This window comes from Dipteris shenzhenensis, chromosome 5 (assembly GCF_047967505.1).
Source record: "Dipteris shenzhenensis isolate YYH24624 ecotype China chromosome 5, Dip_SZ_1.0, whole genome shotgun sequence".
Lineage (NCBI taxonomy): Eukaryota > Viridiplantae > Streptophyta > Polypodiopsida > Gleicheniales > Dipteridaceae > Dipteris > Dipteris shenzhenensis.
The window spans coordinates 60,582,629-60,654,717 of record NC_141600.1 but is presented as its reverse complement, the minus strand read 5'-3'; the positions used below and the strand labels follow the sequence as shown (position 1 = coordinate 60,654,717).

At 39.6% G+C, this 72,089-nt stretch overlaps 1 protein-coding gene and 1 pseudogene across 1 annotated transcript; both read left to right on the top strand.

Annotated features, from left to right (window-relative positions):
* The first annotated feature begins 19,940 nt into the window (after positions 1–19,940).
* Positions 19,941–30,376, top strand: LOC147902270 (serine carboxypeptidase-like 27). The gene is made up of 12 exons (XM_087374466.1): positions 19,941–20,123; positions 27,059–27,144; positions 27,185–27,366; positions 27,806–27,913; positions 28,028–28,123; positions 28,208–28,300; positions 28,462–28,550; positions 28,844–29,107; positions 29,254–29,387; positions 29,759–29,854; positions 30,043–30,148; positions 30,230–30,376. Exons 1-12 carry the CDS (start codon positions 19,941–19,943, stop codon positions 30,374–30,376), a joined length of 1,584 nt encoding a protein of 527 aa, XP_087230592.1.
* A 4,200-nt stretch (positions 30,377–34,576) lies between these two features.
* Positions 34,577–41,671, top strand: LOC147902269 (uncharacterized; annotated as a pseudogene).
* The last annotated feature ends 30,418 nt before the right edge of the window (positions 41,672–72,089 follow it).

Here is a 72,089-nt window from a genome sequence, read left to right as displayed (position 1 = left end):
ACATTTTTGGGTCAATGGATCTTATGAAATTATTAAATCAGCTCTAAAGAATCATTTGAAAAGCTTTATTTACGATATTCCCTTATTGGAGAAGTCATGCACCAACAAAGTACTTCAATGGAAAATGTTCAAATGCAAGGCTCCACGGTTCGACTTTAGAGTGAGCTCATTCTAAGTACTTCAAGCTTGTAAATTATGTGAAATTTTTTTTTAAAGCCCAGTTTTGAGGATGAAAGGTGTTTTGGTACTCTAGGTTACTTGAAGAATAAGCTTTTCAAACAAGCTAGATGATGACTTAGATCTTAGCTTGAGATTGTACTCCTATTCTTATGATGTTAGTAGATTTCCATATGATAGAGAATTAGCACTCTGGAAGTCAAGCCATAAAATAAAAGGCTATAATTATCTTCTTTAACTAGACTTTGAGAATCTTCTTTTCAATGGATTTGAAGAATATTCGTTATCCTTGAACAATATTATGCTTTGCATACTTTATAGCATCTTAAATATTTGCTATTTCTTGTATTTTTGGATTTTGAAATGGAAAAATTTGAATTAGCTTTTATTATATTTGTGAAAACTGAACATCTTTTTAAATGCTCTGTAATATTTCACCAAAATTTGAAACAAAAATTCTAAAAAAAGATAAAATTCACCAATGCTTTGAAACTTTAAATAAGAATCTATGAAATTTTTTGCTAGGATCTTATATTACTATATTTCCATACCTTCAATAAAAACAACCTTGGGTGCTTGAGAAGATGAATAGCTATCATATCCAAAGTAGACATCACATTGCTTGGCATTAAAAAAACTTTCAGGGTTGGAGTGTTGCTTAAGCTTGAAGGCCTTCATGAGTACTCTCAGTTGATCTAGATGTACATGTCACTTTTTTCCATGGGAGGCTTTCAAATTTCAAAAAATGGTTGGCCTACAAGATCCCTGTGAGAGCATCATTGTCAGAATTCTCGATAGGGTGTGGACACACGGGATGAAGTTTTCCTTGTTCTCTAGTGATCAGCATGCTCTTGAGTGATAAAGAGGATGATGGAAGGAAGGGTTACGTAGCAAAGGAAATGAGCTGGCACAATGGAAACAAAGAGAGTAGGGAGGGTGACAAAAAGTTTGAAGCTATTGTAGAGCTAAGAGCAATACTATATTGAGAATGTAATTGAAAACGTAATTGGAGTCCCTGACCCAATGTAGTCGAATGGAATCTACAACTAGATGTCTCATGAGATCAATGATGCATGAGTCTCCTTTCTTTAGCAGCTTGATGATTCTACATTAATGTTCCCACAACATTACGACTACCACATGGCGGCATATGATGCATCTCCTCTATTGTTACCAAACATCTAACTGGCACTCTGATTTCTATGGAATTCACCAAGGCATTGTCAACCAAGTGGTCTGCATCCGAGTCCTATTTGTTTGAGGAACTCACTACTTAGTATGGCTTCACTTTTCTTCCATTGTACAATAGTTACTTGGAGAATACATTCTCTTACAAATCTTCAAATTGAACTATCTGATTGGAAAAGACTTTAGCTACCGATAAGGACCATTCGATCCCAATTGTGACAAGGCTGCTTGGAGACATAACTCATCATTAGGAAAAAAGGGAGCTCATTTTGGGGCCTTTTAGAAGAGAGAGAAAATAGGCTCTCAACCAATCAGGAGTGGGCCAACGTAACGTTGAAAATTCAACAAAAGAAGATGAAAATAAGAAAAAGAAATAGTACTATATGTTCGTAGAAGCATGTCACATTAATGAGGTGATCTAATTTGAATCTTTTAAAAATTTATTTTCTGTGCAGAATTTGGTGATTTTGACACTGCAGACGCGTCCGGAACGGCCCAAAACCCCAAAAACGGCATTGGAAACGCTGGCATCGGACATCCGGAGGCCCGGAAACGGCCAAAAAAGGCCGAAAAGTGGGATTTGCAGCAAAACGCGATCTGGCACCTTTTTCAACAAAAAAGTGTTGCTCTTATATGAACATTGAATGTAAAGCATGTGAAAGAATACATTTATTCCTTTTCACATTGACATTTCTCACGCAAGTATCCATATTTTCTTGCTTTTGTAGAGAGAGAAAAGAGAAAATAGTGAATTTCTTACAGGGCCCCAAAATGAGCTCCCTTTTTTCCTAATGCTAGGTGGCTTAGATGATGAAATCGTCCCTTGATTGCTTTGTTGAGAGATAATGCATAACATCATGCGATCATATGTGCATAGCACTAACCCAATAGAGTGCTATAAAGGAAAGGGTTAGATGCCCTAACCCTAACCCTAAATGGGTTTGTATATATTCTACATTTTCAACTAAATCTAGTGTACAGTTAGTCATTTGTGGTGTGCTCTCTAGCTATGCCCTCTCTCCTCATCTCCACTCTTCTCCTCTCCCCTCTTCATATTTTGTCATGGTATGAGATCTCCCTTGCCTTCCGCTGAGGCATTGAGATCATTGTGAGAGAGATAGAGAGATCGAGAGATTGAGAGTTCTTGAGTGTTCTCTTCCGTTGAGAGAACTTCCTCTTTATTGTGAGAATTTTTGTCCATAGGATTTCCATTCATCTTTTTCGAGAGTTTGTGAGAGATCTAGTGATTGAGAGAGAGATTTTGTGAGTTCTTCTGCATTCATTTCTTTGTGAGAATTCCATTCAATTCTTGATTCCGCAGATTGAAAGAGAATCCTCTTCTTCTTGCTTGAGAGATTCTGAGAGAAAGATAGGGAGTGTCTTCAAAGGTTTTGTGAGAGAGATAGGGAGTGCAATACCAAAGCAAAGAGTCGCAACCTCCAAACGGCTCCTCCAAGTGAGGTCTTCATCGACATGGCTTGCAATAGCTAGCAAACAACATCAACGCCAGCCAAATGGGCCTCCAGCCTCTTGCAAGCTCTGCCAGCTCCACCGCCGAGAGCTGCCATCTTGACTCAAAGGTCCAAATGAGCTCTTGCTACAGCAACACCCTCAACAGCATAAGCTCCCTCCAATCAACCAATGACCTTGCAGTAGCAAGCGCACATCCAATGTCAACATAACCTCACTATAAACATACGAGATGCCATGACTCTAGCCTTGCATGTAACCACCAAATAGCAGCTCCAACAACGGCGCTTCTCATCCAAACAATCAAACAATGGCCTCTACCTCCTCGATGCCCCGAATGCAAGAGCAAGCCTGGCCATGCAAAAATGTGCTCTTGCGCTACATCAACTACAGCCTGCAGTGCTCGCCTTCACAACGGACAACATTGTCAACACGCTCTCATCATCTCCAATGAATTCTCCAACAACGGCCTACATGTCCATTAATGACGCTATTCCAGCTCGTGCACTCCAATAAAGGCTCCTACCTCCATCCCAACTGCCTTCATAAAGCAACCCAAAGTAGCTCCAAAGCCCCTCCATCGGCCGACTAAGTGCACTCACCTCCTACATGGCTGCAAGAGCTTCTACAATGCCAATATGCTCCAAAGCTTATGCTCCACCGCCAACATGCAAGCCTCGACTCCAAGCGTGACTCTCCAAAGCTTGACTACGCGAGCTTCTGACACAGCAAGGCAGACATAATCTTTAAGATACTATCGAAATCAAAAAATTTTGGTTGTCCATGCCTCGACACATGGCAGAGAGTTGGCCTTACCCCTTGGGTCACCACAGTGGTCACAAGGCTGCCAGATCACCCACCTTGGGTCAAAGTAACCCGAGTATAGTAACCTTGGTCAGCAAAGAGGATAGGGTTGGTTAAGCCAACCCCTGGGTCAGGTTACCCCTGGTTAGGTCACCACACTAAGGTTTTGTTAACCCTCTGACATGTAGTAGTAGATTGCCACATCATCACCAACCTACCACCTCATCAGTCTAGTCAGTAGTCCAATCAACTGCCACATCATCACTACCACGTGGCACCGACCCCCCTGCTAGGCACAGTCACAGTCACCCCCTCATAAGCATACTATGCACAAACTGCATGTACACCTACCTGCCACATCACCATAATGCTCCATTGGCACACCTCTTGTTGCTAAGCACAGTGCCACATCATCACTGCATGTGACCCACAAGGCCACATCACCATTTTCACTCTTTTTTGCCCCTCCACCTAGATTAAGCTGTATCTCTTGATCCACGAGGAATTTGAGGGTGCTACAAAAAGGTAAAACGATCAATTTTTTGTGCTCTATGTGGTCGTCACATCACATGCACATTTTGGCACAATTTACCCACTTTTGAGCCTTGCACGATAAATCCACTTCCTACATGCATATCAACCTCTACATCGATGCATCCGACCCAGCACATAAAAGAAACTAAAGAAAAGAAATTAATTACTATTCTTGCATCGATCGATGGTTGGTATAGATCTAGATCAGAGTAGACTAGATTGCCATAAAGGAGACGCTTTGAATTTCTCCAAGTTGCCAATCTAAGCCATACCTAAAATTCTCGACTAGTTCCTACTCGGAGTCAATCCCTATGCTCACATATGGTTTCACATCATCACATTACTTGAAGCTTGACATTCATCAGTTCAGTGAGCAGACTTCAGAGTGTTCAGAGGCATTGCCCATTGTTCAGTGGGCAGATAGCACATGATTTGATTTCACACACACATGCCATCATTGTAAAGCCTATTCGGCTATTTCACGGCATTGTGCACTTTATTTCAGCCTTGTAAAGACTCTTGGCTATTCCTGACATCATTTGCCACAAGCCTTGTAATTCAGATCAGATTATATATATTGCAGTTCTACCTTCACCGTCGACAGTTCAGATTTCACTTACCATAGTTAGTGTTCTTGTAGTTGATTCGGATAGTGATTTTCATGACACTTTGAGTACATTCCTTGCACCATGTCTATGACTAGCAACCGCAATCTGGAGGCATTTGCTAAGTTAGAAAACTCCAATTATGGCACATGGAGATACCGAATGGAGATCATTCTTGTACTTCAGGACAAATGGGAGTATGTCGATGGATCTACACCTAGACCATTGGACGGTCTAGTAAGAAGTAGCTCTACTCCATCTGTTGTCATAGCACCAGCAACATGATCTACAGCAGGATCTCCAGCTACAATAGCAAATTTTGCACCTGTAGCAGATCCCTCTCTACGAGTCCAAGAACACTTCTAGGATTCTCACACTAAGAAACCAAATCAACCAGAGTTTCTGCAAGATCAGCAAAACTGGTCATGCTTATGTACTCAGGATCAAAGGCTATAACAATCAAGTCACACAACAAATAACAGGAGAGACCATGAATCCAGTAGAAATGGTTCAAGTCATCTTGAATGGACTAGGAGAGGCATATGAAAATCTAGTCTAGAGTATTGCCATCCAACTGCAAATTTCGACACTGGAAGAACTTCAGTTAGTGTTACTTGGTAAACGACTTAGGACTCAAGCCATTCATGCATACAAAGGTCATTCTAATGATCAGGCATTCATAGCTTCAGACAAAAGCAAAGGCAGAGGTAGAGGCAGAGGTAGATCATTCCAGAGAAATGGTCATCATCAGCAAAGTCAGCATCAGCATCATCCTCAGCAACATCAAAGTCATCAAAGAGGAAATCATTCCAAACAAGGAATATTCCAAGGACAAGGGAATGCATCCACCAACGTGTCAAACATCCAGTGCAACTACTGTCATAAGTTTGGACACTATGAAAGAGATTTCCACAAAAAGTAGTATGACCAATGTGGTCAATCCAACACCAATCGAGGGAATTTTTGTGGAAGAGGAAATCATCGTGGTGGACATTCTAGTCACAGTCATTTTGCAAATGAACATGGGAATATGTTTCTTGCTAACGAGGAAATGGAGAAGACTGATACAGTGTATCTAGACACTGATTGCAGTCCAAAAGAGGATTTCAACTATCAAGTCGACCAAGCAGATCAAGATCCTTGGTACATCGATAGAGGTGCATCATCTCACATGACAAATCATCAAGAATGGTTCACAGAATTAAAACCATTAGAAGGTCAAAAGAATGTCATTTACACAACAGATAGTACACCGAATCCAGTTCAAGGGATAGGCATTATCCCTATGAACAATTTCACTGGTATGAAAGAATTGGTGAAAGATGTTCGCTACATTTTGAAGCTCAGCAAGAACCTCTTGTTAGTAGAGGTAAAATGACAGAACACCACTATCGAGTCATCTTTGACGGAGATGAATGCACTATCAGAGACAAATCTAGAAGATTTCAGTTGGTAGGAATAGGAATCAAGGAAGGACGCTTGTACAAAATGCTAGCTACAGTACTAGATAAGCATGCCATGTCAGATCAACCACAACAGATGCCACTATCTGCAAAATGGCACAAGAGATATGGTCATGTCAATTTCAAGATCTTGCTAGATCTCAGGAATCAAAATATGGCAATCGGGATTCCTAAGCTACAGTTTCTTGGAAAATTTTGTGAAGCATGCTGTTTCGACAAACAAAAGAGAAGCAATTTCAGCATATGCCCACATACATGATGATCATCGCAGGAAATTGGATGTGAAGTCATGCAAATGCATCATGGTTGGCTACAATGAAGAAAGAAAAGCATACAAGTTTTATGATCCCATCAACCGCAAGGTCATTATCTCTAGAGATGTAATCTTTGATGAGGAATCAGAATGGAAAACCTAAAATACACAAGAGATAGATGCACTGATTTCACAGTCAGCTACATAAATGGTTGATGAAGAAGAGGAAGAATTGTCAGAAGCACCCCAAGCAGAGCCACAGCAACTTAGACGGCCTACTAGGGAAAGCAGACCACCAGCCATATTGACATATGCTCAGAAAGGCAAAGCAAACCACCAACTATGCTCTTATGACTACCGTCATGGCTACATAAGAGCCAGTGTACTTCGAAGATGTAGTAGACAAGCCAGAATGGCAAACTGCTATGAATGAAGAAATGGATGCTTTGTATAAGAATAATACTTGGGAATCATGCGACCTTCCACTAGGAAAGAAGGCCATAACAAACAAATGGGTATACAAAGTGAAGTACAATCTAGATGGCAGTATTCAGAGATACAAAGCCATACTAGTTGCAAAAGGATTTGCACAGCAATATGGTCAAGATTATGATGAGACTTATGCTCCAGTAGCAAAGATGGATTCCATAAGGTTCTTGATATCACTAGCGACACTTAGTAGATGGAATGTGTACCAGCTCGATGTCAAGAATGCATTTCTCAATGGTTGTCTAGATGAGGAAGTCTACATGATGTTACCAGTAAGTTATGTTGAACCAAGGAAGGAGAATAAGGTTTGCCATCTTAAGAAAAGTCTCTATAGCTTAAAGCAAGCACCCAAAAGTTGGTACAATAGAATTGACAAGTATTTTGCTGATCTGGGATACATGAAATCCAATGTAGATCATACTCTCTTTTACAAAGTTCATGGGGAAGACATTACTATTGAACTTTTGTACGTGGATGATTTGATTGTGATTGGAAGCAAGGCTAGCTTCATCAAAAAGCTAAAACAAGACTTATCTGCAGAGTTCGATATGAAAGATCTTGGACTTATGCACTATTGTCTTGGTATTGAGTTTTGGAGAGATTTAGACACCTTTATGAGTCAACTTAAATATGTTGACAGTCTCCTGAAGAAGTTTCATATGGCAGATTGCAAGATTGCAGCCACTCCCATGGAACAGAGTTTGAAACTTACTAAAGATTCAAAAAAGCCTACAGTCAATGACAGATACTACATGCAGCTCATCAAATCTCTTATATATCTGATTCTCACACAGCCAGATATTTGTTATGCAGTAAGTTCACTAGCACAGTTTGACTATGATAATCAATCGGCTCAAGCATTGACCAAGAATCAAGTATATCACTCCACGACAAAGCACATTGATCTCAAAGAGCACTTCATCAGAGAAAGAGTGTTACTTGGTGACATCACACTGCAGCATTGTGATAGCAAAGAGAATGTTGCATACATCTTTACCAAACCACTCAGTAAAGAGATTTTTGAGAAACACCAACAAGCTCTTGGTTTGATGTAGAGGAAGGACATTCCCATTAAAGGGGTGTGATGGAATGTAATGCTCAGTCCTTCTTCGATTCCCCAGAATCATCATCTTGAGGGAAGGCCTACTTCATGATGTTGATCTTGAGGGAAGATGTTGAGAGATCACGCTCAACATCGTGTGATCATATGTGCATAGCACTAACCCAATAGAGTGATATAAAGAAAAGGGTTAGATGCCCTAACCCTAACCCTAAATGGGTTTGTATATATTCTACATTTTGAACTAAATCTAGTGTACAATTAGTCATTTGTGGTGTGCTCTCTAGCTTTGCCCTCTCTCCTCGTCTCCACTCTTCTCCTCTCCCCTCTTCATATTTTGTCATGCTTCTGACTCACCCAAGTGATGCTTGGTAGACATCTTCCTCCTGCACTGGGCCCGAGTAAGAAATCTATGAAGCATGCACTTCTTTTAAAGTGACCTCTGGAGGGTCGATTCCGGTATCTTGCTCCGAGGTCTCTTTACAGCTATACTATGATCGCAAAGGGTACCCAAGAGCAATTGAATCACAACGCTCGAGCTAGGAAAGTGCAAATGGATGTGACACTAAGACTCATAGAAGAAATGGTTTTGAATGCAAGATGACCCGAGGAGGCTTATTGCGGTGACGCTGAGCTGTGCAACTTTTTGCAACAATTGGAGCCACTTGCAAGAACACACAAGTAAGTGGCAATTCCTTGATGTTGAGTACGATGATGCTTGCTGTGGATTAATGACTTTGTCATTACTATTCCATTCATCTTGCAAGACATTGTGCAGAAAGTGAAGAGAACTAGTTTATCTGGAAGTGGTGGACTAGAATATATCTTGGAGCTCAAGAAAAAATGCATATATTAGGTCTTAGTCGATTCCTTGGTCAGGGATTTGAGGAGGATAGATGTTTTGTTTTCAAAATGTCTACAAGGGTCCAGCTTCAGGGGCTAATATAGCCAATCACAAGAAAAGGGATGGTTGTTCTAGTGATCTGAAGACCACCAGCTGGGTGATGTTTGTCCACACAAAAAGAGTGGTTGGCTGGAGCACCTTTGATTTCCCTATTTATGATCCAAGGTATAACGTTTGCATGTATCACAAAAATTACTTTATTGAATGCATGTTGATTTTCTTTACTTTCTTTGTATCAAAGCTTCCACGAAGTGCTTGTGAAGAGAGTGGGAGAGAAGTAAGGAGTCTCACTTGCAGCTTTCTCACATACACAATGGGGGAATACACACAAAGGTGGAGGCTAAAAACAATTTTCCTCTTCTTAGTTGTGAAAGCCAAAAGAACTCTCTCTAAGTACAAAAGGAATAGATGAACCCTATATGTGGGTATTAAACCAAACTCAGCTAACCTAGGTGGCATACTAATTGAGCCACTAACTAGAGTACATAAAGATAGCCATCATCTAGCTATTATTCATGGGCGGTGTACCAACTGCATTTGTAGCTAACAAGTCAGTGACATAAATGTACAATGGTCACCTTGGCATATCACGAGTGGAGCTCGATATCTCAACACTCCCCTCGAGCTCAATCCCAATTCTTGCACACCAAGCAGGTCTCTGAACTTGCGCAGCTTCTCTGCACCCAATGCCTTCATGAATATGTCAGCTACCTGATCCTCTGTGCTAACATAAGCCAGATCAATAAAACCTATTAGAACCCTCTCCCGCACATAGTGATAATGCACCTCAATGTGCTTTGTTCTAGCATGATAGAGTGGGTTATTTGCCAAGTGTATACTGCTCATGTTGTCACAATAAATGAAAACTGGCCCATCTATAGACTGATGCATATCATAAAGTAGCTTACACAACCAAGCTACCTCACATGCAGCCATTGCTACATCCTTGTACTCAGGCTCTGTGCTTGACAAGGCAACTGTAGGCTGTTTCTTGCTGCTCCAAGTGACTGCAGCACTCCCAAAAGAGAACACATATCCACTAGTAGATCGTCTATCAGAAATACTACCAGCCCAATCAGCATAAGTGTATCCATGCAATTGTATCTTAACCCCAGTCTCATAAAAAGTCCATACTGCAACCCTCTCGCCACACCGCAAAGGGTGTCCCAATCTGAGACAGTGCACTCTTACACTTTTCGGCTGTGCTACTTGCAGAGATTTGCTCCCAAACTCGAAAAAGGAGAGCAACACTGATCCTCTTACCAAGACACCGCAAACTTGGTTTGATTTCTTGAGCTCCTTACCATGAATCGAGCTCTGATACCATGTGAAGAGAGTGGGAGAGAAGTAAGGAGTCTCACTTGCAGCTTTCTCACATAACAATGGGGGAATACACACAAAGGTGGAGGCTGAAAACAGTTTTCCTCTTCTTAGTTGTGAAAGCCAAAAGAACTCTCTCTAAGTACAAAAGGAATAGATGAACCCTATATGTGGGTCTCAAACCAAACTCAGCTAACCTAGGTGGCATACTAACTGAGCCACTAACTAGAGTACATAAAGATAGTTGTCATCTAGCTATTATTCATGGGCGGTGTACCAACTGCATCTACAGCTAACAAGTCGGTGACATAAATGCACAACGGTCACCCTAGCATATCACGAGTGGAGCTCGATATCTCAACAGTGCTCACTATGGCAACATGTGAGATGAAAGAAGAAGATACAGAGGCTCAAATAATCTTCTAGAAGAACCTTAACTAGGTCATGCAAGGCTCTAGCCATCAAAAGGCAAAATTTTATGGATTCATGGGCTGATGAAGCACAGGTGGGATGGTTGGCCATGCGACAAGTATTTAAGTGAGGTCTAGAGATGTAAGGAAGGGAAAATGCTCATGCCTATTCTATTGGGAGAAAACTTTGCACCACCACTAAGCCTACATAGTGACTGCCCATCGTGAGGAGCATAAGGATTTGTGTGAGCGAAGGCATATGAGCAAAATAAGGGCAAAGGAAGAGCAAGTATTTGAAGGATACATGCATTTTGGAGGTGAGGAAATGTTCTAAACAAAGAAATGCGTTACATGGAGAGCTGGCTAAGTTGGTGGGGAGTTAGGATTCAACACTAAAAAAATTTCAAAGGAACAGGTATGGGATGCAATGTTTGTATGATCTATTTAATGATTTGTTAATAAAGCTTATGCATACTATTGATCTTCCTTTACATTGTTCATCGGTAATCCAAAGCCCTAGTGCAACCCCAACATTGACTGTAAATCTATTAGAAACCAAACACTTTAGTTGGATAGCCGAAGAAGGTTTCAAAACCAAGACCTCCTTGTATGTTGCTGCTGTCATTGATATGTGCAGTGCTATCATCCAAAGTGCAAAGCAACATGCCTATGATGAGGGATGATACATAGGCCATGGCCCATCTATTGTGACCTTGTAGGCAATAGAGATCAAGATAGGGAAAGACACACATGCCTTCAGAGGTGCTACATCATTGTTAGGCATGTGATAGCTATATAATGAGAGAACACACTTGGAAGGTGATAAGCAGACTATGCAAAAGCAAAGAAAACTAGTAAATGATAGGAATGTGATAGTATATAATGAGAGAACACACTTGGAAGGTGATAAGTAGACTGTGCAAAAGTAAAGAAAACTAGTAAATGTAAACAAAACTTCAGAGGATAGCAGGCATAGGACTAAATATGATTATGTCGACCAATCTAGGCAAGGTAGAGGATGTCCTCGAAGGATATTGACAGGTGAGGAACATACTAGAATAAATACCACATCGCAAGGCCAGCAAGCAAGTTTGCCTCACCAAGATGCAAAGAGGGTGGTGGAGTGAGAGACGACAGATGGGTTTTGGGCAATTCAAATAACCAATCAAGGGAGTTGAATAAATTGGAAGGGTGGACAATTGAGAAAAAAAAGTACAATGTAATTATCTCCAAAAATGGCCTTGCAGTACCAGCACCATGTTGAACTTTGCTACTGAACCCATCATCTTCCTCCCACCATGCTGTATAATCAAAAGAGTCTGATTTCTCCTCTCCATCAATGCCATGTGCCATGGATGAATATTGGTGAGAGTATTCCAATTTAAAAGGGAGCCCCAAGGCTAGGGACTATCTTTGAGCATTGAAGCTACAAGTAGCATGGCCACCCAAGCCAACATTGTGGCTGACTGCTGCAATATTGGCTTTGGTTGCATAATTTTGACAACTCCATGAGAGGTATAATCCCTATCAATAGACATGAATGGACGTAAGTCACATGTTAGAATGGTGACATTTCTCGCTACAACTAAGATTGGTGTTCATACCTATCATAAGCCGCAGCTACTAGATTTGGCCATGTTTAAACTATGTGAGACACAAGTGACAAGTTTGGAGAAAATAAGGGGAAGGAGACGTGTAGGGTTTTGCTTACTAGATTTGTGTCACAAATGAGGACTGCATATATAGAGAACACATGTGCAAGCTTTAGGGTCCGATGGTATTTGGCCTTGTGATAGAGCATCCCATGATAAACTATATGGACCAATCTAAACATTTGGATGTGGTCATCAATAACCACAACAATGTTGGAGCTTTTGCATCCTGTCATCAATAATCAATCTAAACATTTGCATGTGGTGATCAATAATCACAACAATGCTAGAGATTTGCAAGGTAACCAAAGAGTAGAAGAATAGATTGCATTATGGAGGCTATACTACCAGTGTGGAGGGATAACATGTGTGGATGAGGTAATAGGAATTCTTGATAAGTGTCACACCCATTCCCTTAGGCCAAAGATACCATATTTTTTTCACGATGATTTTCATTCCTTTTTTCTTTCATCTATGTTGCATAAGGGTGGTTCATAGAGGTGGTGGTCCATAGAGTCATATCCTTTTCTTATTGTATCATCAATACAAGGGAAGTGCAAATGGTCATATGCATGGTATGACTAAGCCAATGCACACAGGTACCAGGTATAAATCATTTGGGGCTACCATTAAAGAGTGCCAAGTGTGGAATCCTTCCAATCTAACCTTTGGTTGAAGATAGGGGGCACTTGCCAAAATAATTGCAAGGCTCATCAAAGTGTCATAAACCCAAGGAACATAATATTCCCCAAGGGGATGTGTGTGTGCATGTGTGTGTGTGTCTGTGTCTGTGTGTGTGTGTGTGCATGCATGCATGCATGTATGCTTGTGTGTGTGTGTGTGTGCGTGCGTGCATGCATGGGTGTGTGTGTGCATGCATGTGTGTGCCTCTATGTGTGTGTGCGTGTGTGCGTACGTGTGTGCATGGGTGTGTGTGTGCGTGCATGTGTGTGTGCATGCCTCTCTGTGTGTGTGTGTGTGTGTGTGTTTGTAGTTTTGGGAGGTTGTAGCTTTGCAACAACCCACCACTACCTTTGCATAGCACCTACCTATCACCCTCTATGTTGAGTCTATATTACAAACCTTCAATGCTAAAAATTTTTAATTTTTTAAATAAGTCAATTCCTTAGTGGACTCTTGTATCCTATTCTAGAAGAAGTCATCAGTGCTCGATGCAAGGGAAATAACATTAGCATGAGAGAATTCATGATCTACACTAGAATTATAAGAGGATTTTGGGATTCCATCACACACGCCCAGCTAGGTTGTACAAGGTAGTGGCTTGGATAGGTGTCTGATTCTCCAACAAGATTTGCATCTACACTAAGTGGGATCATATTTTGAACAACATCTTTGCACTGCTAAAAAAACACTTAATCAGTTGAATTTGCCCAACACCATTGTTCACCATTGCCAATAATGTAGCATGCTAAGACTTGAAACCCACAACTTCATGAGTATTATGACCTTTGTGTTTGCATCAAACGTCCATATTAAATGCAAAGTATCACTGGTACTATGCTTGTCAATGACATGAAATGTATAGTATCATTGGTACTATGCTTGTTTGTGGACATGAAATGTAAAAGTGTGAACTTTGAAGGTTGGGCCTATTCACACAAGAGGATGGGTTTGCAAACCTCAAGTGTCTTTGTCACAAAGAATAGAGGTACCCTTTAACATGATCTTTGAGGTTGCCGAGATAAACCAAAAGGCCCCGTGAGGTTGTCAAGATAGTCATAGCCTTTCATGTCACGATCTCAACTTTACATAAACTACTATCTAAATTTATGTGTGCACGCATGTGTGATTCACATGCTTGCATCAATCTAGACCAGCAAAATGTTTAAAGTTTGACAAAAAATAAGTGAACCTACAAGCTCATTATGTAAGGAGTTGAGAGAGATCTCATCTACTTTGTAGCATATTCTATCCTATCTTCTAACCATTAAGCCTAAATACAGTTCTTGAAGTTGCTTGGATTTGTGTGTTTTTGGGAGGTTGAAACTTTGCATCAACCCACCACCACCTTTTTAATAACCACCCATTACCATCTATATTGCAAAATTCTATAGTGAAAATTTTTAATCATTTTAACAAGTTAATTCCTTTATGGAATTACTTGTATCCTATGCATGTGTGTGTGTTTTTGGGAATGTGGAGCATCACAACAACCCACCACCACCTTTGCAACAACTACCCATCACCATCTATATTGCAAATTCCCATTGCTATCCATTGAAAGGAGTAAAGAAAGCCCTAGGAGTTTTGGAAGAACAGAAGCACCATATGTAGGGAGCATGTTTGATTTGCACATAAAATATGTCTTTTAACATTGTTTTACTATGATAGATGATTTATCCATGGATGTTTTGGTTTATTGTGACGTATGATTTATCCATGTAGGCCTTTGAAAGAAAACATCCATGGATAAATCATCTGTCATAGTAAATCAATGTTAAAGGACACATTTATGTGCAAGATAAACATGCTCCCTACATATGGTGCTTCTATTCTTCCATAACTTCTGGGACTTTATTTACTCCTTGGATAAATGCTCTGTCGTAGTAAATCAATGTTGAAAGACACATTTTATGTGCGAGGTAAACACGCTCCCTACATATGGTGCTTTTTTTCTTCCAAAACTCCAAAAAGTCTACCCAGTTGACACCTACACAAACATGCCCCAAAAATGATTTACATCCAATACGCAAAAACTACATGTGAAAATGTTTATTTTCCATGTACTAGCTATAGGCTGTTTTTGGGCATGTTTGTGCAGGTATCAGCTAGGTAGACTTTCAGGTGTCAATGTCACCTACTGGAAACAAATTTTCATGTACAGCATGACAAAGAAACTTGAGGTGTGTGAATAGTCCCTTACAATCTTCAAAGTTCACACTTTTACATTTCGTGTCAACAAGCATAGTACCAATGATACTTCCCATTTAAGCTGGATGTTTCACAAAAAGATAAAGGTCATAATACTCATGGAGTTTTGGGTTTCAAATTTCAACATGCTATGTTATTGGTGTTGTCCAAATTCAAATGATGAACTGTGCTTTTAGTGTTGCAACAATGTTGTTCAAACCATGATCCCATTTAACATAGATGCAAAATCAATTCTTGAAGGTTCAATGGTCTATGAGGGAGGCAATGCCGGTGGAAGAGTCTCTTTTATTTGGAATCCAAAATGCCATTTGAACAACACCTAGGTGCAAATGTGAAGAAGAGAGAGCTAAAAAATTTGATGGTTTTGAGCCTGAAGATTTGTTAAAATTGTGATGCAAATGTCAACATCCAATTCTTTCTTCCAATTATTTTTCCATTTTACTCTTCAAATTTCTAGCCATACTTTTGGCACTCCATGTCATTAGTAATAATCCAATTCCCCCTCACAATCATTTGCTCCAACATGAGTTTCTTACTTTCATATGTGTCTCGTAGACCTCTATGCAACTATGCATAGCCTCCCAAAATATTGTTTTGGTGTTTGGAAAAAGCCACTTCAAAGAAAAGTTAAGAACAAAAGGAACTTTTTTCCATTATCTATCTAGCAAAAAAAAAGGGTTTGCTAGATTATTTACTAGGTAAATACACTGGGTTAATATTGTTGCATTTTGCACCTTCCTGCAAACTCTTTTACATACATTCACTCATTCATGTTTACATGACATAAATTTTACTTATTCATAGACATCCTTTTATACCCCTGTTATTACCTTAAAAAAGTGTTGAAAAATAACTCCTTTAAGAAACATCCCTCATAATCACTCTCAATGTAATAATATTATACAAATATAATTACTTATTCAACACTTTTATATCATATGACAATATCTTTATATTGTTTTTATAGCATAAATAAAAATATATTTATGGACATCTTTCTAAAGAAGTTTAAATCACTAGAAATAAGTATTAACTTGGGATTATATGTCACTCTCATAAAAGACATGTAATATTTAATACTAGATGCAAGATTTTCCAAAATTTAACTCCATATATGTGCTCAATTGGGGTTTTTTGATCAATTTGAGTGGCTGAATGACTATATTTGGACATTGGATGTGAAAGTTGTCACTTTTAAGTGTTGTCCAAAGTAGTTTCGTACCTTGGAAGACCTACTTCAAAGGGGTTTCACTAGTGAAACTACCTTGATGGTTTGCTTCAATGAGTTTTCTTTGGAGAAACCCTTTCATGAAGATAGGTTGAGAGAGATTTTTCAATGTCACCTCCTATTAGGTAAAAGTTGTAAGAAGGATCATAAGGGAATTTTCATAGAGAAGTCTACTCTACATGTGGGTTTCTTCAAAAGCCATCCCATTACGTTCTCACCATTCCCAAAGATTCATGTAAATATTTGTGTATAAAATAGGCATTGCTATATAATACTTTGCATATTTCTGAATGAAACTATGTTTTCTTCCGATCCATTTTTGCCATATTTTTGCATAGTTGGAAGCTTTTTTTTCCCCTTTGCTTAGACGCTTAGAAGATTTTGCTTGGAAAATGCTCGCCCTCGCCTCTTTTCTCCCTCTTGTTGCTCAGTGAGTTGCTCATCCTACTACTCCTCCAAGCCTAGTATTACTGCTCCTATTCCTAGTCCTTTTTCTACTGCTCTCACTCCTATTCAATCATCCCTTGTTCATCCTGATGCTATTCTTGGGGTTGTCGGGTTCCTGCTCACCCTATTGAGTTTTTGATGGCTTGGCTCTGCTTGAAGAAGGTATTGTACCTAGCCACGGCACCCATCCTAACATCAACGGATGGTAGAGCATGCAAAAATGTGGGCCAAAGTGGGTCTAGCCTTTGTTCACCACTCACAACTGGTTCTTGGCTACCTTTTCAAAAATTGTGAGCTAGTTGACCTTCATGTGATCCTCCAATGTAGTGATAACTCGAGCCACATATTGCCATGTCACATAGCCTACTCTTTTCTTTAATCTAATGAGCTCAGAAAAAAACCTATAGGTGGCCTTTAAGCCCTCATCCTCAGCCTTATTGATCAGGTATTCCTATGAGGATGAGTAGCTTCCTCCTTCAAAGTAAGCATCACACCATTTGGCATCCACCAACTTTGTAGAAGTGTTGCACTTATTTAACTCTAGAAGGCCTTCTTCAATAGCTTTGAGGTGATCTTGACATGTGTTTTGTTGATGACAAGGCTATGGTCTTCCCCATCATAAGAGTTGAGAATCTCCTATGCTAGCTCCTCGTCATTGTGAGCCTCGTTTCATGGTAGCTATGTGAACTTGAAAAGATTGTTGGCCTTTAGGATGCCTATAAGGACATCACTAGAAAAGTCTTCAATCGGGTGTGGGGGTGACACACAAGAGCTTTGTTTCCTCTTATGTTGGACTCGACACTCTCCCTACATAATGACAAGGATAACACAGGTGGTAATAGAGAAGGAAGATGGTTGGCAAAGAGGTTGGGTAATAGGAACAAATTGGCATAAGAGAAATAAAGAGCTCAAAGAGGATGACATAAACATTAAAATTGTAGTAAGGGGAAGTAGAGAGAGGGTTGTTGAAGACAACAAAGATGACACTGATGAAGTATACTGGATCTGCAAATGAGGTTGATTAGTAGAATTCCTAACCAAGTGTAGTCGATTTGAATATGCAATTGTAGTTCCTATCAAATCAATGGTTGCATGAGCCTCCCTTGCTTTAGCATGATGTTTCTGCATTAATAATCCTTCAACGTTAATCATGCCATGTGGCAGAATACAATGCATTTGTTCCACCATAATTAAATAGCTAGCTAGCATGTTGCCTTAAACTAAGGCATTCACTAAAGCATTGTCAATCGAGTTATCTAATTTCAAATTATGTTTGTCTAAAGAACTCATTGCTTGGTATGGCTTTACTTTGCTTCCATTATATATCTCAAAAAACATTACCTTCCAAATCTGTGAGTTGCATTGTTTCATTGTCAAACACTTCCATCATCCAGTAGGTCCATTCCAACCCAACTTAAAATTGGTTTTGATAGGCTCCAGCTTAGAAGTATAGACTAACACAAGAATACCCTTCTTCAAATGCTTAGTCACAATATGTCAATCATGTTAGGCCTTCATTTTGCACTATAATACCATCTGTAGCCAAGTAGCTTGGAGGCGTAACTTATCCAGGTGGCTTAGTTGATGCAATCGCCCCTTGATTATCTTTGTCTCAACTAAATGATGCTTGATAGCAACTCAAAGACTTGGGACAACAAATTCTAAGGGAACAACTACCTCTAAGAAAAGGTTCATACAAAAGGGTGTAAGATTTATAGTTTCCTTGTAAGTAATGTGATAAGACCATAAAGTAGAGTGTAGCTTGGCATCCCATTCACCCTTAGTGGACTGTACTGTCTTATTGACAATGAGTTTCAATGTCTTATTAGTTGACTCAGCTTCACCATTACCACGAGCATAGTAAAAATTTAAAATTGTATGCATAATTTTGAATTCCTTTCTAAGTAACTACATCACATCATTGAGGAGATGTGTCCCTTGATCACTAACAAGCTACAAAGGGCATCCATACCTGCATTTGATATTTTCATAGATGAACTTAGATGTACTTCGGGCCGAGTTGTCTTAGAGTCCCTTAGCTTCTACCCACTTAGTAGCATAATTAGTGGCAATGATTATATATTTATTTTGAGTGAACCTGGCTAGTTTAAAAGGACCAACAAAATCACATTGCATACACCTGGTTTGAGCATCCTTGAATAAGGTTTCCCAACATAATCCCATTTGTAACACTTTTCTAGCAGTTATTGGAAATGTCCTCCTAACAAACTGAGTGAGCCTCATACAATAGCTCGTTCATTTTTTTTTTGGAAAAAAAGAAGGGCTAATTATATTACTTCGAGACAAGGAATACAAGAGACTCAACAGCAATGCTGGAGCACAGGGATAACTCCCACCTGCGAAACTACAAGCCACACAGGGCTAAGCATAAAACTGTTGCAAAATGCTGTCAAAACAAAAAGCCCTAGTCTGGGTCTTCTGAAAACCAGTAAACCGCGAAACCAAAAAAGCTACAGATCCCTGATGAAGTGAATCTTGGAAGTACTAGAAAGTCTTCGAGACTGTGAACCATCAACTGATATGACTCCTCTGAGTCAACATCCAGCAATCGAGGCCGACCAATAGTCCCTGATGAAGTGAATCCTGGAGATACTCGTAATCCAAGCATGTATGGATCCCTCCTCCGCTGAGATCCCGTCCATCGTGCCCACCCGAGGGTGCCAATAGGAAGAGACCTGCCAGCATGAGCAACCACCACCTGACGGGGGGCGAGTCCACACTCCAGTAGCCCGCTCCACGCACCTGCAGGCCTCAACCCACATGGGGAGCCTCCTGGTACGACAAGAAGAAGTAGAGCCAAAGGAGAAGGGATCCCTGAGGAAAGAGTCGAGGGCCGCCGCCCTGTGGGAAAAGAATCTTTGAGAAAAACCTCTGAGTCTTGAGAAGCTTGGAGACCCAAGCAAGGAGGCCACCAGCCGATGCGACCCCTCTGGGTTGTTGTCCAAGGGCCAGGTCTTTCCAGCTCCAGTGCACCACTCGCGGCCAGGAGATGCTGATGGGACGAGGGCAGCACAACCACCACCATGGGGAGGCACGAACTGGATGGCTGGGGGATGGCCATGGCCGATGTCACCAGGGCAAAGCTGCGAGGAGAACTCCAACTCCAGAAGAGTAGGAGAGTGCAGGGCAAACCTCCTCCTACCAAAGAAATGCCACTGGGAAGGGAGAGACGCTTCCTGAAAGATGAACCTACTGCTATTGTGAAGGTGCAAATGTGGAGGACCGCCAGGGCAAGGGAGACGGCTGAAGCCGAAGATACTCCCCTCCGAAGAAGTGCAAGGCCCCATGCCACAAGTGGCTCAACACCTCCAAATGCCCGAACACCCCCAACCCAGATGCTTTCTACTCCATAAAGAGGGAGAAGGGTGCAAAAGACCAGCCTGGAAGACCACGACCACACTGCCACGGGAAGGAAGCCACCAACAAGCAGGCCAAGGCTGGGGATGCGCCATCCAGGAGAGGCTCACGGTTGAACCGGAGCAGGGGGGTAGCCAGTCAGCAAGCGGGAGCACTCAGCCAGCGGAGGGGGCTTGCAGCAAAGCGAGCAGGGCAGTGACCAAGGTGCAAGGGGAGGGCGCAGGGAGAGAAGGGTGGGAGTGGCAGGGCGGAGCCTAGGCAGCACGAGGGGCGGGGGCAGCAGCAGGCAGGGTGAAGGTCGCATCTCGCACCTTTTTACAATAGCTCATTCATGCGGTAAAACCCAATGGCGTAGAATCCCACTAGGATAGTGATGATAGAGCTATCTGCTATAATCAAAATGTATAAACAATACTTTAAATCTAGTTGTGTATATTTGTCTCGAGTCATGGTTTTAGGAAATGTGCCCTTAAACAAGTAATCCACCAACTCGGCATATTTATTCTCACAATAATCAATTGCAACCAATTTAGGATCTATTAATTCCATATCAACTCCATGTGTTTCTTCAGGTGCTGGTAACCTGGACAAACAATCAACTTTTACATGTCTTTTTCTTGGCTTATGAATAATGTTAAAGTTGAATTCTTGCAGCAGAAGCATCCAACAAACAAGCCATCCTGAATGATAGCCTTATTGATAAGATAAAGAAATGCTTGATGATCCACATAAAACACAAAGTGGTTACCGAGTAAATAGTGCATTAGTCTTTGCATAGTAAATACCACCCCCAAAGCTTCTTGCTTTGTAGTGCTATAATATAATTTGGTAGGTGTCAGCTATCGGCTAGCATAATATACTAGATAGTCCAATCAACAATCTAGTTGAGATAGAACAAACCCAAATCATAACCAAAAGCATCCACATGTACATGTTTGATAACATCCCACTTTCGTTGTCTAAGAATTGGAGTAGCCATTGCTCGGTTTTTCAAATCACTTAAAACTACAATCGATTCGACATTCCATTCAAACTTAGCATCTTTTTTTGTTAATTCATACAAAGGCACCACAATCCTAACAAAGTATTTGATGAATCTATAGTAGAAACTGATAAACCTAACAAAAGAATGTAATTGAGTTAAGTTCTAAGGCTCAGGCATCTGTTGTATGGCTTAATTTTACCGGGCTCAGTTTGGATACCATCCTTAGAAATAACGTGGCTGAGTAGAATACCAACTCGGAAATAGAACACACTCTTAGCTAGATTTAAAGAGATGCGGTGCTTGTCTGCATCTCAAAAAAACCTTCTCCAGGTGTTTTAGGTGATCAACATCTGAAGAATATACACATAAATATATAGCAATTAACTGAGTGAGGTAATCTCAAATAGTGACAACCATTAACTTCTGGAAGGTTGATGGGGCATTCCTTAATCCAAAAGACATCACTTTAGTTGCATAGGTAAGCCATTCTATAATAAAATAAAATTTTGATTGATCCTCGAGAGCCACTGTAATCTAGCTATACCAACAACTAAGTACCAACTGTAACCATCCATAAATGAGTACATCTCATGTCCTACAACTTGTTCCAAAATTTGTTAGTAAAGGGTATGGGAAATAGATTAGAAATTGTCTACGCATTTAATTTCTTATAGTCGACATAGACTCAAAGTTTGCCATTTTTTTAATGCACAACCATAATAGGAAAGAGCCAATCACACCACGATCAATGGCATATATAAACCTAGAACATAAGAGATTATCTAACTCGACTTTGACTTGCTTGGCATAATTGGGATTCATTATATACCTTTGTTCATGTATTGGTTTAGCATATGGCACTAAAGGTATCTTATGTTTACACAACTCAGGAGGAACTCCTGAATTGCTATATGGGTTTAGCATCTGACACTAAAGGTATCTTATGTTTACCTTTACTGTTGTATTGGTTTATCATCTAGCAATAAATGTATCTTATGTTTACACAACTTAGGACTTCCTTTAAATTTGTGTAACTCCATGCAAACACATCTTTTAAATCTCTTAAAAAACATGCTCAGATAAACCTGCTCATAGGTTTTTGCTTGTAAAATTGATGCATCCAAAAGAGGCCAAAGGGGAATAATGATTTGGGCACCTCCTAGCCAAAATAGGATAACCAGGGGGGGAACAGTGATGAGGAAACCTCTGAAAGGGAAAAACAAGATAGCTCAAAGGGGAACAACTAGGACACCTATCAGGATAAGGAAATGGAGGAGGGTGAGGAAACAAGAAAACAAGAAGACACACCCAAGAAGTAGGAAGTCTGAGCGAGTGATGCAGATCCATCACACCAAGCTAAACAACAAAGAGGTAGCTCATCACTCGCTCCACTTACTCTGCATCCACCCCCCTCACCTCTTTAGAGCCTCGTATCTTTAGAACCATTTTCCTTGGACCCGCTTCTTACAAAGGATGTCATGAGGACCCAGGCTGCCATAAAGAGTGAATGGCAGATACTCGGGGAGAATCTGGTCCATGCAATGCAGGCCCTTGATTATCTAGCCAACCATTGGATCCCTCCCTAGGTACTCGAGCATAGCTTGTCTTTATAAAAAGCAAAGTACCAGGAGGAGGCTACACAATTTTTGAAGAGTAGACTACCAACCTACACCGAGCCAAGGAGGATTTGATAGCCGAGTGTAAGTCACTGCAGGAGAATTTAGAGGTTAAGAAGACAATTTACAATGAGTTAGTTCGGGACCATGCGTAGTTGCAATAGGCACATGATGAGATACAAACATACTATGGTAACTTGCAATGAGAGGCATCCATAGAAGGGAAGGCATTAAAGGAGGAGAAAAAAAATTTATAGGCCAAGCTGGATAGTTATCAACAACTCTAGAAATTAACTCATGTCCTACAAGTTTTTGAAGAGCACCCAAACAACCTGCCTCACTGACAACCATGAGATAATGATGATGTCAAACTGGTGGGCTTTATCCTTCCATCTTGAGGGAGTAAGTGGGCAATTCAGGCCAGCACTGGATGAGTTGCCTCACAAACAAAGGGGGAAGAAGGGATCATGGAATTATTAGACCCTTCTTAAGTTCCACTCAGCAGGCCCTTCTTATGTGTTGCACTCAGTACGCTGAGCATCCACAGGCAACCCAGATGGGCTACAATGTTGAGGACGTAGAAGTACAGGTCCAGTTTTTGGTGGAGGCGGAAGACAAAGAGGTGCAGATGGAGTAGATGGTAGAAGCCAAGCCCATTTTTCTAGTTGAGGATCTCCTTGTTGTTGCAGTTCCCACCACGAAATTTTTGCATCACATTCTAGGTAGGGAGGAGATGCCCACCCATACTGGGTCTATCGACAGACTGAAGCAATTGGATTTTTTTCTCTCCCTCACACTATATGCACCAAGAAGTTTTGGAACCTGTAAAACCAATCATCTCGGTATACAATCGAGAAATTCGAGAGTTTTATGATTTTTTCAAGGAACGTGCTTAGAGGTAGCATAACATTTTTAAGACCAAGCATTAGTTGAATCTTGCTTGAGTTTGTCAGCTACCTGCTGTTGCTGCTGCTAAAGCTTACTATGCTTGAGCTGCCCATCTACTCTAGTAAACCTTTGTGGTGTGAGCTCAAGCATTTAATCAGTAGCCACATACTCGAAGCTAAGTCGATGCATAATAATATTCGTGAATTATGAAAAGATCTGGGCATGAAGTGGCAGGAGCGGGTTAACCAGGTCAAGAGGTACCACACCGATTTTGCGATGCCACTAGATATCGATGTTTCATCCGAAGATCAAGTCATGAAAGCTAGATGCTGTATTGGTGCAAAACCCTGAGCAACCCCCTATTGATATTAGCAATATATATCCTTGGCCACCAAGGGGCAACGTTTTGATGCAAAGCCACCATGATCCGCTCCTTGCACTACGATAGCAGATGCGAGCGGTCCATCCTCACAACTAGTTTAGAGCCAGTTTGTCCCCGACCTCGCATTAGAAAACATTAGAGCTCATTTTGTGGCCTTTTAGCCCATAAAAAAAATAGCCCTCCACCAATCAAAGGAGGGCCAACGTAATGCCCAAAAAAATCACGAAAAAAGAAAAGAAAAAGAAATATTGTTGAGTTGCATTCAATGAGGATACTTGAGTTACTTTATTATATCTGACATATGGTGTAGAATTTGGTATTTTTGACATCGCCCATGCATCCAGAGAGGGCCAAAACCCCTGGAATGACTTTTGAAACATTGAAAACGGACCCCTAGGGGCTCGAAAAAGGCAAAAAAGGCTCGAAAAACCAACTGTACAAATGAAAGCGATTTGATAGGTTGGCGAGGCCATTCTAAGGATTTTGGCCTACTCTGGACATGCTAGTGATGTCAAAAATACCAAAATTTACACCATATGTTAGTGGAGTTATGTCATATTTTATTATTTTAGAGTAAACAAAAATGAAGAAATCATGAATTTCTCTTACTAGGGCCCCATAATGAGCTGCTTTTTTTCTAATGCATCTATTGAAGGTGTCCTTGATGACCGCAAGGCTTCAACACTCAAGCCTCTACATTTGAGTGATTCCTTGCTAGTCCATGAGAACACGGGCAAGGGTAGTTGAGGTGAGATGTTAGCCTCAAGTTAGGTTAACAATTGCACATCATTATCGAGTGTCGCCCTCGATTGGAAGCAGTGGAGTCAGTTGAGCACATATTTTGTAGAGGAGAGGTGCAGTTGATTGTGATGACACATTTAATAAGAGAATGGGGGTTGGCACACTGAGCACATACTCTTTTAGAAGAAGGTTCTTTAGGTAGTAATTTGATTATAACTATCAATGGGGGGGAACAAGAGAGCAGTGTGCTGAGTTCTCTTCCTCTGACATGAGTTGCCAGGATAGGGAGTGTTCACTGCAAGTTGAGGTGGTTTGGTTGTATCAAGAGAGTTTATAGGAAGTGATTGGTTCTCTATACTACTTTATAGTGTTGTGCTTACTCCATTGTCTAGGTGTGTTTTATAACTTTGGTGTTCTCCCATCATCACACAAATCTTCTTTTCGATAGCTAGCCCCGACCTTTGAGTGTTTTATATGTTGGCAGTTGTTTTAGACGAGCACACTCTCCTTAGGAGGACTATAAGAATGAGCATCTTCACTGAGCATAACATCAGGTTTGGGTAGTAAACCAAGCACTTTTGAGTTAGTCGGGTAAGGGATTAGAAGCGTCAATCAAATAGAGGAATGAGTTGAGAAAAAAAGAAAAGTGAGAAAGAAGGAAGGTAGGTATTCAATTTGAGTTCGTTTTTGATGCTGTTTGAGATTTGAACGTCTACAAATTGATGAAATGGTATAGGGAACCATTGCTAAACCTTGTATACAGTCCCATCTCTAAAAAAAACTTGAGATGTGATGATTGGGTGTGCCTTTTAAGATCTTGGGAATGACAAGTATCCCTTTTTGGATGAAAACACTTTATTTTGTGCTATACTTGCATGTTTTTTGTTCTTTCTCGTTGCTTCATGCTTGTTAGTAGGAATAGTAGGTAGAAAAGTATTCCCTAAGTACTCTCCAAGCACTACAAACATTTCATAGAAGCTCCAAAAGTTCTAAAATTTCCTTCTGTAATAGAGTTGGGAAAGATAAGCTAGGTTAATCCTAACCTAGCATACACTGTGATATAGCCCAACATCCTCCAGGTTATTAGGCATGTTGGAATAGTTGTTGATGTTGCTAGGATAGTTGTTGGCCACATTGGGCTAGCATCTGAACTCTGACAATAATTAACAACCTGATACTTGACAAAATCTACCAATTGGCATAATTAATGCATAAAATATGATCCAAAATAGGGGTAAACTCTTAAACCATCACATCAAGGGGTAGTAACATCAGGGGGTAGTAATCTATGCATTAACATCCCAATGCATGTGCAGTGTACACTGGATTAGCTGGTTAATAGTACAAGGGTGAAAACTAAACTGCATTGCCTCATTGTGATCATTAGTGATCCCATATGCTCTAAATCTCTACCAGTCACACAAAAAATCATTGAATTGAACCTTCAAAATTTAATGGAGGGGTCATTGTTTGCTTGGGTGGAGCTATTTTTGGTGAGGTTGAGGGACTTTTCTGTATGTAGGTATCTTGCATGACCCATAACTTATGCATTGCTCTCATGTTCAAGTTTGGAATGTGTACTACAACTTGAAGACAAAGTTTGCCGAATTTCGTTGTCTCTGCCCACGTGTCTTCCTAGTGTAATAGCTCTTACAGAGTGTTCTCGTGATGGCTCATTGTTTGCTTGGGTGTAGCCATTTTTGGTGACGTTTAGGGACTTTTCTGTATATATGTATCTTGCATGACCCATAACTTATGCATTGCTCAATGGGATTCCGCAAACTTTGTCTTCAAGTTGTAGTACACATTCCAAACTTGAACATGAGAGCAAAAAATTATGTAATTTGGAATGAAACCGTCAAAGCATTACAAGTGCTATGTTGCATGTGAAGCATGCATCTCGAAGACTCATAGGATATAGCAATTTATTCAAAAACATCAAAATTTAATCCTACTTTGATTGCTTACAAGAGATGGAGTGAAGAAAGTACGGACAGTATTATGTGACCGAGGCAAAGCCATTTTATGATTGCTTACAAGAGATGGAGTGGAGAAAGTACCGACAGTATTATGTGGCCGACTGCAGCCATCGAACATTGTATATATAAACCCCATATTCTCCTTAAACCTTAAACCTCAGCCAAACCCGCATGTAGGTTGTGTTGTTCGAAGCATCATGCACAAGCTCTTCATTCACCACCTCACCATCTTCTTCTTCTTCTTCTTTTGCTCCTTCTCTTTGCTTCATCTTCCTCCTCTTGATGCTTCCATTTCATTGTCGTCTCCTCCTCCTCCTTTGAACCTTCAACAGTCCCTGGATCGCATCTCTTTCCTTCCTGGTCAACCTCTCAATGCCTCCTTCAACCAGTTCTCCGGCTACGTTACCGTCGACCATTCAGCCGGTCGCTCCCTCTTCTACTGGCTCACTGAATCACCCACCAACGCTTCCTCTAAGCCTCTCCTGCTTTGGCTCAATGGAGGTCCGTGCATTCTCTATCATCTCCGGCGCATTCTGTTTCTTTCCTTGTTTGTTCTTACAGAACGACGTCTGCAGAGCTTAATAGTGGATGGTTTGACGTGCTTATGATTTTGATTTTGATTGGTCTTCGCATAATGGAGGAAAGCGATTGAAACGACGTTACTCGGCGTTCTGGACATCACCTGGATGTAGAAATTCTCGTTGAAAATATCAAAAGTTCCGTTATTGTTTGCTGCCTGATAGATCTGCATCATGAGATGGACTTAAACAAGCTCGGGAACCTTGTTGATTTGATTTATGCATTACGTATATTTTCTCCGCCGAAAATTCGTCTTCTTCCGCCGACTTCTGGGATCAGCTCTCAATCTTATTGTTCTAATGCCCATGAAAGTCGTCTCTTGTGCTTCTATATATACTTCTCATCTGGGATGGTTTGGCAGGACCAGGATGTTCTTCCATAGCATATGGAGCGATGGAGGAGATCGGCCCATTCCACATACACAATGACGGGAAAAGTCTCTACCTTAACGAGTTCTCTTGGACAAAGTGTAAGCGCATGCATATGTTTCCCTCTACTCAAGAATCTTTACCTCTACACATTACCGCACATGGCTCTTCGGTGCAAATTATCTAAAAATTTGTTTGATGTCACCCTCACACAGTTGCGAATATACTTTTCTTGGAGGCTCCTGCTGGTGTTGGATTTTCCTATACAAACACTTCTTCGGACTTGAATACAACAGGCGATAGGCGAACAGGTACGCTCAGTTCTGTAAGCTCACCCAACGCGCTGAGTGTGTTTTCTAACCTATGGCCTTGACTTTTAACGATCTGGGCTGCAGCCGAAGACTCATACAACTTTCTATTGGGATGGTTCGAAAGATTTCCACAGTACTATCACAGAGAATTCTACCTCACAGGAGAGAGCTATGCAGGTAATAAGATTTTCCCCATAATTAAGATTACAGAGAGAATAGTTTTGGATTGAGAACAGAAACCTCTTATCTTTGAGTGATGTTCCGTCGATGCATGCTAAATTTACTTTAGACACGCAACCCGAACTCTAAAACATTCATATATGCGAGTTGTGGTACAGGTCATTATGTGCCTCAACTGGCAAGACTGCTGTTTGAGCGAGAATTGAAAGGAGTAGCTAATCCACGAATCAACCTCAAGGGGTTCATGGTAAAGAATTGAACTCTAGACACACACCATCTGTTTGTATATATTCTTCGGGCTGTTCGGTCGTCCAAAGTGGAAGTTGTTACGTAACTTTACCTTTCAACTTACAGTAGCTTATTACATAAATTCACAGTCATATATAGTGAGGAGTAGGCGGAGGATTCGAAATGTCTGTAGAGCCCAGCTCCGTTGTGACCCCGGTCCCCTCTCGCAGCCACCGGTGGAATCACGCAGCATTCAGCATTGACTCATTGCAAAATGGGTGACAGACTGACAGTAACTTGTGTGTGTTACAGGTAGGCAACCCCCTTACGGATTCTTACTACGACAGCATCGGCAAAGTAGAATATTGGTGGAATAGTGCATTGATATCAGATAAGATGCGGCATGATCTTCTCAAAACTTGTGACTATCATTCAGCAAATCTTTCGGATCAATGCATTTACTTACGTGGTCGTGCCTGGGAAATGATGGGAGACATCGACTTCTATAACATATATTCCTCTCCTTGTGCACATCCAATTGGCGGCGGAGTGGAAGTTCAGTCAAAAAGCAATCCGGTAAGCACTTCAACTACTAGAAAAACTGCTTCGTTAGGCATTTTATGGAAGACGTGGACATAAGGACAAAATCGCAGTCTTTAAATGAACGTTTATGCTCTGTCTTTCTAACGACATGACCAGATACAATTTTCTTTAATGTGCAGTTGAATCTGATTCACAGAGCAGGCTACGATCCATGTTCAGTGAACTATGCAAAAGAATACTTCAATCGCGAAGACGTTCAGAAGGCGCTGCACGCCAACGTAACCAAGTTGTCATACAATTGGACTTCATGCAGGTTTACTACCTCGGAATGTCTTTTCTATATTCTTCAAAGCCTCTTCCGGACCTCGAACGATCTCTCCCTGACGAGTTTAAACGCTCTCTCACGTGACTCACGCAATTCAATTTGCATGTATATGTATGCGTATCTTTATTAGTACAAAATTGATATAACGCATCCTTCCTGGTTCTAAAGAGGTCAGTCTTTTGAAAAAACCCACACAGGCAATGTTTCTGGATGTTAGACGATGTGTATTTTCGTATCACGAGACGCTCAAGGCTTATGAAGTGCCAGGCACTCAGGCTATACTTATATCGTCATGATGTTCTTTGCTATTTACTGGTCCGCGTCTGACTAATTTACATTGCTTTCCAATTGCCACGCAGTGAAACCCTTTTCAACGAATGGAATGATTCAGCCTTCTCTGTGTTACCTGTATACGAGGAGCTAATAGGGGCAGGCCTTCGAATTTGGGTCTTCAGGTTTGTGCTTAGAAAATTTACTCTAATGACAGTTTGAACTCTGCATGATAAAGAAGCTGCCATGCTCTAATTCTGCGGCATCATAACGGAAACGCCATGCTCTATATTATTTATTTGCAAAGAACTAGAAAATGATGAAAAAGAAATGTTTGGAGCATTTACTGATCAGCTATGCTCTAAATCCACAGCGGGGACGTGGATGCCGTGGTGCCAACATCATCGACGAGGTATTCCATTGAGAGTTTAAAGCGAGCGACGAAGGTGAAGTGGTATCCTTGGTATCTAGATGGCCAGGTAAGAGGGAGCACCATCATCAATTAAGCTCTAAGACTCTCCAAAAAATTGCATTTAACAAGTAAGCTCTACCTGAAACAGGTGGGAGGCCATAGCCAAGTCTATGAAGGATTTACGTTTGTTACCATTCGGAATTCAGGCCATGAAGTACCTCATCTACAACCTCGACAAGCCCTCACACTGATCGAGAATTACTTACGAGGAACCCCCATGCCTGCAAAGAAGTAAAGGGGATAAATCCTTATGCCTTTCAGCACAATGGATTTCAAAAAGCTTCGAATGAGAAATCAAACCTTTTTGGTCAGAGGTGTTGTATTGGAGTTTATCCATTAGAAATTTATATCAATTGGCGTTAAATAACACAAAAAGGTCCAATGGACAAAACATAATCTTATGTTTTAGTGTGACAAAGATCCCAATAAGCTCAACTCTAAGAGAAAATTATCTTAGGTGGAGAGACTTCAAAGTGTTTATGTTTAAACTAAGCAAGTAATTCTTTAGTCAGCCTAACTACTTTAGATGAATTGACGGTGAATCCTGATGCTCCTTGATTGTAACGGTTTAGCAGGTGTTTGAGCTCACAATAGGTGGCTTGATTTATGGACTTAGCAATATGAAAAACACGATGTCAAGTATAACTAGAAACTAAAAAATACGACTTCAAGTTTCATTTCCTACGTGAAAGTCCCATTTGAATAACAAAAGTAGTTCTAAAAAACTATTGCTAAAAAGAACAAATTAATGATAATAAATTTGGAGTCGTGAATGAAATAGATAATTTGACATGGAAAAACAAGTTTAATGACTTCTACCTTGAATACAATTTTAAATGTATCATAATTAAAAATTCTTTATTGTTTGCTTATGGAAGGGCAATGATCAACTTAGACATATGTGTATTATATAGGATGTTGGATTTATTCAAAAATCTTTACACATGTATAAATTTCTCTAATTCATTCATTCTAGGGTGAATCAAAATACTAATATTATGAGAATATAACCAAATACTAATATTTTAAGACACCATGGAGTAGTCCCATAAGTGTGAATTCCATTTTTTCAATCCTTTTAGTTTTAAACAAATCAAGGAAAAGTTATGGAGCATGCGCTAGGGGGGATATCTTTTGGCGAGCATGCATAAAAATGGAGAGCGTACACACACACACTCTGTCTCTCTCTCTTCTCTCTCTCTCTCTCTCTCCCTCTCTCTCTCTCATCTCTCATCTCTCTTCTCTTTCCTTCTCACTCTCATTCTACATGTACTCTCTCTCCTTGCCCTCCTCTTTTCCACTCCTCTTCATCCTCGCCCTAGCCTTTACTCTGCTTTCTCTCCCTCCCCCCCCTCCCCCATCTCTCTCTCTCTCTCTCTCTCTCTCTCTCTCCCCCCCTACCTATCTCTCCACCTCCCTTCCTCCATGTTTCCCTCCACACCTCTTCTCTCTCTCATGTCTCTCTCTCTCTCCCCATCCCTATCCTCTCCCTATCTCCCTTCCTATCTCCCCCATCTCTTTATCATCCCTTGTCTCTCCCTCTCCCTCTTCGTCTCCCCCCATCTCTTTCTCATTTCCTCTCTCTCCCTCTCCCTCTCCATCTCCCCCCTCCTCTCTCTCTCTCTCTCTCTCTCTCTCTCTCTCTCTCTCTCTCTCTCTCATTCACACTACTCTACTATTGTTTCTATTGGTTATGGCATTGTTGTTGCATGGTGCTTGCTCCCACATTTCATTATGCTGAGATCATGCTACTACTTGCTTTTGGTCATGCTACTACTCTTGCTTTTGGTCATGCTATTACTGTTATTTTTTATTATGCTACTACTCTTGTTTTTTGTTATGTAGCTACTATTGGTGCCTAGTGTCTATTGATTCAATCAGATTCATTCATATTGGTGCATGGGCTTTTGGCTTTTTAATGCTTTGCATTGGGCATTGTTGGTTGGGTGACGTCCCTCCCCCATACACTCTCTCTCTCTTATGGCCAACCAAGAAAGAAAAAAGATTGCTTCTCCTAATTCCTTCATTTCACTTAGGGATTGTTGTAAATGCATTTGTTCTGTAATTATTATGTGCAATGAGCACTTAGGGATTATTGTAAATGCATTTATTCTGTAATTATTATGTGCAACAAACAAACTATTCTATCAATCTTTGAAATCTCCATGGCAACCATGAGAGTGAATAAAGCTTCTTGAATATATTTTGCTCTTGTGGGAATCCTCAAGTTTCAAATTTCTATACACAATTGATCACTATATTTGCCACCAATAAGCACCAAAAAAAGATACAAACGACCTTAGATGAGAGAAACCCATTGTATGTAAGTGTCAAATACCTCAAACTTCAACACATGCTACTCAAAGAGAGGGGTAAGAATAGTGAGGACTATCTAAACATAGTATAATGTTTATGGAATCATTTGCTAGTCTTGCTAACGTATTCATGGGGGTTACTATGTATGAACCCTATATATCATGTGCATTCAAGGTTTATTTATAAAACCCCTTATCTGTGAATTTTTCATTAATAAAATGAATGCTTTTCATATTCACTCTGTAAAATAAATTATTCAAAAATTTTTGGCACCTTCTGTTTGCTTTTTATTAATAAAATGCACCCTTTTCCTATTCTCTATAAAAAATTTTAAAATACCTTTTTTGGCACCCTTCTCACAATAAGACAAAGCAACTATAGACGTGCCTGATAGACACGCAAAATAACAGGCACGTCTATAGGCACACATAGAATTAGTAAAAATATGAGCGCGTCTATTAGCACATGTATAGTAGCACATCTACATCATCTTTTAGACACGTATTTAGATGCGTTTATAAACGCACATCAGAGAATACAAAGAGTAAAATTTTACTACGGGCTGATAAATGTGCATAGGCTGCTTTCCAAACATTGCCCATGATTACCAAAGCACATAATTTTAATAAAAATATCAATGCTTTTTGGCAAACCAACATATACAAAAATAAAGTGAGGTGAGGAGAATGAGACAATATATAAAATAGTTTTGCCAATATCAATGATGGGCTATGGTTTGATCTCATCCTCAATGAGATCAACCCTTGTCAAACTATCTACTTTAATATCCAAACCAATGTTGAGATCTACAAATACATTCAGCTGGGGCACTACTACTTGTGCTACTGTGCTCATCAAAATTAGTATCACCAATGGTAGGCTCGTCCTCATTAATAATGGCCTAAATATCTGTATCTCCTATCTCATGCTCATTCTCCTCTCTCGTATCACGATCATCATAACCTCCATGGCCATGATCATTCTCCATATGCTCCAGATTAGAGTAAATGTACTATACATCACTTTGGAATGTGGCGTAATAGGTATGACATGCCACCACATATTATTATTCACCATTGGTTGATAGATAACCTAATTCAAACACAAATACAATCACGTTATTTTGCTTGCATCAAAGGTATCAAATATTAAAAAGTGAGTATTTTAATATATGTGTATAGTACCTGTTCACATTGTTGCAGTAGTACTAGTGTGTCCTTCTTGCTTTGCCAAAACTTTGTGGAGTCAATAGTTACCAAGCCACTTGCATGGCATTTGATTGTTGCATCAGGGCCTCTTTCCACCACATTCTTAAACCACGACATCCAAAACATATACAAAGAGGACTTGCACTTGAACATATGTTGGATGTGAGGGATTATGGAAAAATGTCATAGAACCTTACATGGCACGTCCAAAGTTTGGAGATCTGCTCTATATCTTGCCTCTCCATAAGTAGGACACTCTCTTGCCTCCTTATGTGGTCCATGAAAGAGAACGCAATCATTGACGCATGCATGGATGCACTTGTAATCCAATCCTCCAAGAGAGGTCACATGTTGCCTTGACATATCTCTTGAGGTCGGTAATTTATTCTCCCTTGGAAGCATTTTACACAATGGTCTGCATGTGAAGACCATAAACGAGGAAAAGCATTCCAATAATTGACCCACTAGCATAATTCACCATGTTTGCAAAATAGACTTTAAAGCTTACTTGAGTAATGAATTCAAACTTGCATTGCTCCATCAGGTCTGAAAGTTTGGTAACTCAAAGGAGGCACATAGAACAGAGAATGTGTATCCCTCAAACAGTGGTGTTGATGTTGCAGTAAAAAGATCATCTTGCTCCATGATATCATCCCTACCTGAGGACTGATGGACAAATAAATCCCATACCATATCATCAAACACCTCCTCCTCCATGGCCTCATGAGGTAATGGTGGAGGGCTACTATCACCATCACTCCATGCATCCATAACGGTCCCTCCTAAAGATCCCACCTCATATCGTCGACTGTTTTGCCTCATGACAAGCATAGGGAAACATATGTGGTGGAGGGTGCAAAAGGCGAGTTCAGAAATCAAGGTAAGGTTTTTTTAAGCATATGAATGTGACTATGTTAAGTCTTCTTTTAGCAAGGTAAGGTTTTTTGAGGCATAGGAATGTAGTTGACTATGCTAAGTCTTCATTTAGCAAAGCTCTTATTTTTGCATGGTGCTTCTAGGAAAATTTTGGAGCCCAAAAAAGAGAATGTTGATTCAAATGCTCTTCATGTGAAACAAATGAAAGGTTTGTTTTCAAAGTAGTATTAAAGCACAATGTGGTGCAACAATTCATCAAAAGCAATAAAGTTTATATAAACTTAATTTAGGAGGCCCTTGATGAGAGTGGAGTCAATAGAAATGGTTATTCTTCCATTTTCAAGGCAATATCATCAACTTTTAAGGATAAGAGGATCAAACATGTCCTTCTTCCAAATCCTGCAGAAGTGTGGAATTTGAGAGCCTTGCTTAATCAATAGTTAGATGAATTTATTGGACATTGGCTACATATTGAGGATGCATTTGAAGGTAGTAAGGGTACCATTGTGTATAATCCATGGAATAACATTTTTGTTGATCTTGAGCAATTACAAAGACGAATGGTTGAATTCTATGGGATCACATTTGAAGAGTGTCAGGGATGGCTCATATTTGTTCTTAAGCTTGATGAATGTGAAATTGTTAAGGAGAGGAAGATTGAAAGGGTGACTATCACGCTTATGAATAGGGCACTTGACACATCAATAAAAAAAGCAGAGCCAAAGAATTTCAATGTACAATCAGAGAAGCACATATGGTGGTTAGGTGCATTTGAGCTAAGCACGATTTTTTAGTTATGTTAAGTTTTAATATTGATTATAATTAGTTAATGAACTTAAATAGAGGTTGTTTTTTCAATTGCAAGTAAAGACAGAGGATCACCAAACTCTATTTTGGGTGTTTCATCATACACAAATACCTATAGTTATCAATAACCAGGTTCAAGGATGTCAACTTCATGTCAAAGGCAAGGGAGACTTTCAAGTTGATTGGCATATGGCTGGGGACTTGAAAACCCTCAAGTGCATGTTCAACATAAGCAAAGGAGATAATTCAAAATCCCCATGCCTTTATTGCAAGGAGCCATCCCATGTGATGGATTCTAAATAGTGTAGAAAAGCGCCGAATAGGGATAAGATAGACCTAGATTTCAAAGCATTCCTTGATATTCCTTTGTGGAATGTACATATTGTTGAGATATCGAGCTCCACTCGAGATATGCCAGGGTGACCGTTGGGTACTTATGTCACCGACTTGTTAGCTGGAGATGCGGTTGGTACACCGCCCACAAATAATAGCTGGATGACAGCTATCCTTATCTACACTAGTTCGTGGCTCAGTTAGTATGCCACCTTAGTTAGTTGAGTTTGGTTTGAGACCCACATATAGGGTTCTTCTATTTCTTTGTACTTGACTTCTTTTGGCTTTCACAACTAAGAAGAGGAAAACTGTTTTCAGCCTCCACCTTTGTGTGTATTCCCCCATTTGTGATTGTGAGAAAGCCGCAAGTGAGACTCCTTCCCTCTCTCCCACTATCTTCACATGGTATCAGAGCCTTGTTCGTGGTAAGGAGCTCAAGAAAGCAAGCCAAGTTCGTGGTGTCCTGGTAAGAGGACCAGTGCTGCTTTCCTATTTCGAGTTTGGGAGCAAATCTCTGCAGGTAGCACAGCCAGAAGTGCAGGAGTGCACTGTTTCAAATTGAGACGCCCTTCGCGGTGTGGCGGTGTGACTTTATTTTTCTGATTTGAGGCCGTTTCGGGGCCCGTTTTGAAGGCGGAAGTTCTTCGCAGGCACTCAGAAAAGGGCCCTGTTTTTTGCTGTGCGACCACTGCGCGGCTAGTTGGTGGAAAGGTGCCGCACAAATTGCATCGTATGCCTGTGTGCAGAGATATTGGGAGTTGCAGATTCATGCCTGTTGCCTGTTGATGCAAAATCGTCACTAGGAAGTGACTGTGTGGTGAAATACCACTTTCGTCAGTTTTGCAGATCTGCCCGTGTGAGGCAAAAAGCTGTGTTTTTTGCAGTGACAGAATATTTTGCAGTGTTCTGTAATGGCATCTGATTCTCTTTCACAAATTGTCACTGAAAAGCTTGACAAGAACAACTTCCAGGCATGGAAGTTTAGAATGACGAATTTCTTGATGGGAAAAGGCTATTGGGAATTCATTACAAGAAATGAAGAAGAACCTGTTCTTCCTAATGTTCCCAGTCAACAGGAAATGCAGGCATTCAAAGGATGGCATGAGAGAGCCAGGAAAGTTATGTACTGGCTGTCTATCAGTATTTCGGACTCCATGATTGTGCATATTCAGGATGCAAATACGCCAAAGGAGGCATGGGATACTTTGGCAAAAATGTATAGCACAAATACGCAAGCCAGGAAAATGCAACTCAAACAGGAGTTGCACAATGTGCAGAGAGAAAATTTGAGCATAAATGACTACCACATGAAAGTGAAGAAAATTGCAGATGCACTTGCTTCCATTGGGTCGCCAGTGGATGATGATGATTTGGTTTCTGTGACCTTGAATGGTCTAGGAAAGGATTATGCACAGTTCCGGACATCCATTGCCGTCCATGAAAACTTTCCTGATTTTGAGGAGTTGATTGCTCTTCTAATTTCTGAAGAGCAGAGAAATGGGGGTGCATCTTCTTCAGCAGGAACTTCAAAAGAAACTGTCTTCTACTCAAATGTTGGCAGAGGTAGAGGCAGAGGTAGAGGAGGCCGATCTGCAGGCCGTGGTAGAAATCAGAATATGCAGCAAACACGCAAGAAGACTAGTCCTATGCAGGAGGACGTGGGAACTCTAGAGGCAGGGGGAGCCAAAGAGGCTGTGGTGGATGGCAGAGAGGCCAAAATGCAAACAGCAATATTGAATGCTACTATTGTGGCAAAATGGGTCATATGGCTAAGGACTGCTATAAAAAGCAGAATGACATTATGAATGGAAAATTGCAGCAAGGCAATTATGCATCCTCTAGTAGACAGGGTGATGACAGAAATGAGCATTTGTTTATGGTGCAGCATATGAAAAATTCTGTAACAAGTGCTAAAGAAAGCAATGATGTGTGGTATGTTGACTCGGGTGCATCAAACCACATGACAGGTCACGCTGAATGGATGCAGGATGCAAGAAAAATGGAAAAACTAGGATTTGTGGAGACTGGTGATGATACTGCACATCCTATTGTGCAGATTGGCAAAATTCCTTTGTCTATGCAGGATGGGAAAAATAAATACTTGTCTGATGTATTTCATGTCCCGAACATCACCAAGAACCTGGTTTCTGTTGGTCAGATGGTTGAGCAGGGCTTGCAGGTCAGATTTAATCCTCATGGATGCTTTGTTGAGGATATGAAAAATAATGGTCGCTTGATAGCAAAAGGAAAGAAGAAGGGCAGGATGTTTACATTGGATGCAGACATGCCTGAATTGAGTGCAGCAATGTTTGCACATGGTGTTTGCACATGGACCGGTGTAGTTGCAGATATTGATATCTGGCACAAACGCATTGGTCATGTTAATATACAGCGACTTAAATCAATGCAAACCCAAAATATTGTTGCAGGATTGCCAAAATTCAAGGTTGCAGAAATGCACAAGATTTGTGAAGCCTGTCAATTTGGCAAACAGGCAAGGAAACCTTTTCCTAGGCATGTTCAAGAGAGTAAAAAGCCATTGGAATTAATCCACTCTGATGTGTGGACTACAAAAGCTGCATCTATTGGAGGCTGTCACTATTTTGTCACATTTATTGATGACTTCAGCAGAAAACTGTGGGTGTATTTTATGAAAAAGAAAAGTGAAGTGTTTGGGCACTTCAAAGCTTTCAAAGCTATGGTTGAAAAAGAAACAGGCCTGCAAATAAAATGCCTAAGGTCAGATGGAGGGGGAGAGTACCTCTCAAATGAGTTTGCAAGGTTCTTGCAGGAGCATGGTATAAAGCAGCAATATTCATGCAGTCATACCCCACAGCAAAATGGAATTGCAGAAAGAAAAAACAGGCATATTGGAGAGGTATCTCGGGCTATGCTAAATGAAAAAGATCTACCAGATTATTATTGGGCTGAAGCAGTTGCTACAGTAGTCTATATAATGAACAGGACTCCCACTGCAGCAATACATGGCATAACGCCAGAGGAGATGTATACTGGTAGGAAACCAGATATTTCTCATTTGAAGATTTTTGGTTGCATTGCTTATGTCCATGTGCCAGATGAGTTGAGGTCCAAGTTGGATCCAAAAGCTGAGAAGTGCGTCTTTATTGGTTATTCTCTGCAGCAGAAAGGGTATAGATGCTATAACCCTTCTACACGTAAGTTCACAGTGAGCAAAGATGTTGTTTTTGATGAGATGAGCAGCTGGTATAAACCAGTAAATGTGATGATTGATGTAGATGCACAAAATGGTAATGCTGCACAGAATGCACAGCAGTAATCACAAAATATCAGTGGACTTGGAGTGTCCTCTACCAGTGGTTCACATACTTCGCCATGGACAGGCAGATTGAGATCAGGAGAATCCCCTCAAAGCAATGCAGAGAGTGGTACGCAGGTATCACAAAAAGGGAAAGAGAAGGTAGATCAGCCCATGTATGATGTGAATGCAGGTCACTCTTGTGTGGATGGTGAATCCAGTGGCTCAGAACAGAGCATTGATGATGAGTTAGGTATTCCTTCTGTTGTTACACTTGGAGTAAGGAAGACCAGGGATGTTTTGAGAGTACTTGGAAGTGAGCCTATTTTGCGCAGGTCTACCAGGGTTAGGTATCCTGTGGATAGGCTGAAATATGATGGATTTACAGCCATTCACTATGCCTATATGGTCAAAGTGATACAGGAACCAGAACCCACTTCTTTTGAGCAAGCCATGGGAAATGAAAAATGGGAGAAAGCCATGGATGAAGAAATGGATGCCTTGGATGCTAATGCTACATGGGAATTGGTGCCTTTGCCTAAAGGCAAGAATGCAATTGGTTGTAAGTGGGTTTATAAGATCAAGCACAATGCAGATGGTTCTGTGAATAGATGCAAGGCAAGATTAGTTGTCAAGGGGTATGCACAGACATATGGCATTGATTATGAAGAAACTTTTAGCCCGGTTGCAAGGATGGCAACCGTAAGAGCAGCCATTGCTATGGCTGCATCAAAGGGATGGTCTTTACATCAGATGGATGTAAAGAATGCCTTCTTGCATGGTGATTTGCAAGAAGAGGTCTTTATGGAAAAGCCAGCAGGTTATGTTCATGCTACTCATCCTGAGTTTGTTTGCAGGTTGAAGAAAGCCTTGTATGGCTTGAAGCAAGCACCTAGAGCATGCTCTGACAAGATAGGACAGTATCTTGTCACTATTGGCTTTCAGATTTCCAAGGCAGATTTCTCACTCTATGTGAGAAAAACAGAGAAAGGGATTATGCTGCTGGTCATTTATGTTGATGATTTGATCATCACAGGTGATAGTGATGAAGATATCCTTCATGTGAAAATGCTATTGAGGCAGAAGTTTGAGATGAAGGATTTGGGAGAGCTGCGTTATTTCTTGGGCATTGAGGTGATTAGATCACCAAGTGGGATACAGCTCTTACAGAGGCAGTATGGATTGGACATGCTGTCCAAATATGGGATGACAGGCTGTAAGCCTATTTCAGTTCCTTTGGAGCAGAATGTGAAGCTGAGCACAGATGCAGGTGAGCTTCTGGAAGACCCTACTATGTACAGACGCATAGTAGGAAGTTTGATTTACATGACTATTACCAGGCCAGATTTGAGCTATGCTGTTGGGTTGGTAAGTCAGTTTATGCAGGCTCCAAGGAAACCACATTTGGATGCGGCTAGACGCATACTCAGGTATGTGAAGTCCACATTGCAGTATGGACTATTTTATGAGGCTGGGGTTCAGATACAGTTGCATGGATACACTGATGCTGATTGGGCTGGTAGTATTTCTGATAGACGATCTACCAGTGGATATGTGTTCTCTTTTGGGAGTGCTACAGTCACTTGGAGCAGCAAGAAACAGCCTACAGTTGCCTTGTCGAGAGCACAGAGGCTGAGTACAGGGGTGCAGCAATGGCTGCATGTGAGGTAGCTTGGTTGCATAAGCTACTCTATGATATGCATCAGTCTACAGATGGGCCGGTTGTCATTTATTGTGACAACATGAGCAGTATACACTTGGCAAAGAATCCAGTCTTTCATGCTAGAACAAAGCACATTGAGGTGCATTATCACTATGTGCGGGAGAAGGTTTTACTAGGTCTTATTGATCTAGTTTATGTCAGCACAGAGGATCAGGTAGCTGACATATTCACGAAAGCATTGGGCACAGAGAAGCTACGCAAGTTCAGAGACCTGCTTGGTGTGTAGGATTTGGGATTGAGCTCGAGGGGGAGTGTTGAGATATCGAGCTCCACTTGAGATATGCCAGGGTGACCGTTGGGTACTTATGTCACCGACTTGTTAGCTGGAGATGCGGTTGGTACACCGCCCACGAATAATAGCTGGATGACAGCTATCCTTATCTACACTAGTTCGTGGCTCAGTTAGTATGCCACCTTAGTTAGTTGAGTTTGGTTTGAGACCCACATATAGGGTTCTTCTATTTCTTTGTACTTGACTTCTTTTGGCTTTCACAACTAAGAAGAGGAAAACTGTTTTCAGCCTCCACCTTTGTGTGTATTCCCCCATTTGTGATTGTGAGAAAGCCGCAAGTGAGACTCCTTCCCTCTCTCCCACTATCTTCACACATATATAGACATTGCATGCTTTATATAGAATCATCGAAAAGTTGGTTTTCTTGTACATTGGATTTGCTTGGAAGATATGACCAGAAAAGCATAGAAAAAGAGCAATTGCTGCATTAGAAAAAGTACTTTCAGATATGGGCCTTCATGGAGATGTTCACATTATAACATATCTCAAGAAGTTAGCCAATGGAAAAGATGCTCCCGATTAAGCCGTCAATTGGTGGAGTCAAAGCAAGAAGGTTTTTATCAGAACCACAAAGCGATAGAAGATCAAGGTATGTTTCGAGGGTGAGATACAACCTCTCGAGGCATGTGCATAACATAGTCAAGGATGATGAGGCAAATGGATTTGCTAGAAATGTCAAAGAAGAAGTGTGGAAATAACACACTATTCAAAATTTTTGGACTTATGTAAAGTCCAATTTGAGAAATGGACTAAAAAACAGTCCAAAAATTTTGAATATACTAGTAATGTTGTTTTTTGAACTAGATTTGCCAACTCAAAACAAAAGATTTGGTGATTAAGTACTAAGAACATCAATGCATAACCAAATCTCTTACAAAGGTGGTCTACACAAACATCTTCATAACTTCACAAAAATCTCTTACAAAGTGGTCTACATAAACATCTTCATAACTTCTTGTGAATTGAGCTACTATCACCTAAGAACATCAATAGATGACCAATTCTCTTAGAAAGGTGGTGTAAATAAACACCTTTATGTATAAGTGGTGTGCACACACCTTAATAACCATTTCTTTTAGAAAGGTGGTGTACATAAAGCCCTTAGAAAGGTAGTGTAGATAAATCCTTTTATGTGTTAGTGATGTACATATACACCACACTTGGTATTAAAAAACACCCTTAACTATAAAAATACATTTGACATAAAGTTTAAAATACACCATTAAGTATAAAATGGACCTCAAAAACAATCTTTATACACAATAATGAGAGTAAAGAAATAAAAAAAGTAGTAAACTTTTCATTAGATATTCACTTTACATAGAAGTTCAAAACTTGTGATTACAAAGCCGTCAGCCATCATGTTACTCAGTACCAATGTCCTCAATGCTAGGCCCTTGACTACCAGGGTCTTGACTAATAGGCTGCTCTAAGACTCGAGTCTCAGTAGTTTGCTCTTTAGTTCCAAGCACCTGACTAATAGGCTGCTCTAGAGTCTCATGACCAAGTTCTTAGTGAGTAGGGACCTGGCTACTAGGTTCCTGACTAGTAGGCTGCTCTGGAGTCTGTAAGGTCATGGTTGAAGAACCATCTATGCCTCTTGGTAACTCCTCCTAGTCATGCTTTGCCTCGTCATACCTTCTTTGAGTAAGGCTTCCTTTCTTGGTCCACTTGCCTGTCCTTCACCTAAGATCAAGGGTGCCTTCCTCACTTTTAATTTCAAGGGAAGTGCTTCCACCTCTTTAGCCTTACCTTTTCCTGTGACGTGCTGTACTACTACTTCTTGCTGTCACGAGCCTTCCCGTATGATGAGTGGAACCTCCTTGACTCTAGTTGACAATTGATCACCCTTATTCTTTGTGTGGATTTCTTCTTGCCATAAGTCATCGGATGCAGAGCTTTCATCCTCATCATCACCTGAGCTAGAATCATCACCCTCAGAATCACTACCCTCTTCTTTGACATTTTCCTCTTCAAAGTGCAACTGTAATATGTGTCAAAGAACTCAATTTGATGGGGGGTATCAATGACATTTACATTTCTACCTTGGTGTAGCAATTTCTCAGTAGCAAAACCCATTCGATACAATGCTACTTCCCACCCATCATTCAGTAAATTCTTTGTCATCTCTAGTATCACATCAAGATCCATCGGCTTTCTGTAATCCACCATTGCTGCATCAAGCTTAACCTTATTGTCCTCAAAGTAATGAAGCTCGAGAGTCCTTAAAGGAATTTGCATTAGATTGCCACCACCCCTAGATAAGAAGCACATCAAGAAAGGCTGCAAGACTTGAATGGCAGTGCCTTCCAAGACAGTCATATGATTATGTAGGACTATACCATGGTATACTTTTGAAAGTAAATACCCAAATGCAGATGTCAAACTCGCATACAAGGCATCCCTTTGTGATTCTGTCATGAACAGGACCAATGTTGATCTTTTCTTATCTGCCATAGGACCTTCTATGATAAACCGCACAAGTTCAACTATCCGTGACACTGCAAGGTCTTGCAATTCATCTATGAAAAATATGCATGGCTTCTCCCAAGCATGACCGCTCATTGTTATGAAATGCTCTGTATCAATGCCATTGATGTGTGCAAATTTTGTATCATTCTCTGATAGCAGGATATCATAGGAGAAGCTAAATGGAGAACCATCATCTAAACGACCAATTGCTCTACCTTGGGTAGTGGATTGTAAGGCCTTTTTCTTGATGTCCATATATTCTTTCGCAACAACCTTTGGCATTTTAGCTCTTAGATCCTTTGTTGGTGTGGCATCTGCATCCATTGAAGCCAACCACTTTCTAGCCCATGTCTTATCAAGGAGTTGACCTAGGCTAAGTGCTTTCTTCTTATCCACATCAATTGACTTGCCAGCTAACTCATCATTAGATTTCAATAAAAATAATAGTGCCGAGAGAGCAGCCTCACTTTGAATCATTCGGGTGACCACTTCATCCAAGTTGCTATGCTTGCTCTTCTTTCCAAAGAAGCAATCACCACTTAGGATCTTCTTGCATACTTCTTTTGTTATTGCATCTGGAACAAACCTTAATGCTCTCCACCAAACAATAGACATCGGTTTCTATATTTCTTTCCTCTGAGTTACAATGTGCTCTGGTGCCTCAAAGGATATCTTTCCTGTTTCATATGCTTGGCAAACATCCACGATGCTCTGAAACACTGAGTCCTCATGGAAGACAATGCAAGTAACATCCCTGTATCTTGCAACGGCGGTGTTCAAATCCTTTGCCTCAACCTTATTACTCGGTATGCCTTGCATATTGCTTACAACACCTTTCAAGCATCTATAGAACCGAGTCCTCTTTGCCATGTACTCAGATGTAGGTCTCCTGCCCTTCACTGTTTGTGGCTTTCCACAGCCCATCCATAACTCCCTTGCCTTTATCAAGATCTAAGAAAGAGAAGAGCTTTTTTTCAACCTAAATGGAGCAGAATTCAGCCTTTCTGATTCTAGAATGTACTTCGAGTCATCGTTAAATATGCATATATGACAAATGACCCATTGAAACTTTTCCATCCACTCAATCTGTGGCAAGTTTCCTTTTCTTCCCTCATCAAGGGCGATCCTGCAAGCTTCACAAAAGTGTTGCCCATCAATGGGCTCAAACCTGCATCTTTCCAAGAATCTATTCTTTGCCAGCATGTATCTCTTCTCGATGTTAGTCCCATATCAGCTTTGGTACAAAGCCTCTCCATGAATAAAGTCACTCCTTCTAAAGTTCTCAAAAGCATCAAGAAAGTCCACGTGCTTTTGAAATGTGACATCAGGCAATGTAGGATCATCTTCTTGAAGTCTCTTAAATGCCATAGGACGAAGAGTGATATTAGTGGCAACTGGAGTTCTTGTTTTCCTCGTATCTTCATACAATTTGTGTGCAAATGTCTTATCTAGCTTTCTTTGATTTGTGAACAACGAAGCTCGATCAATAAGCATTGTGGCCACGCTGAATTGTGAAAATCCCCAAATGTATCCCTCATCCTCTGGAGGATGTAAGTCTGCCACACTTATAGAAAAGTCTTCGAGACTTATATCTTCTTCTTGCGGATCCTCCTCTTCATCGCTATCCAAATTTTCGCCTGGTTTTAAATAACCTGCACTTGAACGATCTGCACGTGGAGTAGGAGTTATTTTTGCTCTCTTTCTGGGAATAACTATAGAACTTGAATCTGCTCAATGATCACTCCTTCTTATTCCTGTAGTTGCAGCAGTCCATGGTGTAGGTACAGTTGGAGATACTGTAGTTACTCTTGCCAGAGTTACCGTAGTTATCGCCACAGATATTGGCGATACTTGAGGGTTATATGTTATAGATGGCGTACTTACTGCTGCACTTACTGCTGCTGAAGGTACAACACCACCACTTGGAAATGCATCCCACATTTTCTTCAATGCTTCGAAGGCACTAAGTAATTCTTGGGATCCCTCAATTGAATCTGGTAAGGGCTTCAAGAAGTGCTTGTGAGTAACTCATAACTTGTAAACCACCTCGTCATTCTTTCCTTTGCACACAACTTCTATCAAATTGTTTTCTTTAATGTTGATGTTTGAGACCATGCCACCATTTCTTACTACCTCTGTAGAATATTTCACGCTTGATACATTCTCTGCAGTGATCACCAAAAAATACTTTAATTTACACTCCATAAAATGCCAAGCATGTTCAAGGTATTTGAAAGACACCTTGGAACCAAAATTGGAAGCCATAGTTTTCTGAAACATAATCAAAAATAAAAAATGAGAATTACAATGATTTTCAAACTCAAAATATTAAATAAATTTCTAATTAAATATTATTTTAAGTTTTATTTATTTTTAATTTTTAAAATAAAATAAAATAATTTATTTTTTTCTTTTTTAATTATTTTATTTTAATTAATTTATTTATTTTTATATTTAAAATTTAATTTAATTTAATTTTTAAAAGTTTTTTAAGTTTTATTTATTTTAACTTTTTTATTTTTTTAAAATAAATTAAGTTAATTAATTTTTTTCATCCGCCTCCCCCTTCCAGCCTCCCCACCCCTGCCCCTTCCCTGCACCCCTCCCCTTCCCCTCCCCCTCCCCTGCCCCCCCTTCCCCCTGTTGCGTGTGCAACAAGTGGGGGGTTAACCCCCCCTCCCCTCCCTTGTCCCCGCCCCTTCCCCTACCCCTCCCCTTCCCCTCCCCCCCACCCACCTGTTGGGGGGGTTAACCCCCTCTCCTGCATCCCCTCCCCTCCCCTGCCCTTGGCCCTTCCTTGTGCAATAGGTGGGTGGGGGGGAATTTCCCCCTTAAACCCCCCTCCCCTCCCTTCCCCCTCTCACACCCCCCGCCCCTTCCCCTCCCGTGCCTGCGCGCGCCCCCCCTGTTGCATGTGCAACAGGTGGGGGGTTTAACCCACCCTACCCGCCTCCCCGCCCTGGCCGCTCCCCCTCCCCCGCCCCTTTCCCTCCCCCTCCCCCACGCCCTTGTCCCCCCTCCCTGTGCTCCCCTCCCTTCCACCTCCCTCGTGCCCCTCGCCCTCCCCCCCTCCCCCCTATTGCGCACAAGGGGGGACCCCCCCCCCACCTATTGAGCATGCAACAGGGGGGGGCCCCTCCCCGCCTCCCCTCCCCCTCCCCCTCCCCGACCCTCCCCCCCGCCCCCTCCCTCGTGCCCCTCCCCTCCCCCCCTCCCCGTCGGCTCCCCCTCCCCCGTGCCCCTCGCCCTCTCCTCCCTCCCCCTTCCCCTCCCCGCCCCGCCCTGCCCCCTCCTGCTCCCCACGCCCTCCCCCTCCCCCCGCCCCTTTCCCTCCCCCTCCCCCTCCCCTCCCCCGCCCCACCCCGCCCCCTCCCCCTCCCCATGCCCCTCGCCCCCGCCCCCTCCCCTTCCCCTACCCCTGCCCCTCCCCTGCGCCCCTCCCCTCCCCCCCCCTCCCCGTTGGCTCGACAGGGGGGGGAGGGGAGGGGCGCGGGAGAGGGGGAGGGGGAGGGGGGGCACGGGGGAGGGAAAGGGGGCGGGGCGGGGGGCACAGGGGAGGGGAAGGGGGTGGGGCGGGGGAGGGGGAGGGGGGGTACGGGGGAGGGAAAGGGGGCGGGGGAGGGGGGGAAGGGAGGGACGGTGGGGAAGGGAGCAAGGGGCCACGGGGAGGGGGAGGGGAAGGGGGGGATGGCGGGGAGGGAGGGGCCTGCGGGGAGGGGGAGGCAGAGGGAGAGGAAGGGAAGGGGAAGGGATGGCGGGGAGGGAGAGAGGGAGGGGAGGAGAGGAAGCCAGAGGAGGGAGGGGAGAAGCGGGAGGAGAGGGGAAGGGAGGGGAGAGAGGAAGTGGGAGAAGAAGGGGGACGAGAGGGGAAGGGAGGGGGAGGGGAGGGCAAGGGAGGGGAGGAAGGAGAGGGGAAGGGAGGGGAGAGAGGAACTAGGAGAAGAGGGGATGGGAAGCAGGAGGGGAGGGATGAGAGGGAGGGAGGGAGTACCTGGGTGGAGAGGTGGTGGAGCTCCAGGAAAGTTGTGAGAGAGAATGAGGAGAGTTGTGAGAGAGAATGGGGAGAAGTAGAGTTTTATAGGAAATGGGTAGCTTTTAGGTCGTCAGCTTTTTTTAGTTTTTAAGGTTTTTTTAGTTCTTTTAGGTTCACTATAAGTAGAACATTCTTCATTCTCTCTTTCATTCAAAGATCATTCATTTACACTCCATGCTTCTCTCCTCTCATCAACCTGTTATAGGATTCTTAAAAATTTTCAAAATGTTGCAAGAGGTGAGTTCATTTCTAACCTATTGTATACGCAAGAACTTCTAAGAATCAAGTTTTTATAAATTTGAATTTTTTTTCAAATCCGATCCTTTTCTCAAAAACTTGTGTGTATGCAACAACTTCAAAAAACCATTTTTGCATTAAATCTTTTTTCCCACAAATTTTCCTCTTTACCTCAAACTCTCACAACCTATTTTCAGAAATTTCTCTCCTAACCTATTCTATTACAAATTTCTCTCTCAACCTCAAAACCACTCAAACCTCCCTACCTATTGCGTATGCAATAACTTCAAAACAAATGCGTATGCAATAACTTCAAAACAAAATTTAATAATAAATCTCTCCAAAAAACTCCTTTTTAAAAAAAAAATCTATTACAAATTTCTCTCTCAACCTCAAAACCACTCAAACCCTACCTATTGCGTACGCAACAACTTGAAAACAAAATTTAATCATAAATCTCTCCAAAAAACTTATCAACAAAAAAAAACAATCTATTACAAATTTCTCTCTCAACCTCAAAACCACTCAAATCTCCCTACCTATTGCATACGCAACAACTTCAAAACAAAATTTAATCATAAATCTCTCTAAAAAACTCCTCAAAAAAAAAAAAACAATCTATTACACATTTCTCTCTCAATCTCAAAACCACTCAAACCTCCCTACCTATTGTGTACGCAACAACTTCAAAACAAAAATTAATCATAAATCTCTCCAAAAAACTCTTCTCACGACACTTTATTACAAATTTCTCTCTCAACCTCAAAACCACTCAAACGTCCCTACCTATTGCATATGTAACAACTTCAAAACAAAATTTAATCATAAATCTTTCCAAAAAACTCTTCTCACGACACTTTATTAATATAAGAAATCCATTTATAATATTTTTACTCCATAATATAATAAATTTTGTTAACTAATGTTAAAATATAATTTTGCTAAAAATATATATTATTAATCTATAAATTGATATAAATATTATATAATTATTATATAAATAAATATATAAATACATTAATTAAAAAAATATAACTTGAAAGGGAGGTCTTCTAGCATATGTGCTTTATATATTACTTATTCTTAAAAAAATGAAGAATTAGTGAATATATTGCTATTCTATACATTATTAACTTAAAAACTAATATAAATATAATTTAATTATTATATAAATCTAAATAAATATATAAATAATTAATATTATACATTAATAACATTTAAAATTATGTAGATTATATACTAATAACCTTTCACTTTTAAAAAGTAGTTAATAAAAGAATTGAATTAATTTAAAAATAAGAAAATATTAAATTTTACACACTTACTTTTAGCATGTATGCTTTTATTCCATGTGTATGATACTTGTTAGTTAGTCGAAGAATGAAAAATTAGATAATGTATTGTAAGATAGGTATTTAAAACCATAGAATCTAGAAGAGGTTTAGCATACTTATCTTTATTACTATGTGTAATACTTTGCAAAAACCTTAAATAAAGTTTAAGGCTTTGCACAAATCTACAGTATCATTGCATCCATATCATTTTTTTACTTTAGCAACCACCAAATATCCATGGTATCCATGATATGGAATACATATTTCTTCTAAATATTTCTTATCACATACTTTTTCATTTCTTCTGATACACCATGCAGCTGAATGTAAGAAAATATGAATTGGTGTGCTTTTAGCCTATGTACTTGTCCCTAATAAGTAGGATACTTTGACTAGGTAGACTTATAACTACTTTATATATCTTAAATCTTACACCCTAAATCTTAAATCCTAAAGTTCCATAAATCTTAGGTTATACAATCTAGGCTCTTAAACTTATATAACAATTATAATCCCTAAACCTTAAACCCTAACCCCTATAACTTAAATTCTAAAACCTAATTTTCAATTCTAAACCCTAGATTCTAGACTCTAAGCTCATGATCTTATATACTAAACCCTAAAACCTAAAACCTAAATCCTAAATCCTAAACCCTAAAACAATCATCATAAACCCTAAATGCTAAATCCTAAAGCCTAAAGCCTAGATTTTAAACCCTAAACCCTAAATCCTAAACCCTAAACCCTAAAAACATAATCATAAACACAAAACCCTAAACACTAAATCTTAAATCCTAAGCCCTAAATCCTTAACCCTAAATACTAAACCCTAAACCCTAACCCTAAAATACAATCAAAATTTTATGATTTTTTTCAATTTGTGCAATAGGTTTGATATATCCTCCAAACTATTGCAAGTCGAATAGGTTAATGGCGCACTCAACCTATTGCAAATATCAAGGAATTTTCTTGATTTGTGCAATAGGTTGGATATACCCCCCAACTTGTTGCTTGAGCAATAGGCAGGTTGGGGGATATATCCAACGTGTTGCACAAATCGATAATTTTCTTGATTTGTGCAACAGATTGGATATACCCCCCCAACAATAGGCCTCGGTTGGGGTGACCCCAACCTGTTACTCAAGCAACAGGTTGGGGGGTACCCCCAACCTGTTGCACAAATCAAGAAAATTCTTGATTTGTGCAACAGGTTGGATATACCTCCCAACATATTGCTCAAGCAACAGGTTGGGGCTATATCCAACCTTGCACAAATCAAGAAAATTCTTGAGTTATAGGTTGGATATATTCCCCAACTGTATATCAAATTATTGCACAAATAAGAAAAATTCTTGATTTGTGCAACAGGTTGGATATATCCCCCAGCCTGTTGCTTGATATATCCAACCTGTTGCTCAAGCAATAGGTTGGGGGATATATCCAACCTGTTGCACAAATTTAAAAAATTCGTTAAATTTTGGTTGTATTTTAGGGTTAAGGTCTAGGGTTTAGGATTTAAGATTTAGGGCTTAGGATTTAGAGTTTAGGGTTTAAGGTTTAGGATTTATTGTTTAGGAGTTTAGGATTTAGGGTTTAGGGTTTAGGAATTAAATGTTTAAAGTTTAGGATTTACGGTGGTTAAGATGTTTTGGTATTAATTATTTAAAGTTTAGGATGTAGAGTTTAGTTTTAATGCCTTCTCTGCTAGTTTTGATATAGAAGCTATTAAGAAATAATAAGCTCAATGATTATTTATTATGTTCATTTTGAGTTGCTAATCTATTTTTGTACATAAAATAAGAATTCACCCTAACAGAGGGTATGGATGTGGTGTTATATAAGAAGAATGAAGTGGTGGCTTTTGGACAAATTCATAGTCTTGATCCTATGAATGTGTGTCATTTCCAATGTTGTGGTGAGAAAAGTTGTGTAGTGATAATCACCAACGTTGTAAATCCTAAAGTACATTTAAAATATCCACATGGAGACTTTGAAACATTGGGAGATATCTTACAATGTGACATATTTGATATGCAAGCACACAGAACACTTTGGGACCAAGACGAAATTGTTCCAAAGACATACTTTCAAGATATCAAGAAAACTTATTTTGAGGAGGAAACAGTAGAGATGTTATCTTGCTCCGGAAAAGTTTTAGCAATTGGCAACTTTAAGGGCTATGCTCAGAGTTTTCTCTGTATAGTGGAGATAATTAAGTTGACTAGTGCAAGTGTCATTCAAAATGCAATGGATAGTACTTCACATTTAGATGTCCATAATACTACGTCTCAACTACAAGTTCATAGTACTTGTAAATGGGGGTTAGCTTTCTTGAAATCAAGTTTGCCCAAGACAGTTTCCTTCAATGTCATGGAAGACACAACGGAATATTATCAGAAGAAAAACACTATAACACAAATGGGATCCAAACTCGATCCAAATTGATAAGAAGCTATAGTAGTAATCAAGAGTATCATAGTGGCATGCTCACAGGTATTGAGAACATTATAGTAATAGATGCTGATGTAGAAAAGGTTTCTTGTGTTGCAAGTGACTCAAATATACTCACTGGTATAGAAGACTTGTCTTGTGTTGCAAGTGACTCAAACAGGCTCACTGGTATAGAATACTTGTCATGTGTTGCAAGTGACTCGAACAGGCTCACTGGTATAGAAGACTTGTCCTGTGTTGCAAGTGACTCGAAGAGGCTCACTGGTATAGAAGACTTGTCTTGTGCTGCAAGTGACTCAAATATGCTTATTGATATAGAAGAATTATCTTGTGTTGAGAATAATAAGATGGGACCACAAAGAAAAATACATGCAAAGATCGATGGGATAAGTGATGCAATAACAGGAATTGATGATATTAGTGACAATGATCATGATGTTACCACTCGAACACAAGGCAAAAGGTGCAGAGAATCTGAGACTTATCATGTTGTTCGTAATATTGTTGCTAGCATGCCAGAGAATATAGATGGGAGAATCTTGAGTTACGAAGGAGAAATAGTTCAACCACAAAATTCAAGAGGCATTGGCAATAAATTGACATCAATGAACATGTCTACCAGATTGCCATTTCCAAGATATTATAAGGTATCAAATAATTCTCAAGCCCACACAACATTTGATTATAAAGATGAAGATTCAAGGGAAATGGATTCGAGGTTTGATGGTCTTATAATTAGAAAACGCAAGACACTATTTACAAAAAGAAAGTATGTGAGTGTGAAGAGGCGAAGAATCATGGCATCAATTCTAGAACCAAAGAGACATGTGATGCTATCCGAGGAGAATATGAAAAGGATGCTTATGCGAGTTTGTTGCAAGAGACTTTGCATTAGAAAAGGTGGGAAAGATGATTGTGCAGCCATACGCCTTGGTATTTAGAGTAAGACGGCGCCTAATAGACATAACTATCTTCTTCAAGAGTTTTCATGCTTTCTTCATCAAGGCACTAATCAAGATTTGAGTATAAGACACTATAAACCTAGATTGAAACCCATGGTTAATGGGAGACCCATTTGTAATCGAGGATATCAATGGTTAACTGGACTATCACATGGCACATACTGGACCATCTGGGCAGAGGTGAAAGAAAAAGTTATTCATACAATTCATGGAAATACCTACAAGCTTAAATGCCATGGAGGCACTATAAATGCAACTGCAACATTAAAGCAAGTTCTCGAAGACCATGCATTACCACAGCCTCATCTTCAACAAACAATGCTAGATGGACATGTCGAATGCCAACAACATCTTCCTTTGGGAATGACAAAGAAGGTCATCCTAGAAACTGTCAATAAAACTTTACAAGACAGAGACGAGAGCATGATTCTTAATGAGCATTGAATGTTGTGAATCCTTTTGGCCGGAACAAGCTAGGTCACTAAGTTTTCCTTTGGATATAAATATGTTAGTAGATATGGAGGAAGCAGAGGAATGCCTTTTACCTCGAAAATATTGTGGTAGGAAGGGAGACAAACCCTTACCAGAGTTTATACCATCTAATGAGATTGAAGAGGGTCTATTTGTTACAGTTTGGGCATCTGATCTAGGTTCAGAGTTGGATGACCAAGGTGGCCCAATTTGGGTTGCAAAGGTTGCTAAGATAGAAAGGGATGACAAGGGAACTCCTATAACATTTACAGCTTTATGGTATGAACCAAAGCCATTGAAAAATCTCTCGAGAAGATATACAATAAAACAACTCTATGAGGGATGCTTGCAAAAGAAATGTGAGTGGGTTCCAAATAATGAGGGATTAACAGAGGTGGAAGTTAGTAGCATTATTCATTGCTGGAAATCGAGGACATGAAGTTTTAAAAAGAAGCATGGATACAATGTTGAAAAATGTATCACAATCCCTTATCCAAGTCGTGTCCATATTAAACATCATTTGGCAAGACTTGACCCATCAAGTGCAAATACATTACATGAATCTGATGACTCTGAACGAGATTCAGATGCATAAGATAATGTTTTGTATGCTTTTTTCCATACAAATGGTGTATCTATATACCACCAATAAGATAATTTATTGTATGGTTTGTTTTTCAAAAAAAGGGTGTATCTATAAACCACTTATATATTGAATTCAACAAACTCTTTTTTTTCAAAACAATGGTGTATCTATACACCATTTATACGTTGAATTCAACAAACTCTTTTCATATGGTATCATATTTTCACTTCATAGTGTTAAAATTGAACTTGAGTTAGGAGACTACTATTATTATTATTATAGTTATTGGATGGGGGCACCATGCATGAGTTTGGGAATTATAGCTTCACTGAGCCATTTTTTTAAAAATTAGAGGTCACCACTTGACTTTTTAGCTTAATAAGGCCATATTTGTATATAAGTGACCCATTTAATGCTCTAAAAAACCCAATTTTTTAGCTCACTAAGTGAAGTTGAGTGGAGAGGATATGCTCCAAAAAAAAGTCCAAACCAAGAGAGAAAGTCCAAAGATTTTGATTAGTGTGTTAAATAAGCTTTTCATGCTTTGTGACAAAAAGAATAGGAGAAAGAGCGATCATCGTGCATTGGAAGAGGATATTAAAACCTTTGGAAAATCAATGAAGCAAGCCTAGAAATCCTAGACAACTCAATAGCTACTCAAAAACATGTAGAGTGGAGGCAGTCAAATATTTTTCAAGATCACAAATGGATTGATAGAGTTTGAAAATTTATAGAGAACATGAACAATGTAAATTGCAATCAAGTGAAATTGAGATTGTGTAATATATTCCATGAAATTTTCTACAAAGTCTGAGTTGACTCATCTCCTTTGTAACATTTGAAAATACAATATAATTGGATTTACCTTCCTACTTCTTCCGCATCGAGATGCACTCCTTCTATTTGTTCAGTATCAGCATCTACAAGTGGCTCTATGAACCTAATAAGATGGTGCTTTCCATAACTCTCTAAATATTGAAGACCTCTTATTCCATGTGCTAAAGAATAAGTAGTGTAAGTGAGAAAATACCCAGCCCTTGAGCACTGTTGGCCTAGACAATACCCAAAAATGTCTAAGGCAAATAGCTTTTCAATGAGAATGACTTTATCCTTCTGCCAATCAACCTAGTACCTACCAAGAAACTTCAACAAACATTTAAAATAGTACATAGTGGCTTCTCCATCAATGCTCAACTGTCTATGATAAATCAAGATCTTTGTAGACGACATCTTTTTCATATAGTGGCAAGAGAACACAATTGTCCTAGGCCTCTTTCTGTGCTTCCCATGGACCTTCTAAGAAAACTGCCATCTTCACTGTATAGCTACAATATCAAACAATAAGTAATTAGAAGTATGTCCATGGGTCATAGCTCAAAGGATCTAGGACAAACACAAACTTGTAAAAATGATAGCATGCCTTCATATTCTCCTCCTCCTCCGAAAGTTTATTGGTCCATAGATTGATGCTCCTTTCCAAGACAATGTTTGTTTTCTTTTGCTCCTCAACCTTTGGTTGAATATTCAGTCTTGTTTTAACCTTATTAAAGGTGTCAAAGCACATGGAAAGTGCTTCCTTAGGGTCAAATGTATCCTATAGTACCATCAACTCATCATCCTTGATTCTTACATCCTTGTCCAAGGTACAAGCTTGTGCAATCAAGGTAAGGGCATAATCTTCTCTAAGATTAAATATGGATTGCATATCTGAGAGAAGATAATATTCTTAAGCCTTCAATGCTAGAAGATCTAGTCTTGTTGCCTCCTTGCTCTCTTCCTCAAGGTTTATATATTTCTCTTCCAATTCATGAGCATCTTTGACATTGATCTCTTTTTGTTCAAAACTCAATTCCTCATCAGGATTTTCTTTAGCATCGTCTGGACTCTCCTCACATCAGGTTCATAGCAAAGATTAAGAAGCATAGCAAAAGTGAGGAACTCCTCAAAAAGTGTGCAACTTCTAGGATGAAATTTGCAAATTGCTTTATAGGATTGGGGAAGAATATAAAACCTTCTATTTACAGGGATCCTAAATTAACACTTATTTCATTGATTTTGGACTCATATGTCTACTCTTGGACTAATCCCAAAAATCCTTCCCAATTGAGAAGTTTACTTTATGAAAATATCATTCAAGAATCAAAAGTTCACTTTTTTGCACTATCATTTCCACATAATAAATTTCATAATCTATCTCTATAATGGTGCACTACTAATGCAAAAACTTCGATTAAATCCTACTTTTGTACTTCTTGTTTTTAACAATCCTATTCATGTTTTAAGAAAATCATGAGTTATTAATTTAAATCCATGAAAAATCACTTTAAAATAAAGACTTATTAATATAATTTAATCCAAAAGAATGCATTGAAAATTTGATGTAAAAAACTATAACACTCTTGAAGTTCCAAAAAATTTAAAGGTTAAAATAGACAAGAGGCATGTAAGACTCTTTAAATGTGCTCCAAAAATAGTAATAGCTATTTGTCATATGTTTACAAGAAATATTTCTCTCCATGAGTCTTTGTATAAAGGAGTCTGACACACAGCCTTTTCAAATAACTCAATTCTACCTTTACAAATGTGTTAAGTACAAATAGGTAACTAGTTTGTATGAATGTCCAATTCATCGTCACTTGTTTCTTGGATGCTTGAATGGTATTGTCATGGTCATTATTCATTTGCACTATCTCCTTCTACTTCCTCCTTAGCGAGCATCTTCAAAGACTCTATAATGTGCAAAATAATGGGTAGCGGTATTCTTATTTTTTCTTCTACATCATATCCCATGTGCTTAATTGTTTTCTTTGTCCTTGATTTCCAAGATACTATGATTGTCTCTGTGGAAAGCTCTAAAACTGCTTCATGGTTTGGAACCCATTTCTTTTTCAAATAGCCAATATATAGTGTATTGTTATCGTGGTTCTCCTTCCTACCCCTTGGCTCATACCATAGTGCTGTAAATTTTACAACTTTTCCCTTGTCATCCATGCTCACATCCACCACTTTTGCAACCCAGAACTTAACATTCTCATGCTCATCATCCAATGGTCAAACTGCAACAAAGCAGTGGATGTCTATGTCTACTTTTGGCATAAACTTTCTCTTCCTTGGACCACAATATGGATGGGGGAGTAGCAAATCAAGCTCATTTTCAAAGACATCAAACGATGGGCGCAAGTCATCACAAACATTTGGCCAAAATAAAGGTCGTTTTGCCTTGGCATCATCTGCTCGCATTTTCTCAAGGTCCTTTATCAATTGATAGGTCTTCTTAATTACAATAGTAGTGTGTTCCTTCCAAGAGGGATTCCAATCATGAAATCTAAGAAGCATTTCCTCTTTGTATGCAATAAAAGATTTTAAGCCTTCTATTTCACCTTTAAATTTCTTGCTGAATTTTTTTATATAAGTCCATACTGGATGCATTTCTTTGCTCGGGATTGAAGTCAAGAGACAATAAGGTTCTTCGGGTTCCCATATTGTATCATGAGAATAGTGTTGCCATTGCATCACTGGTTTTTCATCCTTTAAGATTAAGAAAAAGCGAAAGTAGTGTGGAGCACTATGACCAATCAGGGCATCACCACCTTTTTGTATGAAACCTAGAATAAAGCTCTTCCAATCATACATCCTTTCAACCATGGAGCATACTGTACCTTCCTTGCGGCCACCAACTTGCCTCTCACATTTTCTTATCAAGTCATCCATCGTCTCCATGTCCTTGTGTTTTAGCTCTCTTGAGACTGTGCTAAAAACCTGATCAATATCCTCATGTGTGTGTCCAACCAACAAAAACCCAACTTCAATCTCATTGAAGATTTGATGAGCGATTAGCATTGTGCAAAATGCAAAAAAGAGTACATTCTTATTCTCTCGTCTGCAATTGTTTGCCTATATTCTCAAAATTTTTGGTAGATGACCTTTTTCTACATGTACACTATCATAACTAATGTTACAACTTGATTGCTATCATGTAGATGCAACGAATCAATCCATCTGTCTATAAAAAACTTAAATCCATGCACTAACACTCCACATAGATGTGTATTCAAAAAGTATTTTTCTTGTAGCTTAGGTGGAGTATTTATGAATCGATGTAATGTTATTGTGTTTTGATCCATACCATCTACAATAATGCACATGTACTCATTTGGATGAGAAATAGCTTGCTCCTTCCAAAATGCATATTTTAGTCTAGAATGCTGAAGCTGTCCATCATGAAATTCTCTTTTTTTTTTTGTATGATTCTCTTTGTTCTGGAGACATTGCACTCGCAAGTGCTTGCTTTAGATCATCACAATCATTGCACTTTGACATTTTTTGCCTTTTTGGGATTTTAACATGTACAAAGCTCTTCTTCCAAAGAGTATACAAATTGTGAAAAGATGTCGGAGCATGCCCTCTTTGCCTCTGTGTTTCTCCAATAGACTTAAACACTTCTTTTTTTGTCAAACCTATCGAAAGATGCATTTCAGATAGATAGGGTTGAGGTAAAGCATTTTCATAAAAATGTAGTCTTTTAAAATGGCTATTTCTGAGATTGTTGAGGCTCTTGTTTTGGGCCTTCCTATGTTTCCATGAATGTTAAGCTTTACTCCATACTTTTCTTTGTTTGCCAAATCCTAGTATGTGCCATGTGATAATCCTATAGTAATGCGATATGCATTATTGCAAATACTTTTTCCATTTATACGAGGCTTTATCTGTTGTTTGAAATTTGGCTTTTTTGTATCATTTACCAAAAAGCAAGAGAGCCTCATGAGTAGGTATTCATTTCTTTTGCTCCCTCTTCTTTGCCACACCTATTCTCTACATCCCTTGATGTCAAGTAAGTTAATGGAATGCATACAACTTCGCTTGCAACATGTAGATCGCATTGCTTTTAGCATAACATCTTCATTCAATACTCTTATTCTCTTTGGTTGCTTTTCTACATTTTCCTGGACTCACTTTCTTTTCATGCATATGTATGCCCATTTCTTTTGTACGTTTGTACACTTCTCCTTATCAAATTTATTTGTCACTTTATTTTCATGGGATGTTGCATCCTTCATCTTATTATTGTTACAATCAAAGTCAAATACTGAATAGTCTTTTGTTGGTTTCTTTTGTACATCCAAGTTTTTGGAAATTTTACACTTCTCCCTATTGAATTTATTTGTCACCATGTTTTCATGGGATGTTACATTGTTTATCTTATCACTGTCAAAGTCAAATACGGAAGTCAAATACGGAATACTCCTTTATTGATTTCATTCTTGTCCTTGAAGTAATCTTTGGACCATTTGAGTCAATATCCATGTCATCCATGTTTGATAAGCTAATACTTTCGAGCTCTTTGTGCTCCTTGACAATGTGTATGATTTCATCCACTCCAGATGAGACATCACTTCTAAAACCTTTGGCTTTATTGGTACCAATGAACTCATCCACTCCCGATAAGATATCACTTCTATAGTTAAGTGCATTGAAATCATCAAAGTTTAAGGAGACAACACAAATGATATCTTTATCTTTCTCGATGTGCATGAATTCATCAACTCTAGATAAAACATCGCTTGTGTAGTCTTTTGCCTTCACAGTACCATAGAACTCACCGATGATATCTTTATCTCTCTCGACGTGTGTGAATTCATCAACTCCTAATAAGACATCACTTCTGAAGTCTTTTTCCTTCACAGTACCATTGCACTCATCCACTCTTGATAAGATGTCACTTCTATAGAGGATTGGATTGAAATCATCTAATTCTGAAGAGACAACACTTTTGATGCCTTTGCCTTTCTCAATATGCAAGAATTCATCCACTCCAAAGTAGGCATTGCTTCTAAATTATTTATCTTTTTCAGTATCAATGAACTCATCTACTCTTGGCAATATGTCACTTATGTACTTGAGTTCATTGAAATCATTCATGTCTAAAGGGACAAAGCTTAGCTTGTAGGCATATTCTTTAAGTCCTTTAAAATTGTAGTACACTGTTATCTTTGTCATTGAAAACCACATGTCCCTTTTTAATCTTCAAAAATTGCATGCTAATCTTTTCCTTCCTCATAACAGGGACCATCCAATGACGTTGTGTTATCATCCATACCATCATTAGTAACTTTCACAATCCTCATCTTCGCAAATGATCACTAATCCTAGTGTTCAAACCCCAAAACTTGACCTTCCGCTAAGCTCTTATTTGTAAATGATATCATTTGCAAAATATCTCCCACATTGAAATCCAAATAATTGCAACTTGTATTCCCGATGATATGTGTTGGATAAGTCTCATCTCTATCCCATGTAATAAATGATTTATTGAAAATGTTATAAGGCATAACATCTCCAAGTACTTCCATATCTCCACACTTATGCTTTAGCTCAACATGTGCACTAAGAATCTTTGATATAATATCACTTCCCTAGGGTGCCAACTCAATATGTAATATGCTACTATCCTCATCCAATATCTAGGGTATGGGGGGATAAGGTCCATATATAATATGCATATATTTCCTTTAAAAAATTCAAATATGCAAGGGAAAACTATGAAAATTTCATGGCCTCCCTCCCACAGAATATAAGGTATGTACCTTAAAAAATATGCAAGCTTTTAAGATTTGTACATATTTTTCATAATATGTGAGGCCCAAGGGGGGGGGGGGTCTTTTGGATGAGGGGGGTAAAACAAAAAATACACTAAAATATGAAAACCAATCTCCTTTCAAATTAATGTAACTTTTTCATGTGTTGCCATCCATGCTGGCACATAGTTGTTATCCATGTCACTCATTCCAATATGTATATTTAACACTTTTCCACTTAGATATGTAAAGACATATTTGAAGCTCTTTTAGTATAGAACACAACCATATTAATTTGAATAATTTCTACTCATGGCATATTGTTAAATTCATCTCATATTGAAGATTTTGATAGGTTTTCTTACTAAAGGGAGTTGGTGCCCCAGGATCACCTCCATCCTAGGATGAAATCTTTTGTCATCTTCTTGTGGAACAATTATAGAATATATTAGTCTCTTTTGAATATTTTTCCTATTAGTTGTAACTTTTTATTAAATTAATCTTTTTAATTTTACTTTTACTTTATTTTATTAAATTTTGATGGTCATACAAGGATACAAGCATTTAGTGAATAGAATCTCTAATTAACATTTATGACTTTACGATTTAGAATTATACAAGATAGTATAAATAATTTAGTATTGAGTTACATGCAATGTGGTGTGCCCATCTGATAAGTACTTGTTCAAATAACACACCTAGGAGCATGTTTTTGATCGGATGTGCATCACATTAAGGCAAAAATGGTGTTTAATGCGACAATCAACCATGCAAAGCATATCAGATGGGCACAATACTTTGCATGCACCTCAACCTAGGTGGTATGTACTCGCATGCAAAGTGGTGAACCCATCCCATAAGTACTTGTTCAGATAACGCACCTGGGAGCGCGTAAGTACTTGTTCAGATAACACACCTGGGAGATTGTTTTTTGATGGTTGTGCATAACACTAAGGGGGAAATGGTATATAATGCGTGATCAACCATGCATAGCATATCTGATGGCCAGAAGACTCTGCACGCACCTCAACCTAGGTGGTATTTAGTTGCATGCAATGTGTTGTGCCCATCCGATAAGTTCTTGTTGGATTAACACACCTAAGAGTGTGTTTTTTTGCAGATGTGAATCACACTGAGCCAAAAACAGTGTTTAATGCTTAATTGACAATGCAAAGCCTATCCGATGGGCACAATAATCTTCACGCACCTCAACCTAGATAGTATTGAGTTTTATGCAATGTGTTGCGCCCATCCGATAAGTACTTGTTGGAATAACAAACTTAGGAAAATGTTTTTTTATGGATGTGAATCACATTGAGCCAAAAATAGTGTTTATTGCTTAATCAACAATGCAAAGTGTTATGTCAACTATAATATCGTGACATCAATATAACGGGGAAACCATGAGGGCTTGACAATACTTGCCCATGTGGCTAATGAGGGCTAGGGTCTAGGGGGAAATCCTAGGCCTAAGCAATTAATGGAAGGGTGCATTAGTTGAACCTAAAGAGGGGTTTAATGGTAAGGTCCACTTGGACACATGGCACCATGAGGGTTGGCCACTTGGGAGGTATTGAGCTATGTGGGAGGATCTAGATGGGAAGCTGTCTAGAAGGGGATTTGAGAGAGAAAACCCATGTACTATTTTTGTGAGCTAGCATACAGCTAAAAGTCTAGACCGTGGCTAGGTGGAAAAACACTGCTAAAGCCCTCGAGGTTGGAGGTCCCGTATCATTGGTGTCAGAGCTGGTGTTGAGCTCATCTCTGTGGTAGTTCATGCGCAGCTGAAGCATGGAGAGCCATGTGGGTGCGAGTTCTGTAACTTGTTATTACTCAGGCATTCAAGAGGATTTAGGAGTCCGAATGATTTTGCCTTGAAGAGCGTTGACATGGTGGAGGAATAGTCTATACTACTATAGTCGTGAACACTACAGACTATAGTTGTGTAGTGGGACCGTAGGACTTGGGAGCGGCACTGCAAATTATGAAGCCTTAAGTGAGTGCAGTGAAATCGAAACCCAAACGAGGAGTTGGGCAGTGTGGTGAATGAGACAACAATTGACTAGTCAGAGCAAGACAAGAAGAAAGTAACTTGGGACATTCTGTCACTAATTTCCATGTGCAGGACATTCTATCACTAATTTATGCATGAGACATTCTGTCACTAAATTTAGTATCATCGTCAATTTTCGTGGAGCTTGAATTTAGTATCATCGTCAATTTTTGTGGCGCTTGAAGAGTTTTGGCTATGAAGAAATCAGAGCATCGATTCGCCATTTCAAAGTTTTTCTAAAGCTCCCATCAAAGTACAGAGCCACGTCATTTATAGGTTGCAAAAAAACCTTTGGAAAAGCCACGTTACCTTTCCTTTTATATCCCTCTCTCCTTAAGGCTCTTTCCTTCACTCCCTCTTTATTCCAAGCTTCTAAGATCCTCTTCACCCCTTTCTCCAATTTCTTGAACCTTGTCATAATCAAAAGAAGAAAGCGGGATTTTGAAGTTCGAGACTGAGGGAGATGGAAGAAGCAGGATCGAAAGGATTGTGACTTAAAAGAAAGCGAGAAGTCATGGATCGAAGAAAGTGTGAAGACGAATTCAAGACCATCGAACAAATACCAAGGAAGTGGGCATCATATTTTTCTCTCTAACATAAAGCGCTTTGCTTTACATTTTTTGGAAAATATACGTTTTTATAATGACCACTCCAGAAAGGGATGGTATGAGTAGAGAGGCCGAGGAAAGGACTAGAAAGGGAAAAGCAATAATTGGAGAGGAAACACATGAGGAGGTACAAACTGAAAATCAATAGGATAATGTGGAAATGGAGGATATTGATTACAATGATTATGGAATTCCATATATGGAATTCACTAAACTTGAAACTCGAATGCAAAATATAGAAATACATTTAGGAGTTATCAGTGAAACATTAAAAACCCTAGCTGAAGCTATAACTAAGATAGTCGATTCTCAATCGGTATCTATTACTGAAAAATCACCGATTCCTCCTAATCAAGTTGAGAGGGCTACCTCTTGACTTAGAGAAACATCAAACATTCTTAAGGACTTAAAACCACCAATTTTCAATGGGGAAGAAAAGGAGCATAATAAAGATTCAATTAATATGTTCTTGCAAAAGTGGCAAGACTTCCACCGACTCAGGAATACACATCCTGAAAATCAAGTCGTGGAAGCAAATCTTTCCCTTGGAAATAAAGCCTATAAATGGTGGATGAGCCTTAGGGAGAGTGATAGAATTCCTAGATATTGGATTGAGTTTGATCAAGCCTCCCTAAAAGAGTTTTTACCCAAAAATGAATTAGAAAGATCATGGGAGGCTTGGGATAATTGTACTATGGATAAAAACACTCTAGTCCAGTACATAGCGAACTTTAAGGAGGTAGTCCTTAAGCTAAAGGGAATTGATGAATTCCAAAAGATAAGGGGTTTCGTGAGAGGTGTCAAAGACACTTATAAGGTTGAGGTGAAAAGAAATTCTTCCAAAACCTTTGAGGAAGCCATTAAGTATGCCCAAATATACGATGATACGATGGGGAAATTCAGAATTGGAACTTCGAAGCAAACAGGTTTTGTTCCAAAGTTCAATAAATTTTCCATTTTGAAAGGGAAGGGGCACTTTAAGAAGGAGGTTCCTCAGGCACCACCTAAGAAACCTCAAACACAAAATTATCCTCTCTTGAAGTAAGAGGATTATGAAAGGGCTAGGCAAGAAAATCTTTGCTTCAAATGTCTGGGCAAAGACCATGCTGCTTGGAACTGTCCTAAAAATAAACTAGTGGGAGCTAAAGCCCCAAATAGACCTCCACATAAACAAGTGCATGCGGTGCAAGTGTTGCCGCTTAATGGTATCAAAAAGTACATTGAGGTAGAGGTCTATCATGAGGATAGTAGCCACATGTGCTGTCTATCATCAACAATGTGACGGCCCACATTTGGTCCTCATGATTTAATGAGGATGAATGGAAAAATTAAGGGGCAAAGAGTAAGAGTGATGGTTGATGATAGTGCAACACATAATTTCTTAAACTACTCATTAGTTAAGAAATCAAAATTACTTGAGAGTACCAGTGCCCATAAATATGTGGTCTCTTTGGCAAAGGGCAGTGATAAAAAAGTTTGGGACACCATGATATATGGTGTAGAGGTGGATATTCAAGGCTATTAGGATGCCTTGGATTTCCAAATCATGCATCTCGACCGAGCAGATGTAAAGCTTGGTCGAGAATGGCTGTATAGTAGTCTTGGGCATAGCTTATAAAGGAGTTATCTTAATAACTTCATTATGTTTGAAAAAGAGGGTAGAGTCTTCCAGATTCAAGGAGAACATGATGTGCCAAACTCTCCTCTTATTTGTTCGATCGAATTGGAACGACTACTACACCAAGAAGAATGTGAGGTATATCTTTGTGAACTTAATTTTATTGGTGATTTTATGTCTTCTGCATCGGAAAGAAGTAATGTTGTTTTTTATTATGTTAAAAAGTATAAATCTTCTTTCAATGATTTAATGTTTGAATTTAAAGATGTTTTTTTGTTTGATTTACCTAATCATTTACCTCCTGAGAGAGAAGTAGATCATAAAATAGATTTAATTCCTAGATCTACCCCTGTTTGTAAACCCCCATATAGACTTAGTCAAATGGAGGAACATGAGGTCAAAAGATAGTTAACAGAATACCTTAGGAAGGGCCAAATCCAAACAAGTAGCTCACCTTGGTCTGCACCAATTTTACTAGTAAAGAAAAAGGATGGTACTATGCATTCATGCATAGATTATAGAGCACTAAATAAAATCACCATAAAAAATAAGTATCCTATGCCTCGCATTGATGAGCTCTTTGATCAGTTGCAAGGGGCAAAATACTTTACTAAAATTGATTTAAGATCAGGATATCACCAAGTACGAATTAGGGAAGAGGATGTCCCTAAGACATCATTTCATACTAGGTATGGGCATTATCAATTTAAAGTAATGCCATTTGGATTAACAAATGCTCTAGCAACTTTCATGACACTTATGAATAGTGTCTTAAGGCCATATCTAGGGAAATTTATTGTAGTATTTCTAGATGATATCCTTATTTATAGTAAAACCAGGAAAAAGCATTTGGAACATTTACGAAAAGTTGTCCAAATACTTAGGGATAATTCACTCTTTGCTAAAGAATCCAAATGTGAATTCTTTGCAAAAGAAGTGAAATATTTGGGACATATAATATCCCAAGAAGGGGTACATATGGACCCTGACAAAGTAAGGGCCATATTGGAATGGCCACATCCTACAAATCTAGAAGAATTACAGATATTCTTAGGTTTGTCAGGATTCTATAGGAGATTCATCCAAGATTAAGCTAGGATTGCTATTCCAATGACGGACCAGCTTAAGGGAAAGGGAAGCACCTTCATATGGGATGAATATCAAAAGAGAAGTTTTGAAAAATTAAAGATATCTATAGCGGCAGCTCCTATCTTAAAAGTAGTGAATCCCAATGAACCATTCATGGTTGAGATAGATGCTAGTGATTTTGCTGTTGGGGTGGTACTTATACAAAAAGGTCGACCAATGGCTTTTGAAAGCAAAAAGTTAGATCGTGCCCAACAGAATTACTTGGCATATGAGAAGGAACTATACGCTATAGTCTATGCTTTAAAAAAGTGGAGGCACTATTTTTATGGTGCAAAATTTGAGATCATCTGCATTAAATGGATTTGTAATTAGCCAGAGCTTAAAGGTAAAAAAGCTAGATGGGCTGAGTTAATGCAAGAGTTTGATATACAATTGACATATAGGAAAGGAAAGCTTAATGTGGTAGCAGACTCTCTTAGTCGAATGCCAATTGTTAATGAATTGAGTTTTACTCAATTTCAGAATGATTTCCTAGAGTCCTTAAAGGGGAAATGTGAGTTTGATCCTCACTGCTCTGAAATATGGAAAGCAATTAAAAATAGGGATCTAACAAGTTAAGAGGCTTTCACTGAGGAGTCGCATGGAAATGGTGACACACCACAGGTTGGTGATAAAGGACTCAAATGGAAAAAATATACTATTGAAGATGGCTACCTGCTCTACAAGGGTAGAGTATGTGTCTTGGAGGATAATGACATTAGGCACCAAATCCTTTTTGAATGTCATGATAGTCTGAGTGCTGGACACCCGAGAATTCAGAAGACATATGTGCTTCTGAAAAGACAATTCTTTTGGCTTGGAATAGGTAAGGACGTCCAAGATTATGTATTGAAGTGCCAAAAATGCCAGGTCAATAAGGCTAAATGCATTAAGGTAGGAGGTCTCCTACACCCATTGGAGATTCCATCTGGCAAATGGGAAAGTATCTCCATGGAATTCATTGTGGGACTACCTAGAACACAAAGGGAGCACAACTCTGTGTGGGTAATTGTGGATTGGTTGACCAAGATGGCTCATTTTATTCCTGTCAGTGAAGATGTTAAAACTCCGGAATTAGCTAGGCTATTTGTGGAGCATATCTATTGACTATATGGGCTACCAGCCGGAATTGTTAGTGACCAGGATAGCAAATTTAACAGCCATTTTTGGAGGGCTGTGTTTAAGAGGTTGGAAACTTCATTGAATATGAGCACCACGGATCATCCACAGAGTGATGGTCAAACTGAAAGGGTCAATCAGATCATTGAGTATATGCTTTGAGCATATGTAAGTAAACGGCAAACTAATTAGGAACAATATTTGCCCATATTAGAATTTGCATATAATAGTGCCAAACATTCAGCTATAGTTTTCAGTCCATTCATGATGATGTATGGATTTCAACCTAGGGCCCCAATGACAGTGGGACTCGAAAAAGAGAAGGTTCAAGCAGCCAAAAACTTTCTTGAGGATATGAATCAAATGCTTAAGTTAGCTAATGATAGCATAAGAAGAGCTCAAGATAGAGCACAAAGTTATGCAATTCCCCACCGTAGAAAGTTGGAGTTTGAAGTAAATGAGAAAGTCTACCTTAAGCTACCTGAATCTTCAGAATCTCTAAAGACGGGTAAATGTCCGAAGTTATCCCCTAGGTATTGTGGACCATTCACAATACTTAAGAGGATTGGAGAACTTGCTTACAAATTAGCCTTACCTAAGGGATGTAGAGTACATCCAGTTTTTCATGTAAGTAGACTAAAAAGAAAATTAGGAGATGATGATAATCTCATTGGAAATGAAGTCCTAGTTGAACTTATTGAACTCGCATCTTTACCACATGAACCAAAAAAAATTTTAGATACACAAGATAAAAGAATGCGACATACTATATGGAAAGAATGTCTGGTTAAGTGGAAAGATAGATCTGAAGAGAGTTCAACATGGGAAAGGATAAGCAGTCTCCAGAGGAGGTTTCCCAATTTTGTTTTCGAGGACGTAAACAATTCTTAAGGAGGAGGGAATGTTATGTCAATTGTAATACCGTGACATCGGTATAAGTGGGAAACCATGAGGGCTTGACAATACTTGCCCGTGTGGCTAATGAGGGCTAGGGTCTAGGGGGAAATCCTAGGCCTAGGCAATTAATGGAAGGGTGCATTAGTTGAACCTAAAGAGGGGTTTAATGGTAAGGTCCACTTGGACACATGGCACCATGAGGGTTGGCCACTTGGGAGGTATTCAGCTGTGTGGGGCGATCTAGATGGGAAGCTGGCTAGAAGGGGGTTTGAGAGAGAAAACCCATGTACTATTTTTGTGAGCTAGCATACAACTAAAGGTCTAGACCATGGTTGGGTGGAAAAATGTTGCTAAAGCCCTCGAGGTTGGAGGTCCCATATCACAAAGCCTATCCGATACACACAATACTTTGCACGCACCTCAACCTAAGTGGTATTTACTCGCATGCAAAGTGACGCGTCCATCCCATAAGTTCTTGTTCACATAACACACCTGGAATGAGTTTATTTAGAGTTGTGCATAACACTAGGGGGGAAACAAAGCATAATGCATGATCGAGCATGCAAAGCATATCTGATGGGCACAATGCTTTGCATTTACCTCAACCTAGGAGGTATTGAGCTACATGCAATGTGGCACACCAATCCAATAAGTACTTGTTGGAACAACACACTTAGGATAGTCTTTTTTTGTGCTTGTGTGTGACACTAAGGCAAAAACGGAGTTTAATGCTTAGTCGACCATGCAATTCATATCTGATGGGTGCAATACTTTGCATAGGAATCTATTCAGGTGGTGGTATTGACCTACATGCAAAGTGGCACACCCATCCCATAAGTACTTATTCGGATAACACACATGGTAACGCATTTTTGGATGGTGGTGCATAGCACTAGGAGAAAAATGATGTATAATGTGTGCTCGATCATGCAAATCATATCCAATGGACACAATAATTTTCACGCATCTCGATCTAGATGGTATTGACTTGGGTGCAAAGTGGAGTGCCCATCCAATAAGTACTTGTTTGGATAACACACCTAGGAGCATGTATTTTTATGGATGTGAATCACACTGAGCCAAAAATAGTGTTTAATGCTTAATCGACAATGCAAAGCCTATCCTATGGTGGGCACAATAATTTGCACGCACCTCAACCTAGGTCGTCTTTACTTGCATGCAAAGTGATGCACCCATCCCATAAGTTCTTGTTTGCATAACACACCTGGGAGCACGGTTTTTTAGAGTTGTGCATAACACTAGGGGGAAAATGGGCACAATACTTTGCACCCACCTCAACCTAGGTGCTATTGACTTACATGCAATGTGGTGCACCAATATGATAAGTACTTGTTGGAATAACACACCTAGGACAATCTTTTTTTATGCTTGTGCATGACACTAAGGAAAAAACAGAGTTTAATGCTTGGTCGATCATGCAAATCATATTTAATGGACACAATATTTTGCACAAGCCTCTATTCAGGTGTTATTGACCTACATGCAAAGTGGCATGCCCATCCCATAAGTACTTGTTTGGATAACACACCTGGGAGTGCATTTTTTAACAATGGTGCATAACACTAGGAGGAAAACGATGTATAATGCATGATAGACCATGCAAATCATATCATATGGACACAATACTTTGCATCCATCTCAACCTAGATGGTATTGACTTAGGTGCAAAGTGATGCATCCATTCGATAGTATTTGTAAGGATAGCACACCTAGGAGTGTGTTTTTGACGGATGTGCATCATAGTGAGGCAAAAATGGTGTTTAATGTGGGAATCGACCATGCAAAGCATATCAAATGGGAACAATACTTCTCAAAAATTTTTTGACATAAGAACCACCTAGGGTTCAAGCCAACCAATTCCCAACATTTTTTGCAGTAGGCATCCATCTGGGGAAGTGGCATGCTTTGCATACTCCTTAACTGGATCAAAGATATCATCCACTTCCACCATAATGCTAGTGGTGGGAAGTGGATCTTTCCAACCTTTGTGGTGTCTTTAAACCCTTCATGCATAACCTCATAAACAAGATCAGCCTAAAACTAGCTGGTATTCACTTGCATGCAAAGTGGTGCACTCATACCATAAGTACTTGCTCATATAACACACCTGGGAGCACGTTCTTTGATGGTTGTGCATAACACTAGGAGAAAAATAGTATATAATGCATGATCGAGCATGCAAATCATATCAAATGGGCACAATACTTTGCACACACCTCAACCTAGATGGTATTGAAGTGCATGCAATGTGGCATGCCAATCCAATAAGTACTTGCTGGAATAACACACCTAGGACAGTGTTTTTTAACATGTGCATGATGCTAAGGTAAAAGTGGAGTTTAATGCTTGGTTGACCATGCATATCATATCTTATGGCCTCACTTTGTACATGTCTCTATTCAGGTGATATTGATGTGCATGCAAAGTGGCATGCCCATCCCATAAGTACTTGTTTGGACAACACACCTCGGAGTGCCTTTATTGATGGTTGTGAAAAACACTAGGAGGAAAATGTTGGATAATGCGTGATTGAGCATGCAAATCATATTCGATGGACACAATACTTTGCATGCATCTCAACCTAGATGGTATTGATTTTCATGCAAAGTGGTGTGCCCATCCGATAAGTACTTGTTCAGATAACACACCTATGAGCGTGTTTTTTTATGGATGTGCATCACATTGAGGCAAAAATGGTGTTTAATGCTTGATTGACAATGCAAAGCCTATCCAATGGGCACAATGCTTTGAATGCATCTCAACCTAGATGATATTTATATTCTTACAAAGTGTATTGCCCATCCGATAAGTACTTGTTGGAATAACACACCTAGGACCATGTTTTTATATGGTTGTGTATGACACTAAGGCAAAAACGATGTTTAATTCTTGATTGAGCATTCAAAGCATATGCGATGGGCACAATACTTTGCACACAACTCAACCTAGATGGTGTGGACTTGCGTGAAAAATTGCACACCCATACGATAAGTTCCTGTTTGAATAACACACCTAGGACTATGTTTTTTTATGATGGTACATAACACTAGGGGGAAAACAGTGTATAATGCATGATCGACCATGCAAATCATATCCGATGGACACAATACTTTGCATGCATCTCAACCTAGGTAGTATTTACATTCTTACAAAGTGGCACATCCATCCAATAAGTACTTATTGGAATAACACACCTATGACTATGTCTTTATATGGTTATGCATGACACTAAGAAAAAAACGATGTTTAATTCTTGATCGACCATACAAAGCATATCTGATGGACACAATACTTTACACGCATCTCAACCTAGATGGAATTGAATTGGGTGTAAAGTGGCACACCCATCCGATAAGTACTTGTTCGGATAACACACCTAGGAGCTTGTTTTTATGAGATGTGCATCACCGCGAGACAAAAACGTTGTTTATTGTGAGAATCAACTATGCAAAGCATATAAAACGGGCACAATACTTTGCAAACACCTCAACCTAGGTGGTATTTACTTTGCATGAAAAGTGGCACTCCCATCCCATAAGTACTTGTTCAGATAACACACCTGGGAGCGCATTTTTTGACGGTTGTGCATAACACTAGGGAAAAAACAATATATAATGTGTGATTGGGCATGCAAAGCATATTTGATGGGCATAATAATTTTCACACAGCTCAACCTAGGTGGTATTGAGTTGCATGCAATGTGGCGTGCCAATCCAATAAGTACTTATTGGAATAACACACCTGGGACAGTGTTTTTTTACGTGTGTGCATGACACTAAGGAAAAAGCGGAGTTTAATGCTTGATCGACTATTCAAATCATATGATATGGACATAATAATTTGCATGCATCTCAAACTAGATGGTATTGACTTGGGTGGAAATTGATGCATCCATCCGATAGTACTTGTAAAAGGATAACACACCTAGGAGTGTGTTTTTGACGGATGTGCATCATAGTGAGGCAAAAACGGTGTTTCATGCAATAATCGACCATGCAAAGCATATTAAATAGGCACAATACTTTGCACACACCTAAACCTATGTAGCATTGAGTTGCATGCAATGTGGCATGCCAATCCGATAAGTACTTGTTGGAATAACACACCTGGGACAGTGTTTTTTTATGCTTGTGCATGACACTAAGGCAAAAGCGAAGTTTAATGCTTGGTCAACCATTCAAATCTTATGATATGGACACAATAATTTTCAACATCTCAAACTAGATAGTATTGACTTGGGTGCAAAGTGATGCATCCATCCGATAGTACTTGTAAGGATAACACACCTAGGAGCATCTTTTTGACCGATGTGCTTCACAGTGAGGCAAAAAAGGTATTTAATGCAATAATCGACAATGCAAAGCATATCAAATGGGCACAATACACCTCAAAATAGGTGGTATTTACTTGCATGCAAAGTGGCACACCCATCCCATAAGTAATTGTTCAGATAACACTTTTGGGAGCACATTTTTTGACGGTTGTGCATAACACTAGGGGGAAAATAGTATATAATGCGTGATTGAGCATGCAAAGCATATCCAATGGGAA

Coding starts and splice junctions, on each gene's coding strand:
- LOC147902270 (XM_087374466.1), top strand. CDS start 19,941: ATGGGGAGGCACGAACTGGATGGCTGGGGGATGGCCATGGCCGATGTC. Junction 28,124..28,207: donor AACAGGCGATAGGCGAACAG/GTACGCTCAGTT, acceptor TCTGGGCTGCAG/CCGAAGACTCATACAACTTT. Junction 28,301..28,461: donor CACAGGAGAGAGCTATGCAG/GTAATAAGATTT, acceptor GTTGTGGTACAG/GTCATTATGTGCCTCAACTG.